Below are 71,569 nucleotides of genomic sequence, written 5' to 3'. Positions count from 1 at the left end.
AGTGCTGTCTGCAGTGCCTGAGGGTCCCTACCTGGAGTTCATCTGCTACTTCAGAAGAGCATAGATGTCCCTAAGGTCCAATCTCATATTTCTATCCTGATATACCTATATAGCGAGTTCTCAGGTGCCACAAATAGTGGTATGTTTGTATGATCAAATACATGGAGCCATTAGCATGTCAATTTTGAATAATATAAATAAATGAATATCAAAAAACTAATATTACAAAGAAGCTTAAAAATGCTGATCTACTTGTCCATCACTGCAATAAATTTATTTGCATTGTAAAAGATCTATTTGTAGTTAGACTGTACAAATACAAGTCATATATTTTGCAAAACTGGAACTTGTGCTTCTGAAGCAAGATGCTATTTTTAAGCTGTCTTCAATATTCCTAATATGCTGAATAAACTATTTGTTAGGCCAGTTGATGGGTGACATAGATCGTTGGATATAGTCTCCAATATGATCTATGCTTGAAATAACAAAGAATATCAAGGATTATGGCTTCTTCTATTTTGTCTTTGCAATATGAGGTGTGACTACAGGTCCACTGAAGTAATTGGAAAGCCATCTTTTTATGTAAGAGGTTTCTGGATCAGCTTGCTTCTCCTAAACCCATGCAAAGAACCCTCTTTCACTCACCTGCTTGTTCCAGCTACTGTTCAGCTTTGGGGACATACTTCAGCTCACTCTTTATGTTCTGAATCTCTGACAAGTTGACAGCAGGACCTGGAAGTTTCCTAGCTCCTGGGAGATGTTTCTTGTCTTTCTCCTCCTCTGTCGAAGCAGGAACACTCTGCACAAAAGGATACCAGTGACTTCACTGCTGCAATAGCAATCTCTCGAGCATGAGCATAGATCAGTTATTTGAGAAACCAGGAAAGGATATTTTTATACTAAAGGTAATCCCAGTGAAAACTGGGGGGGAGAAAGGAGGGGGAATGGGGAGGAAGAGATAGGTTATTTAGTTGGTTGTTGTCTAAAATCATTCTAAAAAGAATAGAAGGTGCTCAGTGTAGAGGAACACGGATCTTTTGCTAGACAGGTAAGAATTTATAGTGTCAGACTATTAGCAGAAAATAACTGAGTGGAGCATTAAAGGCAATTCCAAGTCCTTCACATTTTGGGGGGGGGGGGGGGAAGCAGAAGAAACATTTTTATAATCTAATTTCTTTGGGACTTTCATAGTGGCCAGATGGAAAACCATCATGCACTTCTGCAGCTCTGGAAAAGAGCTAAGATAATAGGTTATGGACATCAAAAGCTCCATGTAAGCTCAGCATGAGTTGAAGTTTAATTTTTCTTAACCTCAGCTGTAAGACCAGGAGGGTTTTTGTTATTTTATGTTTGAATTATGTTTGAATAGCCTCATGACTATTTTGCTGATACTGTAAAAATAAAGGTTAAATAACAGCACTTTCAAAATAGTGAGCAACTCAGCTAATTTCCTGATGAAACACAGTATTTTAGCCCTCGGTACTTCCTTGGCTGTACTTTTGCTTCTAGATGAGTAAAGCGTGTATTTTAGACAATTTCTATTCTAGATGGAAAAATGAAGTAGTAGTTTTCCAGTAGGGAGTTAAGGTTGTTGCAGCCTGTTGCATATTTTGTAAAGCTGGCATATGGGGAGAATCATGTAGACTTAGAAATTAATTTATATTTTACTGCAAATAATTTTATGATGAAATTCTTTTTTCTTTTTTGATTACTCTATGAAAGTCCTACTGGGATTGGCCTTTTCAAGTTAAATCACTATTTAGATTTATTAGCTACTCTTTTTGAAAATGTGTATTGACTGTGAGCAGTCAATTCTTAATATTTAATTTAAATTTAAAATTCCAAAGTTATTTGTCAAATATTATTGGCCTCTTTTTTTCTGTTGACTAATAGACTACAGGCTAATTAGGAAGAAGACTTTTAGCAATATCAAATAGCAAATAAACAAGGTATTCCAGAAAACTGACATTTTCTTCCTATCTGATCTTCAAGAACTTTCTTAACATGACTATAAGAAAACTGAAGCAACAATTATATTGCTTGGCTTGCTAAACTTGTATTATCTTTTCTCACATTTTAGCCAATACACTATTAGCTAATACAAGATAATACTAACTAATAACATTATACTTGTTTCTTCTTGTTCATTTCAAAACCCAGCCAGTAATGCAGACCCAGCTAGGACACGTACTCTCTGACATCTAGCTTAATGGTCTAACATCCTGAAAGAATAGCAAAGCACAGCAGGAGAATAAGTAAATTGATACAGAAGCTGTTTGGAAGGATGCACAAAATTGTATCAGTAGTCAAAGTTACCAAGAGCTTGTATTGTTTCCTTTCACAGTTTTCTTGCACAACTAGCTAATCTGAATAATCAGGGGAAACTACCATTCCCTCAACCCCTTAGTTCTTATTATAAATAGCAGATACTATGTTAAAAATACCATTTCTAGTCACATTCAATTTCCTTCCACCTGTGGAACAAATGGCACAAGCTTTGACCATGTTTTGGAGACTTTGCACTCCATAAGTTGCTGTCAGCTTTCTCCTCTAACCTCAGGTGTGTGCTACCTATGACTGCACCCCTCCCTGTATCACCCACTCCATGTGCAATGCATAACTGAGATTAGACTTTGGCCTCCAGTTTTTTGGAAGGAATTCTAAAGAGTGACTCAGATACACAAGAGTTAACGAATACAAGCATGGAAATGCTCTGACTGAAGAAGTTATTTTTTAAAATTCTCACCCTCCATTTCTTTCCATGTTAAACATGCCTGCTCCATTGACCTTCAAAAGTACATGTTCACATCTGACTCCACTGTCCCTTTGAGTAAGACCCATATTCCCCTCATCTCCTTTGCCAAGCCTTTAAAAAATAGTGAAAAATACTATGCACTGTTAGCAAAAGACATATTTGTCCAAAACTGCTTTGAAAAATCATGAGCTGTATTGTAAAACTTAACAAGATGAGAAAACTGAAAAGACAAGTCCACTAGTAGCATTTTTATTCTATTCCCATTAAAAGATCTGTTTCTGTAATCTTTACTACCATTGATTTGGTTGAATATTGCCTATAAAACCTGTGCCAAGAACTTTCATTCTGTAATGTCTGTCTCATATATAGTATTCATGTACCTGAGAAGCAAAGTAATATTCAATTACCCAACCAAATCTAATTATCAGTACCAGTCATTTATTTTATTTCCCAAACACTACCAGAATTCATACATGCTATATTAGTTTCTGCTTGATAACATGCACTCCTTCATCAGCTTAATTGTTTCAAAGAGAATATGCTTTCCTTTCTTTCAAGTGGAGAAAGCCATAATACATGTACAAGGTAATTTTGTATGTTTGTTTCTTCTAAATCTTCTTAAGAGCTAAGTCAGCTTGGGTTTGATTACTTCAGGAAAGTTCTCTGTAAACAGAGTACTATTTATATAAAAATATGGTGAAATTCAGAAAAAAACCCTTATCTGTCTGTTTGGGACAGAAAAGGAAGAATTTGCTCTTACACAACTAAACCTGACCATATGAAGTGCCTGCTCCAAGTCAGAAGGGGCCGATGATTGGTTCAAAACTAATCTGGCTGCTTCTTGGCACGCCGCAGCATGTCTGGGGAGCAGTGGCTTTCCCCTCCCTCCTGACCATCCCAGCTCTGCTCTGCATGAGGGCAGGACTCCCTCCTGCCACAACAGCTTTGCTTTCCCTGCACGGCAGCAAGTCCACCCCCACCAAGTCCTGCCAGAAACAGCCTGGATATATGGAGTTGATCGGAGCCTTTCCTGCCCTTGCCTCTGAGGAGCATCAGCAGCTCTGGCCTAGCAGAACCAGTTCTCAGATGAGGGGTACAAATCCAAACTAAGCCAACCGTCCAGGAAGGCAGAAGTACCCACATTTAATTGATTTTTTTCCTTGTTTGGAGTATCTACCATTACCTTTTTTTCCTCTATTGGTTTTAGTTTGCATTTATAAAAAAAGTTAATGGTAAATAAGATGCTTTAATAGCATCCAAAATTATGATATCTGTGTTTAATCCTAACCAATGCTAGTTAATGTATAAATTGGATTTTATATTCAAAACTCAGTGTTAAATACTCCCTGTAAAATATAAGCATGAAAACACAGAATTCAACCTAAAATGGAGTATTTTCACCACTATGCAGATAAATGGGTTCTCAATTTCTGTTTTAACTTGCAAGTGTCTTCACGTTCAATTTTTCCTTGTTGATAAACATTTCAAAAAGCATCATGTTTGAAAACCTGTTCCGTTATTGCTAAGTTGTAACAATCAATCACACTATGGGGCAGCAGGTAGTAGAATATCCTTCCAAAGCCTTGCTATAACTTTTCCTGCTGTATCCCATCAAATCTCATCTAGACAAATACCTCTGGTGAAATCCTGGCTCTCTTTCCTGAGAACAGATGTCATCCTGCTGTTGAAGCACAGCTACACACCTTTGAAACAGTTTAAATTCCTATAGGTGCCTTGGTACCAAAAGCAGAACTATTATATATGAAATGTTTGGCAAGTGGCCATTTATTTCCATGAATGATCAGTCCATGTTCAGCTGTGGCACCTAAGATTGGTATGCAGAGGTATAAGATTGATTAAAAGGCCTTCTTTTATTTTATGGCAGGGATTCTCCTGGGGGAAAAAAGTCAAAACCAAAAAACCAAGTCAAAAAACCTTTCGTACTTACTTCATCCACTTCTTCAGGTGTAAGTTCTTTTCTTTTATGAGGGTGGCCTGCACCAGGTCGAAATGCACCCATTGGGATGTTAATATTAGCCTGTGAGAAGGAAATTGAGATGCATATAATGCTGACTGATAAAAAAATATACAGCTGGTAAATGGCAAAACTCAAAAGGATTGGGACAAGTGTATAGACATTTTTGTGGTTTCTGAGCACTTATGTCTTCAATGCATGCATCATCACACCACTCCTGTGGGAAAGAGAAGTGCTTTCATCTCCATTTTAAAGGCAGAAAATCAAAAAACAAAGCTACCTAGAAAGCTTTTGAAATTCTGCATTTTAGACTAACGCTTCCTGATTTTATTGGACTTTAAATGAATACTAGACACCAAAGTGTCTTTAGGCACCTGGGTCTGCTTCTATTTGGTCAAGGTCAAACAGAAAGCGAGTGCCAAAAGCAACATTTAAGTGCAAATCACCCAAATCCTACAACACCACCCAAATCACTGGACCATTCTCCCTTCCCCAGTGACACTAGTTTACACCACAATTGATCACAGGTAGTTTGGAAGTAAAGCCTGCCCTGAGTCAGCTTAAGTTGTGAGCGTTTAAAATGTGATTTTACCAACAAAATTTACCGAGGGTGCTACGAACTGCAAATGGTTGAACCAGCTCCAACACTGGGCAGACCACTAGTCCCTGGCTTTAGCAAACTCCCTCCAGAATGATGTTCACACAACTGCATCAGTCTGATTTTTTATCTGGAGCAGAAAGCCAGTAGCTATAACATAATTGGTGCTGATAAATAGATACCTTAAAAATAAAGATTTTTGAGAAAAGAATGGCACGAAACACTGCTTAGGAAAGAGCAGCTGAAACGTATCCATTTCTCGGTGTGACCCAGCCCAGATTATTTTAAAAGTCAAATGGCATGATCAACTAAATGCACAGTCTATACCTAGTCTTATCTCGTGATCTCAGAAGAGAAGCTGCTCCTAGGAAATGTCATCAAAATATCATTACTCCCACTGGTAAAACCAGGGGGTGAATCAGTAATGTTACAGAGCTGAAATGGAAAACCTTCTAACAGTGAGCTGTGTTCTTGTAGTTCACCATTTGACTGATTTGTACTAAATGAAGATAAATAATCCCATCCTTCTGCGCAAAACATGGTCTTGCAGATCATGCCCCAGTTGGTCAACCACAGGAAAGCAGCCCACTGTTTCCAGTAACAACAACTGTTCTGACAGCTGTAATCAAATACCAAGCAAATTAAGAATCCACTTGCCAAGAAATAAGCACCTTTCCCTGTATTCTACTTACCTGTTTCCCATTATCATATTTAGGCAAGGTGATGCTGTCATTGCAGTGGGGCTGCCAACTCTGCAGGGTCATGTAGTTTAGAGACAACTGGGTATTTATTTCATAAAGCTTTCTCACTGAGCATTACTTTAGATATTGCGAAACCTTTCACCTGCACTTTGTAACTTCCCAGGAGACAGAGCATTTTCAGCCTCACAGTTCTCAACCTATTATTTCATTTACAGGTGGAAAAAACCAGCTTTGCTATTTTTAATTTCAAGCATCTCCTCCACCAAGCTCTGGTACCTCCAGGCAGCTTCTTTTTTTGGAATGTGAAACTCCTCTGCACTTTACAGCTTGCATGGTCATACAAGTTTGCAGAGCTGAAACTTTAAGAGCTAAGTCTCCTTTTGGAGCTCATCCTCAGCTTGGACATTCCCTCCCCTTGGAGTCAATCAAAGCAGAAGCCAGACTCCCCCGGCACACCACAGCCCTTGCATTTCCTACTGTGACTGACAGACCAACTCTGACTAAAAATGGTTCAGGAAACAAGAATGAACCACTAAGTCTCAGGTTGCTAATTAGATTAAATAAACCACTCTTTGGTCTGCTTCAGCACTTTCACAGTAATCTGTGTCACACAAAAGCAGTTTGTACTATTTTATCTGCAATAAGAACACTCAAATAGGAGTTCGGGCAAGATGTACGCAGTTATGACGCATTAACTTGGAAAAATGAGCATCCTTTAAGACATAATTAAACACTGTCTGGGTCTGATAACACATACTATAAATTAAAATATTTCCAGTATAAAACGAAAGTGTGACTTATTTCCAAGCCCTTCCTGACCAGAGGTACCAAGGTCCTAAACTGTAAATTTCCCTGTTAATCCAATGCCAGTCCTGTCCCACAGTGGTGTAATGGGTGGGTCAAATTCAGTACACCAGTGTAGCTCTGCAAGGACTGTGTTGTGCTGCAATCAGCACAAGTTTGCAGTTTTGTTTTCAAAATACATTTCAAGGCTTTTGTCACCTGTCATCTGGGGTGGAGGTATGAACTACGAACCCGAGGAATCTCTTCTTTCCCTGCTTCTCATCCAGTAAAATGCTAAACAGGAAATTTTCTGTTCCAAACTCCTGAAATCCTGAATTATAATTGCTTTAGATAGACTTTCTAGGTGTGATTCTTATTTTTAACCATACTAATTAGGAAAACTATTGGGTTTGCCTCTTCCTTTGTTTTTGGAAAATGCCTACCATATTCTAGATGTCATTGCAGTTTTTGTAATGAGTAGGTATGTGTACTTATGTCCTCTACTGAGGTCTTTCTGAACAGACCAAAGGAAAAATATCTGCAAGCATGAAATACAACATATATTGATGCTTTGAATCAATTGAACTGATATTTAGCGATTTTTTTTTTTTTTCTTCTTTCTGTTTAAGAGAGACAGGGTGTTCAGATTAGGATACAACTCATGCAGCCACACATGAGTTGAGGATTGTAATGGATAAGTTCTTCACAGCATCACAGCCATTCCTAGTTTCCAGATGGATGATTAAATAAGCTGGAAAGACACTTCAGTATAAATACTTTTAATTAAAAAAATAAGAAAGAAGGAGAGGAACTGCAGATAAAATTTAATGGAATTCAAGAAAAAAACCCAAAACCACCAGAAAAACCAGGAACCCCCCCAGCCTTACTTCTGGGGAAAACAAAGAGTGGTATTCGAAGATAGAATAATTTTCAGCCAGAGCTGTACACAGCCTTTTACACACTGAGAGGGGGAGAGCAGCAATTAATGTTACCGGGAATTAATAGTACTTTGGTCCATTATTGCCCCAAACTTGGGAACCAGTTGCTGCCTTTAACTCTCACACGTCTATTTAGTGGCTTCTGGCAAGTGACAATTTTTGTGTAAATCTTGTACAGCCAGACAGAAGCCAGAGTACCATGAAATACTTCAGTTAGTAAGGTGCCATTATGTTTCCATCACCAAAGCATGATTTATATTCTCCAGAGCATGTCATTCCTATTATAATAGCACACAATAACAAAGGATCATAATATATGAATCACAATGTATAAAAGTAATGTGACATTTTGAGTCATGGTTCTTAGAGTGCTCAAAATGTAATAGGCATCCATTCAAGTGCAAGTGTCTCTACTGGAGCCACCTTTGACACAATGTTTAATAGATATATTTTAAAGTTTGTGCTGTAGTTTTCCTCATGATTTAAATTACCTTGGCCAAAATTAAAGTTTCTTAAAACATTTAGTATTTAAACTTAATGCAATTTTTAAATTAACAACTTAGAAGCATTGTTTACAAGTCATCATAAAAATAAAAAGCAATCTATCACTACTTCTTTAAGAAAAAAGTAAACCAAATTCATTCCTTAAAAATGTTTGTATGTACCTATGGAGTTTAAACATAAAATGTAAATACTTTTGAGCTATAAAATATCTGTATTTTTTTCATTAATCATACAAACATTTCTATAGTCAGGGTAAAAGAGGGATGAAAATTTGAACTGAGTGAAATCAAAATTCTGACAAAATGGCAAAATTCTGCTAACTTCAACTGAATTAGAGTACAGTAATTTGCATGCCTGTTTCAGTACAGTTGATGATGATAAAGTGAATCTGCATTTTTACAGTAACTTGCAACTTCAGCATGCAGTTTAGCCACTGGATAATTCATCTTGATACTCCAATCCATTGAATTAATATTATCTCAAGGAAATAGAGGACATATCAGTCCTTAGAAATTCCATTTTGTGCTTCTTATGTAAGGGAACCTGAACTTGTAAAATTTCATTTGAAATGCATTTTACAAAATACATGAAAATTCCGTAATATTCTTCAGTTCAGGAAATATTTTGGCCTTTTGACAAGAATCACTGACAGCTTGAGCTAAATACATTTTTCATGATGCTACTTTGTGATGATGGGATAATTCTCCAGCTGTTTCTTTTACAAGTATGGAACAACCAACTCCATCCTTATAAGCATATACCATTTGAAGAGGCATGTGGTAGACAAGAACCTTTTAATTAAAAGATAAACTTCTCTCTCATTTTACTCTAGTTTTTAAATAAAATGCTTCTTAAACAAATATTGGAAGTTGTGGGGGTTTTTTCCTAAAGGAATGCAGACATGAAAAACTGTACAGTACCTATGCCATCTTTTTAGCCTATAATTCTTCCAGCATTGTATTAACTTTGTGGAAAATCTAATAGCTGCAAGAATTATTTTTACTTATAATGCTGATCAATTACACACATGTATCACTGTGTTTTGCTCAGCTGATCCCCCAACAGGCATAACCTAACATTGGAAAGACTGTGCACATAAGTGATCAATGAACTTACCTGATCCAGATTTTATGAACTCAGATCAAAAGATTCTCTTCAGGTCACACTTTTCCACTGTTTTCATATCTACTAAGCTTTTTACTTTAATAGAATAATCCCCAGTTAGCACACCTATGGTGTTTTGTCTGAGTAAAAATGCAGTTTGCAAAGCAATGGAGGTTAAGTTATTATTTTATTATATTAGAAACATAAATACTGTCTCTTACCTGAATGGCTTTGACATGTGATGCTGGCTGTTTTGACATTTTTAAGACAGAGGCTTATCCCTGCAAGCAAAATGGGAAAGTGTTACAGGCTCTGACATTCTGATAGCTAAGGGAGATAAGCTAGAACTTAACCCATGCTGCCTCTTGACAGGCATCCATTTCATCTGCCCATCTCCTGTTTCCATCTCACTTTCCAAGTTGCTTAGTTATTCCTTCTGAATATCAGAAGGAGACAGAACACCCGAGCTTCTCCAATTAATCTTTCATAGCCACAAATGAAGGTGTCTCTTTCACATTAAAAACAATAATGAGTAGAGATAAGGAATCTCTCAAACCTTAACAGCGTTGTAAAATGAGTAAGAACTACAGGAAGCATTTGAGGATAAACAATGTATGATCATCTCTGTCACAGTATGTATGTGGGAATTGCTAAAACTTTCAGTTTAAGCCTTCTTTCAAATAAAGCATAATTTGTTAGAAAATATTTACAAATGCAGACATAACCATTTTCTGACTCTCAAATCCTTTAATGGCTGTAGACTGAAAATTATCAAGATGGTCAAACTGAAAAGTTTTCTTTGACAATTGCTAGTGTACAAAGTAGCCTCTTTTCAAAGTTTTGGATCCTACAGATTCACAAATTTTCTTTAGCAATAAGATAAGAAATAACAGGTTTTTCCATACACTTTTATGCAGGTGGAGAAATACGGACTGTTACACTATTACTATAAAATAACAAAAGGAGACACACTGAAGTAAAGAGCAATAACTTTTATTAGCAGAATATTTGAAACATCATCTCAGCCTTTTATTCTTCCACCGAGAACTAAGATTTTAACTGGACTAGACCTTCATCAAAGTCTGGTTATTTAAGCATTACAATACAAAGTAAGATTGTAATACTAAAAGCTGAGAAATGATTTCATCAGAAAACTCATTGATCGCAACCAAATTACATCATATTTTTCATACTATATTTAACCTGAGACAGGAAGGGAAGTAATGAGAATAGTGATAAATGACATAGGAGAGATAGTAGAAACATACTGAGAAATTAAAAGTGTCAAAGACTTGGCTACTCCAAAGAGTATAAATGTCATGTGAGGCAGTACCAAAAAAAAATTATAGATAGGTTGGTTTCAACTTGGAATCTCAGCCTTAAATTGTATCACTGGGGCAGCATGGAAGATCTGCTCTTGCATATTCTCACATCAGCTTTAAATCTGTGCATGATTCCAAGCAGAATTAAATGCAAAAATGACGTGCCATTAGAGGTCTCCCTTTGGTCACACTCTCAGATGCAAAGAGCGCCGTCCAAGCCAATACAGTGTTCAGTTAGAGGGTGTCATCTTCATAAATGGCTTTGGGTTGAAATTGCTTCCACTGAAGTAATAAATCAGAAAAAATTCCATTGTGCAAAATAAAAACAGTACTGTTTTTATTTTAGTTACTCTTCCAGTGAGTTTTAGATTGTGGTTTTATGCACACAATCTTAAAAATCAGAGGTAGTTTTTAAAACTTCAGAATTCCCTTTATGCATCCAATCTTGGCCACTAAAGTTCATGACAAAATTCGAGCAGACTTCAAAAACACAGAAGAATTTACTACACTCTCTCTCCTTCCTTTTTAAAAATCTTTACTATGCATAGAAATAACTGCTCTGTTAACCAGTGACTGTATTCCAAAAGAAACACTGAGCAATCCCCCAATTTATTGGGAAGATAGGACTCGTAATACAGAAAGCTTAATTAATTTTTCTTATCATCCTCTCTTTCTAATCAAAATGGCAAATGGAAACAAAAGCACAGAAAAATTACATAAAACATTTTAAACTAAAGTGGATCTAATTTCCAACCACTGTCACAAAGGAATTCAAGCTAAGATATATTTCTTCATCTTGAATGCCTGTGCTTTGCAAAAAACATTGATACACAGCTCTTGGGCCACCTAGAGATCAACTGGAAGGATTTACACTGAATCTCAGCTTTAAAACAAGCACCGTGTCAGTGCTCCTCAGCGAGGTGCTCTGGGTTCACAAGCAGTCAGTGTTCAAAATTACTGCAATCAGACACCGGTTCCTAAAGAGGGATGCATGATACAATTGTGTAGGACTGCTTTTGGAGGAGGTGATTTTCCTACCAGATCCTGCTGTCCTCATTACCACCAGAGAAATCAGGACAACAGCAAACTACTGAGTAAAAATAGATCAACTTCTCTGGCACTTTCCCCTTCTCTACCTTCCCTGAGTTTCCTTACAGAGTGATACTGACCATCAGTCACAGGAAAATAAACCTTATGTTTTTTAACAGCAGCCCTTACAGAAATGATTATTTAATTTTTATAAATTCCTTTGTTCTTTTGCCACGTGTCTCAGAGAGAGAGTCAAGAGTGCTGCACTGATTGTATTAAGTTATTCCTGGCATTCTGATCAGCTCTGCAAACTTGAAACAAAAATCCCACTTCACCCTCATTTCCACGGCCAGATTTCACATGTAAAGCAGGCAGGGAAATGCAGACACATGGAGACTGTATTCCCCGGTGTCTTTTTGGCCTCCCCACACCTTACCTTTTACCTTTTATGGGCTGCATGCTGAGCCAAACTTAGAAAGCAATGGCAGTGTTGGTTCAGTCTGGAGCTGGGTAATGCTAGGCTTCCCTTGCAAATTCCCTTGCTTCACAGTGAAAGTACTTGAGCAGAACTACTTGTGAAATACAGGACTATTACAGTGAAATAAATCAGTGTTTTGAAGCGAGACTTTGTAAAACAAAGGACCTATCTTCTGTCTCTCTGCTAAAAATAATTTCTGACAGGGCTGCAGCAAGATAATAAGCTGACTTGTTCAATTTGCTTTAAATACGATGAGATATCATAATGCCATCTTTTGTAATCCACACAAGAGATGTACAGTAGCACACAGACAACAGAAAGAGCCCTCCCCTGCCCCAGCTGGAAGCTGTCCTCTCCCCCCATCGCACGCACGGCATCAAGCACTACGGGTATTTTGGACACAGAACTGCAGTGTATTATCTTATTAAAAGGCTTTGACAGGAACTACACTACTGTGAGACCCAGCAAGTACAATGAAAGAAGAGAAACCCCCACTTCACAGCTTTCAGCCTGTTACACAAAAACTTACTACATGCTCTAGGCAGATGTGGTTACATTTTCTGTAATACATACATAATAATCTCTGCTATAGTTACCTGTTAAGCTTACAGTGAAAGAAACTACTCTTACCATCCAAACCCCCATGTAATATTTCACTAACAAACACAGAGAAAACAATAACCAACTACCTATGTAATACAGTGTTCAATCTAATACACAGTTACACTTCTTGTGAGTCACTAGGTATTTAAGTGACTTTCTATTTTAAATCTTTAAAGATCCCCACAGACTAAGAAGCAATAGCAATCTGCTCTGAATATGCTGATACGCTGCACAAGACATTAAAATAAGCAGAAACATACAACTATTGTAGTCAACTCACAGCAGTTACAAAAGAGTTTTCATAAGGGTCTTCCAAGTTTTTAATTGACCCCTTCAATATTAGCTTACTTATTTACTTTAATAAGAAAAGTTCCAAACCGTCAAGTGAGTATGCACACCTCCTTTTGATGCTGAAAGAGGTACCTTCTTCCACCAGCTGAGGTATTGACTGTGACCCTTTTAATGTGTCTGAAATAGCTCTGATGCTTTCAGCCTGGACGGCACTCAGAGCTGCTCCAGGCTGGATTGGGACTCAGCAGAGAAGCAAAGTGTAAAAGGGAATTCCTGTCATAGCTTCCAGTTGTTCTTCCTAAATATAGAGTTTGATTCACTCTGTAACTTGGTCCCCTGTGACACTTGACCATGGTAAAACCAGGGCTCAACTGTCAAGCAGGAGGTGTTGAAGGAGCACACCTTTGGGTCCTTTTCCTGCCCTCCCTCATTCTGGGCTTTTCCCAAGTGTCAGGCATATAGTGGCAGTAGGTAACACATAACTCCTCCCAGGGCATTTGGGGCAGCATGTGCCTCCCTGCTGCCACACCGGGGAAGGAAATAATTATGGAGACGTAATTATGAAGAACTCAACTCAGAGGAACTGTCTAGGGGAGGTGAATGACACACCAACGTGACTGTATTGCTGCCGCCTTGGGAGCAAACTCACACAGCAGCTGCCCTGGGGTCTCAGCACAGCCTTCCTCTGCACAGGACAGCCATGGGGGGGGAGAAAGGCTTCTGAGTGTACGAGGCCATAGTGGCCAGCTGCTGAGCTTTTGGGTATGGGGATGAAGAAAAGGTAAAGGAAGAGTGTGTATGTGTGTGAGTGAGTTGCTACAGCTCATGAGGGAACTGAAACGTTATTACAGTCATGCTCATGTGGCTGGAGGGCTGTCTTCAGTGAAGGCTACTGATGGAGATCTGTCACAGCAAGTTGTGCGTGGGGCATATCCTCATGTTTCCAATTGCAGAAGTGCAGACTCCTGTTCATTGTATCTTCACAGGAGTGAACTTCCCTCTCCATCACTCCTCTGACATACCTGTTTTCCACTGGACCCACAACACTAATGGTGACAGGAACAGTGTCATTATGGGCAACACTGTACTGGCCACTTGCTGCTACTCTTTGCCACTTTTAGGAGAAGATCAAAAACTTTCAAAATTAGTGCCAAAGACATTTATCATAGAATCACAGAATCATAGAATGGTTTGTGTTGGAAGGGACCAACTCCCTGGCCATGGACAGGGAACCTTCCACTATACCAGATTACTCAGAGTCCCATCCAGCCTGGTATTGAACACCTCTACGGATAGGGAGTCCACAAACTCTCTGGGCAACCTGTTCCAGTGCTTCATCACCCTCACAGCAAAGAATTTCTGCATAATATCTAATCTAAACCTATCACCCTTCAGTTTAAAGCCAGTCCTTGCTGTCCCATCACTATATGCCCTTGCGAAAAGTCACTCTCCAGCTTTCTTGTAGCCCCCTTTAGGTACTGGAAGGTGCTATAAGGTCTCTCTGGAGCCTTTTCTTCTCCAGGCTGAGCAACCCCAACTCTCGCAATGTCTTCATAGAAGATGTGATCCAGCCCTCTGATCAACTTAGTGGCTCTCCTCTAGACTTGTTCCAACAGGTCCACATCTGTCTTGTGCTGGGGACCTCAGAGTTAAACACAGTTCTCCAGGTGGGGTCTCACAAGAGTGGAGTAAAGGGGGAGAATCACCCCCCTCGATCTGCTGGTCACACCTCTTTGTATACAGCTCATGACTCAGTTTCCTTCTGGGCTGCAAGTGCACATTGCCACATCGTTTTGAGCATTTTGTTCACAAACACACCCAAGTCCTTCTCCTCTGGGCTGCTCTCAATCCATTCTCTACCCAGCCTGTACTTGTGCTTGGGGTTGCCCTGAACCAGGGTCAGGACTTTGCACGTGTCCTTGTTGAACTTCAGTAGGTTCTCACAGGCTCATCTTTCAGGCCTGTCAAGGTCCCTCAGGATGGCAACTACTCATAAAAACTAGTGGTTGGGATAGTGATTTCAGAGAGGATCTCCCTTGACTTTAACTTATTTGACCAAAGAGTCTTTTCATTTCAAGTATCTCAAAGACGAATATGACCAATCTGAGTGCTTCATTAAGCCTGTGACTCACTCTCTGCTGCCTTCTTTTCCAAAAATATTGTCATCTGGAAGCCAATAAAGCTGATGATTTGTTACGTGGTCTTGTACACGAACTTATTTCAATTTATATTACAACAATTATATTACAAACTAGCTCTGGAATACACAATTCTTCTTCCACATGTCATTTATTTAGCAAAGGTAGGCCATTGTTTAGATTGGAAAATAATTTTGCAAATATGCCTAAGAAATACCAGTTCAACTCTATTTCCCTCAATAAATTTTCATAGCAGTGACAAGTAATTTAATAGACAGTCTTAGTGATGTGTACACAGGAAGAGAATCTACCTCTGTCACATATCTAACACCCATAAACTATCACACCTGAACTGTATTAAACTGTGGGGATAAAAGGAGAAAACTCAAATTTTATCAATAATATTAGAAAATATAGATCTGAGTAGATTTTGAAGGGAAAAAAAGCCACCCAGTATTATTTTGCAGCATACCATTACCTTTGAATAACTTCTGGGATGCACAGCCCCATGACTTGCAGATTCATCTGTTAATACATGCAGCAGATGATTTAGTAAGTAAATAATGAGGCATATGTGCATTTCAGAGGATGGATTCATCTGGCAAGTTAAGGCCATGTATATTGTCACATGTAGCATAGAATTATTATGTCTTTTGTACAGAAATCCAGTATATTTATTTGAAGTATGATATCCCAATATAGTTAAAAACAGACTTTTGTTTCATTCCTAGAAGCCTGTCTAATTAACAGACTTCCTGGAACAGCTTATTAGTTTTGAAAGTGAAGTTGATGGTTAACAGAAATGTGTATGTATCTTACTTCTCGACTGAGATATTTCACTGCATAATGTCAGAATTGTTTTTCTAAAGCTGTCACTACTTAATATGCTTATTAAATGTTTTGCTTTTGGAGAAGCCTCATTAGTGCAGATAAAACTTCCCTAAGTATCCCAAAAGAAAAATATTTTTTATATTATAGTAAAAATTTTTTTTGTTTAATGCTAACAATTGAAAATGCAAGTTAACACAGGAACAGTCACAACCTCAGCTCACTTGAAATAAGATTTTTTTGAAGTAAAAAGTTAAAAAATACATTTCTGGAGTTTGCTTTAAATTATCAAGTATGATATGATAGATCTTTAGCAACACAAAATTTAGCTGTCTTAATTTTATCTCTGTAAATTACAGTTAAGAATAATGGGTCCACAAAATTAAGTATTTTATTAATTTCTTCCTATCTCTATCTTCATTTGTATTTTTAATGAAGAATATGAAAACTTAATTTGCAGGGCAACTAGTGTAACTATTCTCTTCATTCAACAGACCTACATTATTGACTAAGATTTAAAAACAAGAAACCTGCTATCAGACAGATATATCAGAGGACTAACACAGAGAATCCTGAAAAAAACCAAACAAACCCACCATCCATTTTCTCACTCACTCAGGTTTTATTTGTACTTTTGGCTGTTTTCCCTTAGTAAGAATGTATCTACTCCATGTAACAGTTACTTGGTACATAGGCTTGATGAAAGGCAGACTTTTAGCAATGGTTCCCAGTCACATGAGGTTAGACAGAACTACAGAAATTTAAAATACAGTGCAGCTACCAATTTTACCAGTCATCATAGTCCAGTCTTATTCTTGCTTTAAACTGAAAATAATTTTGAATCATGGATTGCAGAAACAATATCAAACCTCAGCAATTTTGTTAAAGGAAAATTGTTTGAGGAAGTATTATTTAGTGTTCAATTGTTTCTCCACATTTTGCCCAATCTTTATTTCTTAATATCAAGAAAAAAAACAAGGACTTTCTCTTGAGTTTCTATTTGTACAGTTATGCCAACAACAGTGACATCAAGCTATTTAAATAATGAATGACATAAAATAGCATGCAAAAATGTTTGCTGTTATCTAGTGGACAGGAAATAAACAAACATATCTGAATCAGCTGATTTTGTTTCTGTGACATTTCTGGGCTGCTAAATATTAATTCAACTCCTGCATGCTCCCTTTCCTTCCCATGGAAAAGCATCATGATTATTATCACAGACTGTTCCATGGAGAAATAATTAGCCTTGTATTAAGGAGATGGTCTCATTAGAGGGTGCCAGTGACCTTGTTCTAAATTTCAGAGCTACAGCAACATTAATAGTGTTGTTAGCATCATCTAAGATTTTGTATTAAGTTCTGAAACCTGCATTATGAATGTAATCCATATAAATGCTAGAACATCATAGCTTTGACCACTATTACCCAAAAGGTATATTCTCTGTTGCTTTCTATTGTGTAAAATTCTTAGTTACCAAAATGTTCTGGGTAACTGAAATGTGATGATATTGTACAAGCAACAAATTTGTTTCCTTTTTCCTGGTAAATTTTGACCAGTATACCTGGCAGAGGTGACACTATAAGAAAGAGCAAGGGTAGCAGCAGATTTATAAGAGAATGTGAAATTTAAATGACATGCTGAATTCTGTAAACATCCTATCTGCTATAATGATTCAGCATTGTTTTGAAAAGATACAAAAAACATGACACTGTACCATCTGATATTGTTCTTGGCAAACAAGTTCAACAAAATAGGAACTGACTAAATCATTGGTGAAATTTTGAGCAGAAAGGCTATTCATTGTTTTCACAAGTCAGGATAGTTCAAATAAGCATCTACTGTCTTCTTCAATCCCACCACACTCTTATTTTGATGATGGCCATCCCTATCAATTGATCACATCAGCTGCACACTATTAGCTCTTGACTTCAGATTAAGACCTTACCTGATATGCAGTGAGGAATTTTGCTGTTGTATCAATCTGACTCAAAGATGCACAAGAACTAGGTACAGACATACCAGAGAACTTGGGGACTCAGCACCACAGAAAGTAATTTATTTCTCTCTTGTAATAAAGCTTGAAACAAAACTGCAGTTGTGCAGGTAATCAGCTCACGCGCAGCTATGGTCCTGCTGTGAGCACAATCATCTGATCTGTAACTAAGAGAACAATGACTAAATTCAGCTGATTCCTCACCTAAATGGCATATTAACAGGAAAGAAAGACATGGCTGAGACATGAAGCATCTGTGGTAGAAAGCTGCATCCAGAACAAGGGAGATGAGGCAATGGAGGAAGCAGAATTTCAAGGACTTTATAAAGAAATTAATGCCTTAAGAGAAAAAATGACCAAACTCAAGGACAGCTGCACCAATCTGCTGAATCATGTGAGATTGATCAGTTGCTATCTTTGGTTTGTATCTGCTGTACAGAAAATAAAAGATGAAGATTGTTAAACCATTGGTGCGAAATTTGAATCAATATCAGGACACATATCTTAGTACTCATGAGTCATAAGGAAAAAATATTTATCTTCTCATACCTCCAATGTTGTGAAAAATAAGGCAATTAAGAATGAATGCTTTCCATGGTGAAGATATGAATAAATCTACTAGTCATATTTATCTATCCAGTAGTCAAACATGATCCATATCAAACCTTATTTTTATTGAATCATATCTGCTACAGGAACATTTTTCAATCATCTGTGGTCTCCTGCCATACAAATATTGTAGATGTTCAGAGAGAAATTGCCAAAAGAATTCAGTGTTGGTGCAGAAAGAGCAGTAAAATCCTCCAGTTGTTCCATCGGGAAATGATGTTTTCTGATACAGTATCAAACCTGAAGGATCAAAAAGTATATAAACAGTTTATCTTCAGAAATTATACAAAGTAGTTTTAAAAATCTTCACAGCTTACTTTACACCCATATGAATCAGAGTTGTGAACAGGCAATATCGTCTATACAGGAATAATAACAAGTCTGGAAAAAGAAACTATATTAAGCTGTTTCACTCTGTCTCCTCTGGTTGTGCAACACAGTCCCTTTGAAGCGCAGTTCAGTTCTTGAGATCTGGAGCTAAAAGTGGTGCTTGGAAATCATCTGTCTTGGAAATGACTTTTGAGAACTGCAGGCTGTGCTGTGTTTCCTGTGCCCACCATCAGTGAGGTACTGGCCATTATCTTCATACTCTGACAAGATAAACTGATTATTTATTTTTATTAGAAAGAAAGGAAATGTTCTTAGCTCAGGCTCCTAACATAAAGTGATCTATGTAAGGCAGAACTGATGTTTTGTCTTGGATAGTTCACAGGTGTACTGGCTGACAAGGGGCAGAGGAGATTTGTAGTACTGGGACACCAGTTAAAATTAGTTTATCCACTGCATGGAGAGGCTATGCAATCATGAAGCTTCTCTCCCTTGTCCTTGAGGCAGAATAAAATCAGTGCTGGCTTAACTGACTGCTGTGCTGCATGATGAAGCAATTCAGGAGCAATTCAAGAGCTGCTTCAGCCATCTGTACAGTCCAGGCAGACAGTTACAGTGATATCCTCAATAGTTCATCCTGTGCAAGACATTCCAATTGCTCAGAACAGCCAAATACCAAATATGCATAGGCAATCCAGGTTAGAAGGGGCCCTGAGCATCCTGGTCTAGTGAAAGGTGTCCCTGCCCAGGGGGGCAGGAACTACATGATCTTTAATGTCCCTTCCAACCCAACCCATTCTATGATTCTGTGAATGGAAATGCTTTGGGCTTTAACAGCCATTAAATAATGAGTACAGACTACTTTGTCTCAACCAAACTGTTACCTCACTTTGACTTACTCAGGTTGATTGTACTTCTTTCCCTAGTGTTCAAGGCTGCCTTACAAGTTTTGGGGTTTAAACTTGACAGGTCTAGTGCTATCATGTGCATTTACTTCAGGTTACAGTAAGCATAAAACAATACCTGTTAGACTTAAACTATTCTATATTTTTGCATTCTGCTGTAAAATAAGATATCATATACAAAGGGACTTAACAGGTAATTTAAATTAAAAAAAAACCCAAACACAACAAACCAGCAAAATTGTGCGGCATTAGCTTTCCTTGTGTGCTCTTCTCCTTTACAGATTGATCCCTTTTTTAACTGGAGTTTAGGTTAACTCTTTTTCATGGACAGACTTTTAAAGTTACAAAGTGATCCCAACATAGGAAATAATGCTGAATAGCTGTTTGGGAGTAGATATTCCATGTTTTCCCTCAAGCCCAACAGATAAGCAAGTAAGACTATCATCTAAAATGGGTGAAACCTGAAACTAATATTCTTATGGAACTGTATTCTAGAATTAGTATTCAAGACACATCTCTCAAGTTTCTCCATTTTCTTTGCTTTTCTTTAAAGTTTGACACTCAATTCTCCTTGGAGTGCAACAGCTTCGGAGGCCATTCTTTTAGGTGTAATTCCAATCGTGATGGGCCTCCCAGAATTATGACTGATGGGTAAATGCTGCAAATTGGTAGCAATTAAGAAAAACATGAAATTTGTTTTGCAATAGGTCAACACTGTGAAACAATTGGTGAAAAAGCACATACAACTACTATTTGTTGCAGAACAATGTAGTAAAGGCATGTTTCTATGAACACGTGCTTTTTCTTTACGTTTTCAATGAACAGTGACTTAAGAACAAATTTAATTTGTTTTAAGAATCAAAATCCCATCTTTCCAGCAAGTATTTTTGGTAACCAGGTTAAATACTGCAAACAAACTGAACCTTCACAGAATATTTTGACCTCATTTCTGTTTAAATAAAGCAAGAGTCTTTTATACTGTAATTGGAACATAAAAAACCCAAAAACAATAAAATTGTGTAACATTCTGCTCTTTTCTTTTTTAGACACAGCAAGGATGAAATGTGGTTTTTTTAAATTTTCTTGTTTGGGTCCATTTTAAATGATACACATATGTCTCCATAATTCCCATTATCCAAATTGGTCCCCTGTGCTGGGATTTTTTTATATAATATTAGTAAGGTAATGAAAACGTATTCATCCTTCAGACCTTTACAACCAGTGCTATATACACCTCTGTAGTATGCCAGTCTCTGTATGTCTCCTCCTGTTTCTCGATTTCTTCTTTACTCTGATCTTTTTATTCCCTCCAGAAGCAATCTCCTAACCTGAAGAAGTGCTTAATGGACCATCTATTTCATCTTTACTCATCAGTTTCTTCTTTCATGCATCCTACTTAAATTCTCAGCTAGGCTTGAGGGCTCATTCTATAAATATTCACATATTCCATTAGAGCACCCCTTCGTTTTAAGTTACACTGGCACATAAACATTTGCAGAATCACATTTTATTCCATCCCTCCTTTCCTCTGCTTAGCTTATCTCTGTGCACAACAATCTAGTGATGAAGACTACTCAGAACATATCTGAAAAGCCATTTGGTTTCCCCAAGGCTTAAACACTTATTCAATCAAGTCATGTTCTGATTGTAGTGTCTTTGAACTGGCAAAATTTACAACCTTTCCTCAACAAAATCAACATCTTATCTGATTTTAGGTCTGAGATTGTGATAGACTGCAATTCTGTACAATTTCCCTGAAGCCCTGCAAAGCCCTCTAACATCAGAGGTTTTGAAAATGTTGTTAAGACTAGTTTTACTTTTATTTTGCAATGTGTATGCTATGGTAATGTCTGAATACTCACATATCTATTTTAATAATAGATCAAAGTTGAAGAGATTAAATATTAGACACATTGATAATTAATCTTAAGATAAACATATTTGTCTAAAAAAAGACACCTATGATATTAAATCTCTAACTGAATTAATAACTTAATGTATTAACAGATTCTGTTTGGTATTCAGTTGGTAAATTATATTTATTCAGTAGTATTATGTTTATGAGAGCATTTTTTTTCTGTCTAAACTTTTTGCATGGACTTATATACTCTTGCATGATGATTGATGTTTATCATTTTCTAACATTCTTTGATACTTTTGAGGTCCACTCATGTCCTCCCCTGAACACACACCCCAAGTGTGACTCCTAAAACTCTGATAATTACACTGCTCTGTAACAGTGTGTGGATACTGGGCACTAACTGGATTACTGCATGGCATTTTGCTTTGGCCACTACCTTAGCTTAATATCTGATGGTAAGTAAAACCAAGATGTGGTAAAACGTTTATCAGTACCTGTACTACCTCCTGAACGATTTTGAAGTGGAGATCTTTAATTCTGAATAATGTAACTTTCAAAATGCGATCACTCCCTGTAACACTTCACAGTCCACAACAGTTTAATTCCATGGGAACAAGGATAAACTTCGCCTTTCTGCCAGGGGCAAAACACCTGCTCAAGTTACACAAGTCAGAGCAGTGGGGCTGGCAGTTCACTCAGAATATCTATCTTCTGCATTCTAGAAACCTTTTATTTTTGTTCTTGTTTTCTTGTGATAAACTTTCGAACAATAAAGTACAGACTATATTTTCACTTTCATTTTCATTCCTTTTTAGTTGCACTTCCAATTTCTATGACAACTTAATAAAATTCAAGCCTGTATTTTTATGGTATACTAAGTGAATATATAAGTAAAAATACAATAACATTACAAAACCTGTTTATCAACTTGTTCATTTAAACATACCCATTTTAGTTTGCTTTATTTCACCATTAGTAAAAGTATTCATGTTCTCAACTGTTTGAATACAATTCGCCTCCATTCCTTCCAAAGACGACCAGTTTAAATTCTGTATATTTATATTAAATGCATTTTGGTCAATGGAACAACTTCAGTTTTCAACTAATAAGGTGTAGAATAAGCCATATTTGCATAATTTTTCGATGATTTGTAATTGAACTTCCTAGATTGGGAACCACTGTAGAAATATCGTTATCAGATCTGATTATTCTGGGACTCTGTTTATGATTCCTTTTAAATGCTGGGGACATCTCAAAGTTGTATATGTCAGTGGACAAACTCAAATTTGGTTGCATGCAGGGTTGGATACACTTCCTGTAATTCTCCAGTTTTATGTCAGAAAGATATTCTTTCCAAAGTTCTCCAAAGGCATCAATCAACACGAACAGCTCCCATCAAAGGGAAGGGATGTAAGGATGATGGAAAATCTAAAGGGGGGGAGGGGGGAAGACATTCCTGAATTGATAAGAAAGACAAAGGAATTAAGCAAACAGAGAACAAGTGAAAGCCAGCCCAGCCTGCATTACCAGTTCACTTCCCACTCTATGTCCACAAGTGCCAGTGATGGGAGATTGGCCACCCCTATCTCCCCTCACTTGCTGATCTAACCCGGGCTACAGATCCTTGTACCCCTCAGCAATGCCATGTGGTCAGTGAAAAGAGAGGTAGCTGAAAGGACCCAAGGTGTTCAAAGCTGAGAAGTTCTTCCTGCTGGTAGCATAAGGTAAAACTCACAGCACCCATTCTGGGAAGAACAGGATGAAGCAGCATAAACGGAACAAAGAGCAAGCTGACAAATCTGTAAAGGTGGCTGAAAAACAGCATTAAAAACACTTAAATTCTAGGAAACGGAAGTATTGATGCAGTTTTTTATTCAAGGGACAGGAGCGTGTACATCTCCTTTAAAAACACAAACACAACTTCTACAAAGCTTTCTGTGCAAAAAAGAAGGGCTGTGGTTGGTTTTATGAACCCTTCTCCTATTGACAGTCCCACGTTTTCACAGAATGGTCCATGAACCCACAGACTGATCAGAGATAAAGGATGGACGGAATAAACCTCTTCAGGAGACAGATGACCTTCTGAGTCATTTCTCACAAGCCAATGAAAGAAAAAAGTTTATCTGAAGCATGTAGGAAAAGGTGGACTGGAAGCCATAAACTGCAGGAGAGCTCTCCCCCTGCTCTCTTGATTCAAACTGTAGAGAGGTCTCCCACTGCTGCTGTCCCGATTGCTAAATAATCTTACGAGAAAACCGAGGACAACATAGCGCATTTTTTTCACAGGGAGAAGAGAAGGGGACGGGAGGCGGAAGGGGCAGTTCAATTTGCATAGTTTGCGTAGGCAAATAAATACTTTCCTTTAACCTTTGCCAAACCTTGTAATTGCTTGCTTGTAGTGTTCAAGCTGTAAGTGGAAGTTTTTAAACTAAGATAAACCCTGAGAAATCAACTCTTAACCTCACTGACGTCACAACACATCCCAGTTCTGGGAACAACAAAACACGCCCAGGAGGAGGGGCCGGACCGACCGAGGTACAGCCGGAGAACGGATACTGGCAACGGGTTGGTAAGGACACACAGTGGCCAGAGTGCCTGAAAGTCAGTCTTACAGCGAGCCTCATGGAACCATCTTCCCGTGCCATGACGTCAGTGTTAAATTTCTGGAAGAACGTCAGCGCTTAAAGGGAATCCTATTGCTCCCTCGTCACTGAAGCGCTTACACAACTCGCTTTAATCTCGCCACCGCAAATCACTTTTAGTCTCCTGCACGACACCGCTTTCAGGAGTAGACAGATGACACAATTACCGCAAACGGCGGTGGAAGCGCTCCACCCTCAGCCCGCCCTCAGCCCCTGCCCCACCCCTCAGCCCGCCAAGCCCCGCCCATGTCCCGCCCCACCCCTCACTGCGCACGCGCCCCGCCCTGACGACCCCCAGCGCTCCCCTGGGCCGTGACGTCACTCCGCCACCTGCCCTCGGCTGGACGCGCCACCCGGAAACGTCCGCCCGGGCACCGCAGCTGGCTGGAGAAAAGTTCCGGGCGGTTTTGGTTCCGGGGGCCGCCCGCATGAAGCGCGGCCGCGGCGATGATCCCGATCTCGGTGGTCGTGTGCGTGCTGGGCGGCTGGTGCGCCGTGTACCTGGCGGACACGCTGCTCAAGGTGAGGGTTGAGGGCGCAGGGCCGAGAGGACGTAGCGGCAGGACCGTGCCCCGGCCCGCCTTCCCCCTCTTCCGACAGCCCCGGGCGGCCCGCGGGCCTCGCTCCCCTTAGCGGAGGACCCGCCGCCCCGCCCGAGCTTGCCGCGCTTTCCCGGGCTGCTGAGGGCTTCCTTCCCCCCAGAGGAGCCTCCTCGCCCCAAAGCCGGGCCCAGGGAGGCCGGGCTTTGCTTCCGCCCATCGCTCGGTTGAAAACGCCTCCACGGCGGCTACGGAGGCTTCGGTCCGCGTTAAAGGACCCAGCTTTTAATCTACTGCTTAAACAGCTCTGTGACCGTTTCAATGTGCTCTCTGGAGTTTAATGTATTAGTAAAAATGCGACCTTAATTTAGAAATTTGCTTTGCAGAGTACGTATTTTATATGTGTAGAGGATGTGTTTTATAATGATGATTTTTCTAAAAAATGTAAAAATTAATGCATCTTTTTTTTAATGTCCCTAGTTTTATTGAAAAAAATAAGTTGAGACAGAGCTCGATACAAATAACTTTAAAATAAATAAACTTTAATCTTCAGAGAGTATTACAAGACTTGTCCTTTTCCTCCTGAGGGAGGAGGGAAAGGCTTGAAGGGAAAATACACGGACAAGACAGTATTCATTTTATCTAGGATGTGTTTGTGCATTGCACAAGTTTCATAAAGTGTTGTGGGGTGTTTTTTTAAAACTCCAGAGGTATGATTTCTGAGAGATGATTAAAATTGCAAAGTAGGCTGTATGCTGGTTAAATATGAGGGAAAATGAAAAGAAAGGTTTGATCTGTAATTCTCATTCTGAATGTTAGGGTCCAGGAGCTGCATCTGTTTCTGCCAAGGCAGAAAGAACCTAGTGATGTCAAAGTACAAAATATTCGTGTTGTCACTCCTGTAAAATATAGGAAGAAGAAATTTTAGGTGCAGAGAAAACTTTGAAAAGTACGTGGCTCCCCCTGCAGCAAATTGGAAAGCAGGTGTAGCTCAGTAAATAATGAGAGCTGTTAATTGCAAAATACCAGTCTGTACAATAACAAATACAGTCATCTACCTGAAGATTTTTCAAATTTTATTACAGAAATTCTATATTAGGTATTTGAAAAAAAAAGTGGCATTGGCCAGGTGCCGGAAGAACATGCTTTGAGACACAGCAGGAAGGTCAGCCTGGAGGCTGCTTTTGTTTTGGCAGCAACTTTGTGTTTGGTGAAGAATTTAGGGTATAAAGCAGGAACTGTGCTCAGGTAGGACTTGTTGTGCTGAGATGCTGAGACCATTTGCATCTCAGAGTTCTGAAAATTTCTTTCTGCATTAGACCATAAAATGGTCTAATGTAATGAAGGAGTGACACTGTTTTTCTTGTTACAGCCTCTGGTAGAGGGAGGGAAAAAAAAACCACTTGGGGCCAGCTTAGCACCTGATTTATATTGCAAAAAGAAGGGGGAATGCCTGGAATTCTATAGTCAGCATGAAAGTCCAGGGGGTAAATTTTAACTTTGATCTTTTAACTAAAAGTTGACAAAGGTTATTTAAAGTCAGGAAGTGTGTGGAAGGTGTTGGGTTTTAGTGAACTTGCTGGCAGATCACATGTGTAGGCATCTCAGTGATAACCTTAACTGTGAGCACCATAATCAAAATAGAATTTGGGTTAAATAACCAGATTTATATAATTAGGAAGCTCAGAGTTGCTTGTTTTACTGCTGGTCCTGTAAATCTGCCGCATTCACAACCTCACAAGGCTGATAGCAACTGTAGCAAAGGTGCTTAAACCTCAAATCACTTACAATTTAATTACAACGAAAGGACGTACAGAGCATGAGTGAAAAGGAGCACTTTACCTTGCATGATCCTGTTGATAATTTTATTCTGTGAACTTGTTCCATGTGCAATGCCTTTTCCTCAGTTTCTTCCCTTACTGGTTTTGTTCAGATTTCAGTCATTTTATTGGGCAGTCTGCCTTTTAGAAAGACTACAGTATAGGAAGTATAAATGTATTTTTGCACAAATAATTTCACATTATCATATTGCTAAAGTTACATTATGAGATACATTTGTGTTAGAAAACTAAAGCTATGCTAAATCAAGCTGAATTTTGGAGTGTTAAGTCCCTCTTGTTGCTCCTTATTGGAGCACTGTCATCAAAGTTTTCACTGAAGCTTGGATCCTACAAAAGGGAATTAGACAGATCCCTAATTTCTTCTCCCCAGCATCCTAAATTATCATCTTTCATTCTGCCTGAAGGATCAGGAATGAGCGAAGGGTAAAAGGTTGTCCCTCCTTCTGCTACGAGAAATAAAGGATGCATTAGACACATTGAGCCAAGGTTAGCTCTCAGCTTTTAAGGTCAGGAAGCTGAAATGATTCAAAGCTCTTGAACAGATTTTGTCAGCAAAGAAGAATGTTAAGGATCCTGCTTGCTGGCAGATATTTATGGAGCTCCTGGAGTATTTAGCAGACATTCATTATTTTGAAGGCTTGCATAAATAAAAAAGGTATTGCTTTTATAGTAAAATTAGTATAACAAAGAACACTTAGATCTCGACTTGGAGAAGCAGAGGGAGTTTGAAATGAAACACCAGGGCACGAGGCTGCGTGTGGAATGTGGGGGTCCTACTGTGATCAGCACAGAGGGAGCAAAAGTTTGCATAGAGCTTTTTAATATATTTTGTAAGGGGATGCAGTCTTTTAGTGATCATAAATACTGTTTACACAACTTGTGAGGAAAATGTGAAACAAAAATTTTTGGCACCTTTTTTTTTTCCCATTTGGCAGATGCATGGTCAGTGACTCCATATTTCTCATGGACAACTTCATACTTATTTATGTCTTGTTACTACAGTGAGCAAGTGATGTTGTTGGAATGAATCAAAGGGAAGGATTTGTGGCATTTCTAGGGAAAAAAGTGGGTTTTGCATGTGATAAAAGGAAAATGTTTTCAAGTTCCAAATTAATGTATCTGACTGCCTCTATTATAATAATGTTTTACATTGTTTGGGGGGTTTTTTGGACTCTGTGAGAATGAATAGGATGTGTTTTCTTAATTCCCAAAAGACAGTTTCTCATATCAGAGGTACTTAATGACATATGTATTTCTGTTTTAATTATCTGGTAGATTATGCGAGGAGGTCTTTTTCTTGGTTTCCTTGGCTTCTGTAGTACAAGTGTAATCATTTTTGTGATCTCTTCCATTAAAGTTTAAAAAGCTGGGTTAGCAAATGCTGATCTGATTGTGGACACTAAACGTAATGGTGTCATAGAGAGTGAGCAGTGTTGATTAGGGGAAGCATTGCAATGAAAATTTCTGTTGGTGCCTTCAGTTGGCTGAACAAAAATGTGGCTGAAATCAATAGGATGAAGAAGAAGGAAATGACACAGGAATATATAGGCAGAAAGGATAAATGGTGTAGTAGGTGATACATGAACAGTGACCCCGGTAAAGGAATCTCACGTCCTAGGAAATTTGTTGCTTGAAATAAACTTTTAGTGTTCAAGTTTTAATTAATTTGACAAAATGAGAAAAGCTGTTAACACAGTTCTGCAAAATGAGATCCTGACCCCCCACCACCACTGTGGCAGGGCAGGAGGAAAGCAAGGAACCTGGCAAATTCTAAATTAGTTTAAAGAACCACAACAGCCAGAAACTTGTGAAGTTCCTCCTGGGGGAGGAGAAGGAAGCCTGTTGTGAACTACACATTCCAGATATCTTCAGTAGGTGCTGCTGCTTGTGGGGAACCCTGGGAACAATGTTCCAGTTCAGACAGCTCCAAGGATTTGTCTGGATTATGTCAGACACACTTCTGCCTTGGGAACTGCCCAAAGTCAGGAGGCTCAAGCCTGTTGTGTGCTTTTCCTGAGCTATGAGTTCCTCTTTCACCTCTGAGTAAAGCATTCCTTCTGCTGGATTTCTGATAGTAGCTTCCGTGAAGCAGGTGTCTAAAGTCTGTTGAGAATGCAAGTGTCATATAGTATGAAGTAGCAATTGAAAACAACATGTCTGTTGGTCTATTGCTCTTATTAGAGCAGCTAATACTGCAGGTAAGTATTAATCGTATAGTTTAGAGGTCACATTTCTCATCAAGAGACATCTTTGGAACTATTGGAAGTGTATGGAAATGGTGAGAAGTTACCATAGCGAATCACCATTGCAATACCAGTTGATAATTCCTTGTAGGGTTTTTTTAGCATGATCAAATATTTCAGAGTCTCTGTGTTTGAAAAGTAGACCTCAGTTTTACCCTTACTAATGGGTATCTGCAATACTGAGCCATATCTCATGAGTATTAGAAGCAGTTTTTTCAGCTGAAGACAAAATAAGTGTTTTCCATTATTGTAGTCTTTAAAATGTTGATTGGAATATAATTACTCATTCAAAGAATACCATCAACAGTCTTTAGCCTTCTACCTGGACAGTAGAACTAGAAGTGATTTAACACTAGGAAAGATGACATAAGATCTTGTTTGTCAAATAACACTGGATCACTCTCACAAACCTAGAACTGTTACAAATGACATCAAAACAGTGGCATAACTTTTTCTTATTGTGTGTCATACCTACCTATAGGTCAAAATATAAAGAATGTGTACGACATTTACCTGAAGGGATGCATCTGGTTTTTTATTAACAGATCACATTTACTGCTTGGTCACGTTACAGAATCTTCCTGGAATTTTTGGTCCAACTGATTTTCCATTGTTTTGCAGTCATCCAGCTCTCTGAAGGCGTCATATGAAGACTGGCTGCTGACATATGGCCTGAGCATCTCTCCCTTTCACATGCGATGGCAAACAGCTCTGTTCAACCGCCAGTTCTACAGCTGGGGGAGATGGAAACCCAAATTTCTGTATTTATGGTATAAATTCCGGATTTTTTTTTCTTCTGTCGAATACAGAGTCAACAGTCGAACCATATCTGTGCCTTTCAGCCTTAAAAATGCAATGGGTAGACATGGTTATTTCAGTAGGCTAATGATAAAACCAGATTAGAGTGGCTGCTATAATTGTACTGTGCCAGTATAAGTCTTTCTCCTCTACTAGAACAATACATAATTGTAATACAGGTTGCATATTGAGATGCTGTAGAACTAGAAATCTCTAAACCTGTGGTTTGAAGTTCTTAAGAATACAACTATTGCATGCACTACTGCATACAGAAATAGGTCTGAAAGCAGCTTCTCATATTCTTGATCTGTCCATCACTTCCATCACCGGACCCTGAGCTCTCCCCAGTCTCCAAGTTTACCAAGTACTCAGTTGTGTCCCTGTAGTCAATCATTGGGCAGAAATTCAGCAGTGATACCTGCTCAGAAGCACATTGCTCACCTTCTGTCTTTTATCTACCTTCACCTTTCCCTGCTGAGGTTGCGCAGTGCTGGGAATGGGTCAGTAAGTAGGGTGGTTTAGTGTGGGTGCTCCTGAACTGGTTTAGGAAACTATTGCTTGGTTGCCTTCCTAGCATTACTTTGTATCTGCTCTGAAAATATAAAATGAGTAAGGTTTGAATTTCTTTTCATTTCCCTTATTGCTACCCTCAGTGAGATAGTAATAAAAGAGAGCTCTGCTTCATACTGGTTTCTCTGGTATGTAATGATTTTGTAATAATCAGTCTGAAATAGTTCTATATCAATTACAATTTGTAATGCATATGACTTATTACAGTATAGTGTTTTCCCTGGTCTCTTTAATTAACATTACAAGTACATGTTGCTTAAAATAAATCTACTAATTCCCAGTGAGCTTCATTAAGGATGGTAAGAGAACAGCTATGCTATTGTGAGAAGAAGGAGGACTGCTGGAGAAGTGTTTTAGTTAGAAAATAAATGTTTTCACATCCTTACAGTGTGAAATAATAATGCTGAATAAAAATTTGCCACTAGATGGAGTGACATGAATTGAAATTATTTTCAACACTGATTTTAATGAAAACTAAATTGATGAGAAAAACAATGTTGTTTAAATAATTGATGTTAATCTGATCTTGCAGTTGTACCTTTTAATTGTTCTTTAAAAAAGATTTGAGTCCCATTTATTGTTCTTTGCACTTCTTATTGTTTATAAGAAAGATGCAAAATGTATTGAAAAAGCTTATAATTTTGTAAGCTACCCCATCATTTGGTCCAGGTCTCTAGATGTGTGATGGTGTGGTGCAGCTTGGTCAATTATACATTGTTAGTTATGTTTATATATTATAGCTAAAGGCAGGTTACACGTATTGGGTAACAGAATAAAATTTAGAATGTGTAAGAAGAGAATAAAAATATTCGAAAATTTATCAAGATATGGTTTGATGTAAAACATTTATTAACCATGGAAAATATTTTATGTTATTAATGTTTTATATATATATCTATATACTGTATATTAGTATATAATTATTGCTATTTGTTTCCTTTAGGTAATATTTTTGTACTGGATTGCTGATACATGAATAGTAGTAGCATCAGATAAGTGTTGCCCTGTGTTTTGTGTGCTAAGTTGTGCTATAAAGCAGCTATATACACCCCATCTTCTTGTGGCTGTGGATTGCTAAACTATTTGCTTCTCTTTGTAGGTTCAGCGTAGGAATGGTGTTTGGAATAGTTGCCATGTTTGGCTCTGTTATTCTCCTCGGGAAGACGCTGATGCAAACACTGACTCAGATGCTCACGGAGGCACCGAGAGCCCAGAACGATCGTATGCTGCAGGTCGTGGTAAGTGTGCTCTCCTCAGGTCTTTATGTAGGAGCTGGGATATAAAGCAGCTTCTTAATGGGGTATGTGGTGCTTAAATATTCCCATGCAAGAATAACCAAACTCCTGATGTTCATCTACATGAAAATGTCCTGGTTTGTTATCGGCCTTGAAAATGGGGAGTGGGTATAGTAACAGAGGGCAAATGAAGGCAAACACGGAAGAGTTTATATTAAAAATTCTCAAGAGTGGGAATTGGCTAGTCATTTTGAAAAACCCTAAATTATAGTACTAAGAATATAAAACAGAGCTAAGAATTTGCCTCCTGTGAGCTATGCAGTGTAGAGTTCACAAGAACAGACAAGTCTATTTCATCTACTACAATACAAAACATCAGTGGAGAAGGAAAGAAGTGCAAAGAGCCTTGTGTGATAGTAGAAGCAAAGATTTATTAGTGAGGAGGTGGCTTTTTTTTTGATTGTTCAATGGCTTATGACCTAATTTACAATCTGAAATTTAAAGTGCTGTTTCTAGCAGTATCTAGTTAAAGGCCTAATAACAATATATTTAATTCTTTTAAGGATTCTGATGCTGGACAATATATATTATATGGTTTTAGAACAGAATGTATTTCACAGAACGGGAGAGATTGCAAATCCTGTCTTTCTTATCTCTACGCAAGGCAGTAATGGAAGAACTGGCATTGCCTTACAACAGTTTTAATCTGGAAGGCTTCCTGCCCACCTTTTGTACCCCAGCAGTGCTATCTGGCCAAAATGTGTGGTCATTTTCCAGAACTGCGGAAGGTCCTATGAGATTTCTCTGCCTTCTGCTACATGGCTTAGAGCAGGGGTGCCCAGGCATTTTACTCTAAGTACTCAGCTTTTCTAGTGAACAGAAGTTGAGATTTTTCTGTTGCCATAATAGACCATTCTGTAAATGTTAAACTAACTGCATGGAGCTAGGCTTAAAAAATTACATGAGTGCAGGAAGCCTGATTATTATTAGCATGTGCCATAAACCTGGTGCCTTTGGATGGCTGGGTCTGTTTCACACATGCAGGTGAATATAGTGAATGCAGAATGTGTTGGCAAAAACAGGCAGTGAGATCTGAGAGACAACTGCTGGCACTGCCACTGCCATCACCCACTCCACAGCCTGCTCCTGAATTATTTCCAGAAACAGACAGGAATGGGCAGTATGTGCATCCCATAGAGCACAAGTAGAACTTGAGACAGAAAATTTTTAATTTACGTGCCAACGGGGTCTCTCCTAACCATGTGTGTCTATTACATTCTGGAGTAAGAAAAGCCTCCCTTACATCTTCATTTCCTGAAATCATTATATGAATCTATCCACTTCTGTGACACCAGAGTAAAGTGGTCTTTGTCAATATATTGCTCTTTGGAGAAAATAACGTAGAGACAGCCAAAGTAAAGATGAGCCTTTGGAATTAATCTGGTGTGAATTGAAACAAAGAAAGAAGAAAAGTAGGACAATGTTTGCAATTCAATGTGGAATTGATTCCTCAGTGACTGCCTGGGGCAATATGACTGTATTCAAACTGAGCATTGACTGGCACTGAGAACAATTTACTATATAGGGATAATGTAATGTCATGTATGGGGATATGGTTACTTCTCCTAACTTAACTCTTCCTTTCCTACCTCATTCTTTTGTTCCTGAGTGGTCATAGTTGTATAATTCTGCTTTTAATGAATTTCGGTATTCTTTTTAAGGGGAATGAGATAGCATAAGTTGACACAAAACAGTGACCCATTTATGGTTGTTAAGAGGTGAAGAACAACTGAGGATGACCTTCTCATTTAAATTATTTACTTGTATTTGACTGCCTGGAGGAGAATGAGTTAGTTAAAAAAAAAAAAAAAAAGAACAAAACACACTACTTTTTCTTTTTTAACTAAACTTTAGCCTGTGGCATAAATCTGTTTAACCTTTTAGCCTTTGGCTATGAAGAGAGGGAGGAACAATTCTGCTAATGTTTTACTAAGATTTTTGTACCCTTCCTCTTTTGGTCAGTCATGTACTTTGTTTAACATACTTAACTGTAGGTAACTGGGCTGTTTTTCTTCAGCTTCCCTCTGTGTTGGTTGCCTATTGACAAAAATAGGAAGGAGGCAGATCAGTTACTAGCAAAGGATCTTTTATTAAAGGCATTTCCAGAAGACCATAAAATATAAGATGACATGCTTTTTTACAAAATACTGCTATTGGTTTCAGAACCCTTCATGAGAGGCAGCTTCTGTTTTAGGTGAATCTGAAAATAGCTTCTTTGATGTGAAGTGTGAAAGCAGGGTGCTGTGTTCTAGCAGGCCATAATCCTGGTGTTATTGAGATGGCAACTCTTGCTATGGCTATCTGTCCTCCCATTGCAGAGGGCCACTGGCAACAGCACTTGGAAATGCTTTAGTGCCAGCAGCTGATGCTGCAATACAACCAAGGGATGCTCAAAGAATGGAGAGCAGGTGTCTTCATCCAGTGAGGTACCACAGTTGTACCAGTTAAGATAAATATCTTAGTCATGATCACACTCTGGACAGAATTTGTGGAATTATTAACATGAATGAAAACAGTCTTTTGAAGGATTTATTTTAGCTCTTTCAGCCTATTGTGGAGTTCTGCTGCATGGGTAGGTGAATGCATGTAAGTGTGGAATGTGCAGAACTGAATGGAGGTAGAATCAAACCTGCTCTGGATCTGCAGTTGGATTTGCACCCTTTGGGTTTCCACAGGGCTGGTTTTTATAGAGTCCTATAAACAGCCCAGAAATTTTTGACTATAGCATCTCTTTTGTGACACTGGGTTGCAATTCAAGTTGTGTTCAGATCAGCTGTTAGTGACTGCAGTGGACTGCACCCTGCCTTCAGTGGAAAAAGCTGTGGAGCAGACAAGAGAACTGCCCCAGAGAAGCAGCAGAAGTGGCCTTATTATCCCACTGCAGCATGGCCCTGAGGGGAGGTGGAACTGGGCAGGACAGAGGTCCATCAGGAGGAAAGAGGGGTTGGTTCCTAATTCTTAGAGAAGTGACTGCACTGAAGCCTGTCTGGAAGCAGCTGGTGTCTCGTAACTAGTGCAATGAGGGACCTGGTGAGTGGTGGGAATCCACCAACAGGAAGAATACAAGGGGCCTGCATATTATGTCTTATGTAAATTAAAATACTATGCTTGTTTCAAGTGGTTTTTTTAAGGTTAAATTGCCATATGTAGACAACCAAAACTACATAGATGAAAACAATAGGTGAAAATTACCTTTATTTTGACCCTGTAAACTTGGGATAATCTTATAATTTGTATAGGGAGAGAGAAGGGAGACTGTTCAGTCACTTTTTACAGCTCATAGTGTTTTAAGTGCCATACAGTTTTTATTGTTTTCTTTGGGGGGGTGGATCTTCTCTACATGATGGGCTGCAGGAAATTGTGAACTAAGAATTTTAGTAAGCTCAGAATTGCCAAGCCTGTTTCATTTGAGTGGAATTCTGCGTACGTTTTTATGAACTTCTCAAGCTTAATATAGTGTAGGACACATTTGGTCAGGGCTGTGGAGAATAAATAGGGCAGGGAGAAGGCTTTTGTACCTGGAGAGCTATTTAACATTCAACAAAAGGATATATATTTAATATATGTTACAATACATTGAGTACGTTGGGAAAAGAGGTACAAAGTGATATTGTTGCATGAGAACAGTCCCTGTGCTGTTGTGGATCTGAGGAAGCTGAGAGCAGAAATTTTAGGGGTAAAAGGATTCGTCTTTGTACCTCTTGGTTTCCTCCTGTGTTTTGTTTTGTTGTCATGCCCACATCAACAGGTGCCTGGTGTCAATTTGCCTGTCAGCCAGCTGACCTATTTCTTCTCTGCAATCCTCATCAGCGGTGTGATACATGAAGTCGGCCATGGGGTGGCAGCTATTCGGTAAACACAAATTGCTTTTCTCCTACTCTCTGCCAACAAAACCTAATATTCCAGAGCAGTTACCCAAGAATGTTGTTAGCACTGTTTTGGTTTATCTGGAGAGACTGTTCAGTCTGTATTTCATAGCTTCCTTACATTTTAAGTTTGGAAGGATGTACAATTAAGGATAGAGTTTTAATGCAATGTCTACTCTACAGACAATGAGAAAGGACTTCTGCTTTGCAAATATACAGTGCAAATATACACTTCTTTTAAGTGGTCCTGTTTTTCACAGAGCAATTTCATTTCTGCACCTGTGGCAGTTGAAGAGGACCCATGTGCTGTTGCACAATGATACTTTAAAATGGATCTTAAATTGTTTGTTTAAACATGGCTTGTGAAGTAGCATATGAATGAAACAATAACTCAGTCAAATGTGATTTGCCTGTTAATGTCAGGGATTTATTAATTTTGATCAAATTGTATTTTTAATGTCCTATGATGATTACTTCACAAAACTTATTTGACAAGTTTAGTCATTACTGTTAAATGCCACTCCAGCATAAGAAGGTTGAGTGGTGATTACTGGGACTGATATTCAGCTGTCTTCCTTGTTTCTCCTGGACAGCATCATTATCTGTCCTATGAGCGTGAAGCCCTAAGTTGTTTCTCTGATGTTCTTGAGCAAACAACTTCATTTTCCCCCATTACTACCTTTTTTTATAACCCCAAAAGTTCTCAATTAAAGGGGTGGCTTGGGACTCTGTGTTTCGTATGCTCTGTTTGTCTTTCAGCTTTTTTCCCCCAAATAGTCACAGGGATTTTTCCACAGAAGATGAAGCTCTTGCTCTTGCTCATCCCACCACAGGAAGAAACAACAAAATTTTCTTACATTTTGCTGACTGACTGCAGAGAAACTAGGAGTAATTACAGAGCTCTTTTCAAGTAGAAAGAACAATGCTTATGTCTGATATCTTTATTCAAGATCTAGAGCAAACATTCTGAATATTCAATTTCGGGTTATGTTTTTGTCAAAAAATTGTTTCCCAGCTGTTTCCAGGAGAGAAATTAGTTTGTCCAATGTATGCCTTGGCAGCCAATGTTGCTACTGCTGTTTTCTGCTTGACTTTATTTTCTTCCTAGACCAGTTGGGTCTATAGTGCTGTTACTGTAAATCCTCAGGGTCTAGGCTTTACTAAATAGCTGTGGGCAAATTTCATTATTCTGGCAAGTCACTTAGCCTTCCTGAAATCTAATAAACTTTTGGCAACTTCAGTGCAAGGTAATGTTAGCACTGAACTACAAGAGCTTGAAATATTTGATCCTTAGCTTAGTCAAGGCTTTTACCAAAAAAATTGTCGACTTCTTCACTCTGTGCCTTCTACCCAAGTCATGAAATCATGTATAGGTGTTAGAGAGGCTGTTACTAATTGGTAGCATGGGTGAGTCTGGTGAGTTAGCTCCACAGAATTAGTGTATGATTTCATTCTGAAAAATTTTTTGTATTTCTGTTCTTTATATATACACAGTAAACAAATAAATGTGAATACATAAAATGTTATATCCAGTATACTGTCTCAGTGTGCCTGGTTTGTCTTGTTACATGATTGTCTCATGCCTAACAAAATTTCTAGCTTCAGAAAAACTTAATGTATTTGTTCCAAAACATTCCACTTAAAAGCAATTGTAAAACCTCTGAAAAAAAATATTATCTGCATGATAGTGTCAGCTACTAATATATTTAAATAGAATCATAGAATTGTAGAATATTAAGCGTTGGAAGGGCATTAGCATTTGTCCTTTTAACCTCTTGAGTTGTTTTCATTTTTTCAGATTACATTTCCCTCATTTTTGTTAGTTGACAATTTACTCTAAATTTCATTTAGGAGAAACAAAGAAATTGTAAAGTCCAAAAACCTATAAATGTTTCTTTAAAAAGGAAACAATTACTTCTTGCAGATAATTTTTCATAGATGACTTTGAAACTGCTTCCTACAGGCTGCCTTTTTTTTTTACTTAAAAGAAAAAAATACTCCAAATGTTAAAATATATTTTAACTTGAAAGTGGGTGCTTTTTAAAAAAAGTATTTTATGTATTACCGGGGGAAAGGAAGCTGACCTTTATTTTTTACCAGACTCACAGATGAGTGCTGCTTCAACATGGCAACTACTGCAGAAAACATTCTGTAGTTTAATTATCTTTCACTTATTGGTATTATGAAAAATAATTTCATTTATAATTGTAATTTTAATTATTTTTGTTGTCAAAAATACATGTGCTATGTAGAATCTCTCAGTTTTTCTTTTGTTTATTTACAGTAACACCACTACGTTTTTCTTTTCTTCTTTTTAAGAGAACAAGTACGATTTAATGGATTTGGGATTTTTATCTTCATTGTCTATCCTGGAGCATTTGTTGACCTTTTCACAACTCACTTGCAACTGATATCTCCTGTCCAACAGTTAAGGATATTTTGTGCAGGTAATAGTTTGTGCTTTTTAATTAAATCTTTGCTTAGCACTGTTACTTATTCTACAGGCATCATTTGTGAATCTTTGATAGAGCATTTAAGGTTTAGAATTAAGAAGTACCCAAGCTTCTCTTTACCTAAAGATGATCCTCCTGTTCTGAACCTACATTGTCATTTCAGAAAATCATTTGATCACTGTCCATATTGTGCTGCTTTCTGGGCTAGAGATGTCTGTTTCTAGTGTCCTAAATGAGTACCAATTTCCTGTCATGAAAAACATTATATTCTAGATCTGATTCAGAATACTTGTGCATAAGAAATTCCAGTTGTATGGTTGGGGAAAAAAATGTAGCTTCTGACCTTCCTCTCATTAGAAAAAGCTCTTACACCAGCTCAGGTGCAGAAGCACGTTTTTGTCTTTTTTGTTTGTTTGTTGTGTGGGGTTTTTTTGCATGTCATGTGGCCTAAGTAACAAAACCTTGGAGCACATGAACTGGAAAATACTCAGTCAGAAGATTTGGTATAAGAACACAACTTGCTGTCACAGGTGAACATCCTTGAGCCATTCAGTACCATTTTTGCAATAGGAGCAATCTATTTTTCAGTAGTATTGTAAGTGATTTTCATTGACCTGTGAGTTGTGTTATTATACAGGTCACTGTGTTTTGATATTGCCGTCAGGAAGAAATAAAGGTTAAAACACCAATGTCCAAAGAGAATCATAGGTTATGGCTCCAAATAACCTCCAGATAGTTTTGACTTGATGTTTTTTGAAGTCTCTGGCTGCTGGGAAGTAGAGCCCTGTTGCTCTGGAAAGTCAAACTGAGACTGCGTTATTCTGCCTGAACCACTTGTATGATTATTTCTATAGACAAAAGTGGTTCCCAAACAACTGAAACGGAGATAGAGAAGTTATTATCTTGGTTTAGTTCTTGATACTGATGATTTTCTATTGCAGGGGACAGTAGGCTAGCAGCCAGCTTGTTCTAATGTTTAGTTTCTAACATTGTTTCTTGAATATTGTATCTAAAACATCATATAGTGTGTAGACATACAGAAGCCTTTAGCAAACTTGTTTTCAAGCTTTTGTAAATCAAGTAAATAATTACAAATGTTAGCTAAGTTAATATATCTATATTCCAAATATTCTAATCAACAAAAATAAATCACTGCAATAAGCTAATTTTTATGAAACCTGATTTCTCAAATTAATCAATTTCCATTTTCAGCTTCACTGAATAGAACTGAAAGAAAAGACATTGATTTTCAAAATGGTTGCTTACACAGATTCCTGAGAAATTATCTAGAAAAATTAGATTCTAAGCTGTAATAGAAAATAATTGTTTGCATGTTTTGATGGCAAGCAAACACATAATAATTTGTCATGTTTCTTGGGAAACCTGAACTAGGGTAATACAAGGTAAGGAGCAAGCACACTGCAAGACTGGCTAGCATGAGCAGCTTGTTTTCAGTTTAGTTATAAGTAATACATGCCTTTTTTTACAGTTAATGATTGATATGTTTCAGAAGTAGGGTATTTGATAATGATAAAATGTGTTACTCAGTAAACGACTAATTTGTTTTAATTGTCAGAACAGTCGAGTGAGCCTGTTCTCAGTGTTCAGAAGATTTGAATTTACAGAGACATGCTTTCAGATTTTTGTATGGCAGCCAAGTAACAGAGCTAGAGTAGAGGACAACACTAAATACTCCACCTATACTTTGGAGATTAAGCAGTATATTTGTTGTACAGCAGATGGCATCATGAGTTCAAGCAAATGAGTGTTCCTGCAAGACTTCTAGTATTTAGAACATAATTTCATGCCTGCTAGAGGAAAAGTGCTTCTGTGCAGAACTTTCTTGTAATTAGTTAAAGTATTTATATTACTTTTTAAGATAATTTTAATACATTTTGTCTCATCTTTAACAGGAGTTAAATATTTTTTTAAATTAATTGTCTTTTAAAAATTTAATAATTCATAAATAATTTTAAGGTGGTTTAAGAGTTGTGTAAAGTGTCCCTTTTTAAATATAAGGAATTAAGTATCTGAGGATGAGGCTGTTTTAGCAAGATGAAGTTGAAGGTATACTGAGCAGTGTGCCTCTACAGGTATTCTCATTTTGAGCATGTTTATTTTTCTGTGGATCACCTGGGATGAGTTTGAAACCTTTCTATTTTAGACTTTTCTGCTGTATTCCACACAGCTAACTGTCAATTATGGCAGTAAAGCTCATGTTTTCCAGCTGTTTGAAAGTATTCCTTGTCACACTCTAGCAATTCCATCACCTCTTTCTGAGGTTTTATGAGGTTGAGTTTTTTTCAGTTTTCTCTCTGTAGCAACCACTCTCTTGCAAAGGAATTTTGTTTATCTTTTGTTAAGCTGTTAAACTGAAAAAATACTTTTAAGATAAAAAGGTTAAAACAATAAAATTAAAATATTTACTTACTGCTTTTGGGTTTGTTGCATTTGTGTGTCTGTTCGCGCATATGTGTGTGTATGTGAGATAAGGAGTACTGATTGCAGAAACATTTCCTCTATCTGATTGCCTTTCAGTGAGATGCAATTAAAAACTATAGAAAGAGAAATTACTTTGAGAAGTGTCTGCTAGTGGAAATGGCAACAAACCCTTACTTCAAGTACTTCAAAAATGTCTCTCATTTCTGCAGAATTAGAAGTGTAAAAGAAGACCAGGTGAGATGTAGAGATAGAGAGGGGAGATAAGAGTCTGCCATATGTTCTCATTCTTGTGTTATATACACTTCAAGAAAGATAGGTTTAATATGTTTTTAGATATATTTACTTCAATTCCTGTCCTGTAACTGCACTGTAAATACAGAATTGAATCAAACTCCTCGTAATAAGACGAAGCACTGTAAGAAGGAAATAAGAAGTCTTTAACATAGCAGTGTTCCTGCATTGTTCATACAAAATGTTTGTGCAAGAACACAAACTCAGTGAGAAAATTGGAACAGTACTGAATGTGGAAAGCCATAAAGCTTTGATAATGAAAACCAACTGTGTCTTATGATAGTCGTTCATTTCCTCCTGTGGAGAACAACATACTATAAAGATCACAATTGCAAATATGTTCCCCAGAATAATGTGTCAGGAAATGCTGATTGCACAACTTAATTTCTTGATGTTGTTTTAGGTCCAGATTTTCTTGTCAGAGAAGCCTTTTTTTCAAATAATTTTCTAAACTCCTTTAGCACATATACATGTAATAATTTCAACTGAAATAATGGAGATAACCATGACAAATCCTGAATTGCCGCTAAATTTCAGACATCTTACTGACTAGGGCAAACAGCATTTATTAAAAAAATAAGCCCATTATTCATAAATTCAGCAGTTTATTGTGATAGAAAGTGACAAGTACTACATTTCATTCCTTTTTTTTTTTTTAATATTTATGATTGAAGACAACTCTATAGATAGAAACTGTATTTTAATAATTGATTCAGAAGCCCAGTTTTTCTTCTGGGTGCTCTGCTCACTGCATACTTAGAAAAGTAGTGCTACATGATGAAATCTCCATGTGGTAGAATGACACCTTAGAAGTGGACTTACTGCTTGCCTGTCTTTTCTGATAGTATAATTCTCAGGTGCTCAGAGATTTGTCTAAAACTTCTTTACAAAGTGGCATCATAGAAACGAAAGTTTGTAAAGTAATGTATGTATTCTTCTTTTATGCCTATATTCAACACTAATTAACTTTTTATCCATTCTTACAGTAACAGTTTCAGGAAAGTTAATAAGAAGGTAGCTGTAGAAAAATTTCAAAGCCAGCTTTGTTATTAGTTTTTATTTAGAATCTTTTTTTTACTTCTTTTTAGGGGTGTGGCATAATTTTGTTCTTGGTGTTGCCAGTTTCATGGTTTTGTTTCTGCTACCAGCCATTCTCTTCCCTTTCTATTACACGGGTGTCGGGGCACTTGTCACTGAGGTTGCAGAGGTAAGAAAAGATCTTTGCTGTTTTCATATTATATGCTTTGTGACCTGAAATGTATCTCTATCTCTTATTAGCACAATCAGATTTAGTCAGTGCAGCACTCTGCAGAATCAAATATGTTGAACTTTTTGCTTAAAGTTTTCTTCTTAGTCTCATGTGTTTTAATATTAGTAAATAAAAGAACATAGTGTGAATAATTATTCAGCATACTATAAAACTGTGTAGGCGTTTGAAATGAGTTTGCAGCTTATTTCTGGGGGAGGTTAACTTATTTTCAGTATTGGCACAAAGCAAATCTACTGGAAACTGCATTATCACTAGTTACTGTTATCTGGTTTTAATGTTGAAGATTATTTTGGGCAGAGTTCCTTGTTTAGTCAGCTGGAAGCAAAGTAGAGATAGACTTCTTAGATTCTGGAAGGCCTGATTTTTTTTCTGACTTAATCAAATACAGCATAGTTGGACAGCACAGCTGAAAGGATTCAGCCTTTCTTCGATCTGAAAGTCAACTGATATAACTGAGGGAGAGAGTGACATTTATTATGCTTTATTACCTTTTAAAGTATAGGTACACACCACTTTCTTGAAAGTTTCAGGGTATTCATTTAAGTTGCTTGAACTTAATATGTTGTGGGGCTTCTTACCGTTTTAACTTGTATGAAAACAATTACTCAAATTTGAAGAGGTCCTAGGGACACTTGGAGGTCCTCTTTTCTTCCCTTTCTTCCTTTTCCTTCTTTGCACTAAATAGTCATTATTTGTAAAGGATGATATTTTTTTGTAATGCTTTTATCATAAATTGAAATAATCAGTTCTAGTGGAGTCTGAAATTTTGTTTCTAAGGAAATAGTATCTTAACCAAAAGATTTCGTAGTTATTCAGTAGAACTGTAAACTAATCTGTATAGTTTTAACTACAATAAGATGGCTGACTTCACTGTTTTTTTAGGATTCTCCTGCCAATGGACCAAGAGGTCTTTTTGTGGGAGACCTTGTCACTAACCTACAAGACTGCCCAGTTTATAATGTGGAAGACTGGAATTCCTGTCTGGGAGACATTTCAGAGAAGTCACAGGTCGGCTACTGTGTAAGTGCAGCCACCCTACAGCAATTAAGCTTTCCAACTAGAGGTATGACTTTAGGTGCTCTCCTCATTATTTTATGTATTAATTAATTTATATTTTAATTTTATCATGTTTGAAAGACTGTTTTGGATTTAGGATTTGTTGTTGGGGTCAGATTTCTCATGAGTCAAGTCTGCTATCCCATCTTAAGCAGTTACCAGTGCTGTTTTGTGAAATCTGGAAGTTGAGGTCAAGGTAGACAGAAGAATTTCTCTTGTTTTTCAGTCATCCTGTACAAATACCCTGTATGATCAGAATAATAAAATTTGCTTCTTCAGGATATTGCAAAACTTGGTTATTATCAGTAATGCAATTATCTCCTCTATTTTAATTTCTGTTAACTCAAAATCACTCAGTGATCTTTTGCAGATGTAAACTCCACACATTACCTTAGAGCTTTGATCAGCGTGACATTGCAAATTGTATGGCTTAACCCAATGATGTGCTTTATTATGGTCACTTCTTCTGATGTGTCTCACTATACTGGTTTTATGTCATTGCCCATAAACTCAGTTTTGTCTGGATTGCACATATTGCTTCTGGAAGTCAGTCTGTTTCCATTTATACATTTGAGTGCTTGTTGCTATAAGGGCTTAGCCCTGAGAAACAAAAAAAAAAAATGTGAACTGAACTAAACCAGAACAATAAACAAAAGTTAAGTAGAACAAAAAAGAACAGTCAAGTTAAATTGGCTGAATGTCTCATGACATGCCCTAAAGCTCTCTAGACTTTCTTACATGCAAGGATCCATGGAAACTGAATTCCAAAGATAAGGGGCTGCTGCTGAGCAAAACCTTTATGATACTATTCAGAGCTTTAAAATTTTCACTGCATTTTTCCATCATACTGGAAATAAACAGGAGGTCAGGCAACTTGACTACCCTTGTTTGATGCATTGTAGTACTTTTGTGAGACTGAAAAGGTAATTTTTTTTTTTTAGTATGTAAGGAAAATAATCTTACAGCTGGAACTAAGATAAATATTTAAACTGGAAACTAGTGGAGTATGGGTAAGAACCTGCTTTTAGAAACCTGACAGTTTGGATTATGCCTCTGAAGAGGAGGGCAACTTTGGCACATGCTTTCAGCTAGACAGGACTAGTAAGAACCAATTCTCAGGCACTGTAGGTATATGTATGCTGAGGTTCTGCTGTTCTCTGAAATGCAATTTCAGAGTAATGGGTAATAAAACTGCATATTCTGCAGTTGAACCAGTCCTATTTAGATTGAAATACTAGAGGCTTAATACTGGAGGCTTGGTATTGCTTCCAAGCTTGGTTGCTTTATTGTGTTAGCAGCCCTTTGTCCCCACTGCTGCCTTCTAATCAGACTAGTCTGTCTGCATTTTCGGAGTCATAAGCCTCCAGCAGTGAGAAATATTCCTCTGAAATTAAATGAACTCTGTTTGGTCTCTAGCAGCTGTCATTTATCAAAACCTTGACAGTTCACAACTTGACATAAATACAGAGTATCAATAAAAATGTATATAGCAAATGGACCCCATCTACTTGATCATAAAACAAATGGAGAGTAAACTATTTGAGTATGAAGCTAGACAGAAAACAATGCTCCAAGGACCTTCCTGAAATTAAAGTGTTTTCAATGTAGTTTATAAGGAAACTAATTTCGTGGTCATTCACTGTTCAAAAATCTATGTGGTTTCTTAGCCTCAGGGTATTTGAAGAAAGGTTTGTATGGTACAGTGCTTGCACCTGTAAGCCCCAGGCATAAAGCTCCATGTTACTGCTCTCCTGAAGAAGGTACTGCAGTTGCTATTATACAGATTCTTATAGTGACCATTGTTTAGTGTGTGTTTTTTAAGCAGTTGTTGCACAGTTAGTTAGGCTGTTTTTATTTAAAGAGCATCTGTGCAAAGATTCCAAACTAGTTAAATCGTGGTTTAAAACATCATTTATTCACTGCTGCAACCCTCAAGGTTTGAAAAACCTTCAGAATTTGAATCTTGTAAAGGCTTTCACATTTTACAGAGTATGTTTTGGGCCTTGTTGTTTCCATAGCCAGCCAGTGACATCAGTACAGTAGTGGCTAAATAACTTCTATGCCAAACCTTGATGCAAGTTGGGGGCAATGAATAAAATGGTTTTTGTAACTCACAGTGCTCAAAACCCTGCAGTGGTAGATGCCTAGCATCTCCAGGAGATTTATTAAGATGAAAAAATCAGTATGTGACATTCACACACATTGGTGGTGAAACTTATTTTTGTTTGTGACTGAATGTCAGCTATGCTGTGTGAATTACTATAATTCTCAAAGGCTGCAGGATGGTTGTTTTGCTTTATTCAGAGACTAATTTTTTTTTTCAGGAAGTTACTATAATATCAACTATTTGCTCTATCCCTATGTTCTTTAGTCTACAGAAGACTTGATGGCACAGTTGAATGTTGTAATAACAGCAGCCTCACAGACATTTGCTTTTCATATAACAATAAGTTGGACAGCCATCTGGTAAGTTGCTTCAACTGCTAATTCTCTTTGATAAATCTAAAATTATTTAAATTATTAGTAATATTTACCAACATTTATTCAGCATGCTCATGTGTTTAAAAATATCTACAGTTTGTAATAAAGGTATATATGTATATTATTCTCCCCATTTACAGCTTAAAACCCCACAAAATATTAATTATGATTTTTCCCGTGATCAATGAGAGAGTCTTTGGAAGAATCATAAAAAATCTTAAGAGCCCTCATTCCTTCAGGCAGAAAGACACCTCACTGACTTTCAGTATCCTGGATGCAGAACTGGTGAGAAAAAAGCAACTTTTGAGAAGAAGGTGAAATTGGCTTATTTTGGTGCTTCAGTCTTTAAAGGTGTTGAGCACTATAGGCAAAGCAAAGCACTGGACTACCTGTTCAGTTACTTTGTTTGAAGTCAAGCAGTGCTGCTCCCGAAGTTAAACAAAAAACGTGCAGGAGAAAGTCCTAGAAGTTGCCCAGTTTCTCAAAATGAGGGCCACTATTTGATTCCTTTTTCACCATGTTCATTTTCTTGTCACGTGAAAACATAAAGTTTCTCAGTAGGATTTTGACTTACTTCCTTCAAAAGAGAATACAGCAGCCTTCCAGTGTCTAAAGGGGCTACAAGAGAGCTGGGGAGGGACTTTTTACAAGGTCATGTAGTGATAGGACAAGGGGGAATGGCTTTAAACTGAAAGAGGGCAGGTTTAGGTTAGATATGAGGAATAAATTGATGCCCCATCCCTGGAGGTGTTCAAGGCCAGATTGGGTGGAGCTCTGAGCAACCTGGTCTAATGGAAAGTATCCCTGCCCATGGCAGTGGGATTGGAACGAGATGACCTTTATGGTCCATTCCAACCCAAAGCATTCTATGACTATGAAAATACAGAGATGTTTGTTAAAATATGTGTTTCATATTGACAGTGATGGAATATTTCTATTGGTTCTCTTTACAAGAAAAAGAGCACAAGTATCAACTGTGTAAACTTTTTTACACATACCAGTTTGTTATTTTTCTGATCTCTAGTGATAAATGCTCAAAGAAATTCAAGTAAGTCTGTTCCAAATCTGCTATGTTTACAGTTTCTGTGATGGTAAGCTTCCCACTCCAGGGTGTTTCTGTGGTATTTAACCACTAAGAATTGAGCACATTCCAGCGGTTCATTTGAAATATGGCAGTAACTGGTAACATCCTGGAGTTCAGCAAGATTTGATAAATCACTATCCCACTGAGCCTTGGCATTCTTAAGCTCATAGCTGCTACTTATGAACAGAGAAGAAATAAAAGCATCCAGAAGCCTGTGACCTTGTGACTTTCAAGTGTCCTTAGACTGGCTGTGAGTTTTTTAACAATTATTTTACATAGTCTTTGCAGTGCTATGCAGACTATTTGAAAGTTTGTCCTCTCCCTCTCTTTGGAATAGGAAGGGCTTGTATCAAGCTTAATGGCGAGTGTCTGATGCTTGGGCATTTCTGGGGAGTGTAATGATCAAGTTAAAAAGTCAGAAATCACTTTTTTTTTTTTGTCCTAAGGAAAACAGCAGATTAAGAACTTTCCTTGCTTGTGTTTTAAGAACAAAAGGAAAACTGTGACTGAGCTTTTACGAGAGACATGAGGGGGGAAACCAATTTCCTGTTCCTTTCTGCTGTACTGTCTTTGGCCTGTTGGGAGTAAGAAAGATGTGATCTTTCAGACTGTAGAGTGGTAGAGTTATAGGTAGGAGTTATAAGGACACAGCACTGCATTAAGTCCTGTGTTCATCTTAGTTGAGAATAGTTTCTTAGCTATCACACACCTGGTAGGTTTGTTGTTTTATTTACAGAACATAAGCTTTTGTTCGGCCAAACGAGGTTTTAGATCAATGAGGACTACAACTTCTAATACAGGTAAGTCACAAGTATGTTGATGCAGGCTTTGTCCATTAGAAATCACTGACTTATGTTTAGATGCCTTCATTTTTTTGTTATGCAGGTATGTACCTTTCTAAAAATACTTTGCTTTGATTTTCGTGTATGTGCACACCCTTTCTTCCTCATTCCACTAAATATGGAGTGAAAGGTTGAATATGTATCAGGTAGAGGTTCTTCAGGATTTGACAAAAAAAAAACTAAGAAAAAAATCAGTTTTCAGCTCTTCATGGGCTGATATCAGTGAGGCATTTCTTTTCTCTAAAAAGGAATATTTAGTTCTTTTATTCTGATCCCTTGGTAAATTCCTTTAACTTTCATAATCATTTCAAATGCCCTTTGCAGTATGCCTGTCTGCCAGCACGAAAAGTTATTGAAGCCAGCAAAGTTTGTCGAACCAACATGGACTGCCAGAAGGACTTTGTTCCAGGCTTTTGTGTGACTCCTTCTTTGGAGAACCAAACAAGGCTAATCAGGGTAAAGCATCCACCCCATATTGACATGCTGTATGTAGGACACCCCATGCATCTTCAGTACACAGGTTGGTATTATTTATTGAAGCAGTTTAGCAAAAACAAATCTCCAATATGGTTTCCTTTGCCTGGCTGCTTGAACAAGGTCTTGGAATGCTTGTTAGTTAAATTGTTTAATGCAGAATCCATTTCTTGTTACAGCCAGTGGAGAGACATGGACTACTCAGGCCTAAAATGAAATGTGCACAGTGCAATGAGTTATGAAGGTAATAGAAACCATATGTGATATGAGATGGTTGTTTTTTTAAAAAAGTGTGAAAGGGCTATTTCTAGGACAGATCTTACTCAGGTTAGTCATAGGAATCAGATACCTGCATTTTCCTAGCACACAAACCTCTCAAGATGCTATTGTAAAATCTGTAGGCATCTTGCTCTAGCACCTTGCCTGAAATATTAGCATGGCTGCTTGAATCACACCTAATACGCAAGTATCAGTGGCAGATTCCCATGACTACAGAGCCACAAGTATTATCACAACATAGTCTTTTCCTGATTTATTCTTTTTTCATTTGATTGCCCTAAATTAAATAACATATAACAGTTTAGTTCCTTACTTTGAAATTCACTGTGGCTCTTTGGGCAAGCTTATATACTTGAGCCAGATATATAAGTAAACAGTAATTCTGCTGCTGGAGAGAGTATGGAAAGAATGAACAAACTTATGAACATCCTACTTAGTAGCCTGAGTGACATGGTGAAATTTAGCTTCAGATGAGTTTTAAAAGGTTTTAAGTGTTAAACTACTATCCCTTCCCATGAGGAACCTACCTGTTCCTCATAGTCAGCTGTACCTCTCAGGGTGATTTTACTTCAGACATTTAGAAGTATCTCTTTAACAAGGCATTGTACTTTTCTGAATAAACACTGGAATTAGGTACAAAAGAGCTTTATAAACAGTGATGAAATCTGGTAGTGTAAAGCCATTAACATTCTTTCATAACATATTTTTAATTAATCTGTCAGTCTTTATCTTTGTGTGTTGGTAATGTGATACTCTGTGAGGAGGTATTTATTTCAACTTTTTTTACAATATACCATCATTTAAGCCCCAAAGATGGTCTTTTTGTTTATTTCTGGCCTCTTGCCATTTAAGAGGAAAACATTGTTCACATGTGTGATATCAGCACACAGTTCTATATTTGTTGGCATCTATTCCAAGTGGAGCAACATATTTTAAGAAGAGAGTTTTATAACTATATAGAATTCATTTTCTTGCTCTCTAACAATACAAATTATCAGTATTGTAGAACAATTGATGTTATTCTCTTTTCCAATATGTTGGAGCAATGGAGTTTTGGTCAGTGTTTCCTACTGAATAGCAATTCTGCAAAATAATTGAACCTGCCAGTCGGCCAGAAGTCAGAAAAGAATGCTATTGCATCTGAAGAGGTAGTTCTACTTTAAGAAGTTACTGTGTGAAAATACCGTTTGCATACACATGTAGGAATATAATTCTAAAGTGATTTATTGTCCCTGGGAATTGTGCATTGAATGTATTAATTTGAAAGCTAAAAGCTTGACTTTATTACAAACTTTGCTGAAAATGCAACCTATGCTTTGTGTTCCCCTTGGAAAAACATCTGAGCTAAAATTCTAAAATCCCGGCTTGGGCAGCAGATAATCTACTGTACCATCATAGAGTTTCATGCATTCCAGTGAAACAGCTTCTAAATATTTCAGACTTAGTTTTGCACTGTACAATACTAGCTGGGGCCAACAGGTCTGGTACAGGTTTGTGTTCTTTTTATCAAATGTGACTAACCATTGGTATGGTTAGCGGTAACCATTTCTTTGTGGTTAAGAAAAGAAAATAACTTCCTCCTCTACTGTGTGAGTTTTGAAATTAGAATGTGTTTTAGAGAAATGCCTTATTCTTTAGTGTGATCTTTCTGCCTGCAGGAAACATTACTTTTTAGAGTGGTGCTAAATTTTACATGCAACATGATACGAGAGTTGCACTAGGGTGTGTTATGTCTTTACTTTCTCTAGAAATGCCAGTAATGTTTGAATAACCTTCTAAGATTATGCATTTGTTATTTTTTACTTAGGCTTGTAATGTTGTCATGATAGTCCTGATTTATGGTGAAGCAGTAGTTATTTCATATTTCCATTTGAAGATAACTTCCAGATAATGTACATTTAAAAATGTATATCCATAATAGCTACTTAGAAGAAATAAACTCTACAGCTTATTTCTATTAAATGTTTGTTTCCTCAAATTAAAATATCCTAGCAAAAATATTTTTTGTTGGTATGGGTGCTATATATAGCACTTATTTCCAGTATTTAAAAAAAAAGCCCTGGAAGGAATCATAATCCTAAATGAACCTGAAGCGCTGGAGATTTGACCAAAACTAAAACAGAAGGAATGATTAGGAATGCATGTTGTTTGGGACAGACACATTGATTAATCCTTTTAATTAGCATTCCTTCTGTAAAAAGTATCGAATGTAGTCCAATATAATTCATACTGTCAGTTTAATACACGTGGTATTACTCAAGACTTTTAAACTTTTCTTACTGCAGGCAGTTATGCTCTAGAGGCTCTCCCTGTGTTGGACAGATGATATGTAAGACTGAAATGGAGGGCCCTGTCAGTACTGCCATGTAACTTTGCACTGTTTATTCTTTATTATGTGTGAAGGTTTTTATTCCCTCATGTGATTTCTGATACTGCAGAATTTTTGCGTCTTTCTCTGGCTCTTGTTGGTTGGAAAGAATCTGGTGACTAAGGTTCATATTTGGAGTTCACACTACTTGAGGAAACATCATGTCCCTGAATGTTACTGTTGCCCATCAGGGATCAAAAACTGTGAGATTTCCTTCAAGAAAAGAAGATGGAACTTACCTAGGAGATAACTTCCTAGGAGATAATTTCCCTGAACTGGACTCCTACTTCTGTTGTGTTTGAGTCTTCTTAAAAAAAAAGAAAAAAAAAAGCCACTTCCTGGCTTTGGGCATGTTTATGAGCAACAACAGCCGTAATCCATGATGAAGGTCTTTGTGGTCCAGCCTGTTTTCTCAGTATTTCCATGCTTGTTCACCCTTATCACTGAGGATGGTCCTTCTTTGCTTTTAACCCATACTTAAAGAATTACATGTATCTTTCTTCTGGAGACCACACAGAAATATCTCATGCCATGCTGTCCGACTCCTCTATAGCATACATGCCCTTTCCCCCATGAAGAAGTTTTGAAAAGCTCTTTGGTCAACCTAGTCTCCCAGTCACTTCTAATTAAAATTGTGTCTGTTGTGCATTCTTCTTGATATTTGCCAACACCATCTAGCATTAGCCAACAAAAGAAATGTTATTTCCAGGTCAAAGAATTGTTTAATTAGAGTGGGAAAACAATGAGTGTTTTCTCTCTCACCCAGGATCATTGCTGTTCACCTCTTCCCAGCAGTGTCTTTTTGAAGACAAGCCTTTTTTTATTCCTAGGAGGACAAATTTGCCTACTGCCATTAGGTTTAATCCATTACAACCACTAAATTCATTGCCTCATATTACAGTGACTAGAGCTCAGTCCACCAACTTCCTGAAGAGTTTCTTTGTGTTTGGAGTTTAGATCCATATCTAGTGGCTGTTGATGGCAACAATTTGTTGTAACAACAAGGGAAGAAGATTAGTGATCCATTCTCAGTGTAGGCACAGCTTCAGATTCAGGGTGGTGACTTAGTTGCCATTAGTCAAGCAGCAGTTAGGTTTTTGAAATTACAGTATATTGGAGTGTGTGTCTTTTGAAGCCTTTGAATACACTGGATGCCTCAGCCATTTTGCTATTTTGGCTCATGAACAAGAGGTCAGATCCGATGTTCTGATACCAGCCTTCAGCATGACAAGTTTGGATATCACTTGACCTGGATGTACATACAGACTGGGTAATGAGAGGCTGGAAAGCAGCCCCACAGAAAGAGATCTGAGTGTCTTGGCCGACGGCAAGTTGAATATGAGTTAGCAGTGCCCTGGCAGCCAGGAAGGCCAACCGTGTCCTGGGGGACATCAGGCAAAGCATCACCAGCTGGTCAAGGGAGAGGATTGTCCCGCTCTGCTCTGCACTGGGGCGGCCTCACCTTGAACATTGTGTGCAGGTTTGGGAACCACAATATAGAAAAGCTATGAAGCTATTAGAGGGTGTCCAAAGGAGGGCAACAAAGATGGTGAAGGGCCCGGAGGGGAAACCATTTGAGGAGTGGCTGAGGTCACTTTTCTTGTTCAGCCTGGAGGAGACCTCATCATGATCTACAACTTCCTCATGAGCGGAAGAGGAGGACCAGGCACTGATCTATTCTCTGTGGTGACCAGTGACAGAACTTGAGGGAATGGACTGAAGGGGAGGTTTAGGTTGGATATCAGGTAAAGGTTCTTTGCCCAGGAGGTGGTTGGGCACTGGAACAGGCTCCTCAGGGCACATTACCAAGTCTGACAGAGTTCAAGAAGCATTTGGATGATACTCTCAGGCACATGGTGTGATTCTTGGGTGGTCCTTTGCAGGGCCAGGAGTTGGACTTGGTGCTCCTTGTGAGTCCCTTCCAACTCTGGATATTCTGATACTACTGAGACACTTGTGTGATGATTCTGTTCCTTTTATTCAGACAAAAAGAGCTGATCCCTGAAGCTGTCGGTCATGTTTCTGTCAGCCCAACCCCTTCCCTGATGAGCCCACCCTCAGCTCTGTCCGGAGGGCTGGGCCAGCAGGCGTGGGGGTGGACGAGGCTGTTCCTGTTGTGGCTGGGACTGGGCAGTTTCTGCTGCTGCTGCAGTGCAGCTGAGGAAGGGCTGGGGAACAAGGACAGCTCAGGGATCAGATGTGCCAGTTTCTTAGGGCTGCTACAGTGGTGGGTCAGGTTCAGATAAACTGTTCAGGCTTTCTGGGCGGGAGATCAGACCAACACGTTCCTGCCGGTCTCCAGAGAGACGCCTGTGGAGAGAGGAGGTGGCTAAGTTGCAGGTGGGACACAGAGACTCTCCTCCACAGCAGGGCCCAGAGCTGACAAGGCTCACCACCGTGGGTGAAGCTGTCAAAGTGAATACCTGCACCTCAAGGCACCTCTAAGTAGGGGGATTCCTCCAGACAGGTTCACTGGTCAGCAGCAAGTGCCAGTGCATGTCTTGCTTTTTAGGGCAGTATTATCTCTCACTCTTTCTCATCCTGACCTTGCTTTGCCTCTGCCTGTTGGTCATGGAGGCTACTCTTGTCCAGGCAGGCTCAGTTTGAACAAACACTGGCTCCAGTGCAAGCAGGCTCCCCAGGAGAAGACCCAGGAATTAAAAGGCAAGTTAAAGCCTCTGACAACAGCAGAAAACTCAGCAGAGTTTTATGGCTAGCCACTAACTCACTGCTGCACAGCAGCCTGACTAAAAATGCTTCGTGGCTGTGAGCAGCCTTTGAAGGAGGCAGCGGATGTGGGGGGATCGATGACTCACCGTTTTCTATCACACCACCAGCAGATTGCAGCAGTACACAACAGTATCCCAACTGGCACAGCAACCAGGACTATCACTATGCCTATCATACAGCCTGCTCCACGACAGAAAATACTTTCAATGTGCTGCTCGGGTTTGGGAGCATGTGTGGTCGTTGCTACAGTCACTTCTGCAGGAGAAATTCAAATGTTAGCACATCCCCTGCACCACTTGTAAGCTTGCAGCATGTTTGATACCACCAGGACATTCTCTGTTTCCCCCCACTGCTGGTGCCTGGAGGCACACTCCCATCCTTTGGGACAGGTTGTCCCTCCGAATAAAACTCAGATGGTCAGGAGGAGAGCACAGGGGGGAGCATCACTGCTTGACCAGTCACTCTTTCGAGGGACATGGACGAAAGCCATCCCTGCAGCAGGCAGTGCCACCCGCAACTCTCCCTCCCTGACCTGACTCCCACACCATAAGGGGATGGAGTCAGGCCCTCTCAGGAGGCACTTGAGCCATGCTCCCCCCCATCTGCCTTTTCTCCAGCTTGGGCACCCGTTGCAGCTGATCCCAGGTTTCAGGCTGTGCCTCTCACTTAGGGACCCCAGCAGGACTGCTCAGTACCTGAGTGCTCTGAGCCTATTTTAGGAGATTTTTTGGCATTTCCATTGTGTTCTCCAGACTTCGACAGCACTGCCAAAAAGCAGAGACAGTTAAAGCCTCAGCATGGCTCAGGATGCAGGAGGATGGGAAGGTTCCCTCTAGGTTCCCTGCCCAGTGTAGGAGCCAGAATATTGCTCTGGACCTCAGCTCATGAGAGGGATCCTTCTCTGGGCCGCTGTTGTGCCTTGGGCCTCTAGTTACTCAGAGAAAGCTCTGGGATGAAGCTACAGCGGGAGCCACATTTGTGCAAGAGTCCCGTTTTTCATAATTTGTGGAATGTGATCCAGATGTCTTGAAACCAACACACTTTTTAGCTTGGCTGCTGATGTGATGTGCAAGAGCAGGCACTGGGGGAAGAGCCTGCTGCACAGCCATCCTGATGGCTGACACCAGCTGACTACAGGACAGCAAGTACCTGGCCATGACAGTGGCTGGTGATGGCCATGGAAGGAGCAACTTGCATTTCACATGGAAGGAAGATTAAAAGGTAAATGCTACTTCCTCCAACTAACTTACCTGTGGGCTCACGCTTTTGCTTGAGGACTCGAACTGGCAAAGATTTCAGCAAGCCACCAACCTCGACATCTTAAGGAAAATTTCTCATTAATAAACTCTTGACACATTGTTGATCATTATTCTTTCAAAGAAAGGGATATTGAGAATCTACCTGCAGGCTCTAAGGGCTCCAAACCATCTTTCTGCCAAGCTTCCAGAGACTCTTTTAGAGAATCAGCTAGAAGCAAGCACAAAGAAATGTTTCCATTGCATATTAGGGTCTTCTGCCTTTGTGAACAGAAGCACTGGAAAGGGGTCAGGTAATAACGTGAGAGCCAGATGTCAATGGATTGCCAAAGCTGCAGAGGAGGACCTGGGGACCTCTGAGCTGGCAGTGCAATACTCCTTAAGGCGATGTGCAACACCCTGGAGGAGCAGATGGACCCTTGAGACTCTCTTACCAGGAGAGCGCTCACACAGAAAAAAACCCTCAGTAAAGCACTGGAGGAAAAACCCAACATCCATGTTCCTCGGTAAGAAGACCTCACTGGCCCATGGAAGGCTGCACTGGTGCTGCCAGCTGACCTGCTTCCTGCAGTTGCCCTGTAGCAGCCTGGGCAGCCCTGGCATGCAGAGCAGTCAGGAGGATGAGGAGGAGGAGGTGGTGGACAAGGACCATGGTCCCCCTCACACCCGCTGCTACTGCTGTTGCTGTTGCTGCTGCTGCCGTTAGGGAAGGGGCTGAGCAGTCGGTTCTTTGGCCCAGTGCAGCACCATGAGGCTCTGTGACCTCATGGCCCTAGAATGACCGCAGAGCTGGGGCAAGGCTGTGTGGGGAGCTCCCCTCCCGGGTAGGGGAACACGTCCCATAGGGCAGTTCTGTCCAAGGGCTGGGATGCAGCCCCCCACAGCAGGATTAATTACACCTTCAACAGGTTTGCAGACAATGTCAAGCTGAGTGGTGCAGTTGACACACCTAAAGGACGGGAAGCCATCCAGAGGGACTGGGAGAAGTTCAAGAAGAAGAACCCATGGGAACCTCATGAGGTTCAATAGGACCCAGTACAAGGTCCTGCACCTGCTTCAGGGCAACCTCCAGTATCAAGCTGCAGAAGGTTATAGTGTATTCCTGGTTAACGAGTGTAACTTTTAAAATAAGGCTAAATAGTATTTTAATAAAATCTTGCATTTAGTTGAGTTAATTTGCGTGTAGAATAGATGTCAAGGAAAAATATTTTTTTCTTTTTTTTTTTTTGTGGTTCAGCTGTTTTTTTTACTGTAGTGGCTGATACAAAATACTGCCAGACAAACACACAGAATGTTTCAAAGAACTTCTTAACGGTATCTCTGATAATCAGTGCCTTGTCATACAGGTTTTCTTCTAGAAATAGATTAGATACAAGGAAGAAATTCTTCACTAAGCATGGTGAGGCACTGGAACATAGGTTGCCCATTGAAGTGGTGGATGCCCTATCCTTGGTAATATTCAAGGCCAGGTTGGATGGGGCTTTCAGCAGCCTGGTCTAGTGAAGGTGTTTCTACCTATGCCGGGGAGGTTGGAACTAGGTGATCTTTTAAGCTCCCTTCCAACCCAAACCATTCTATGATACTGTGATTGACTTGGATGCCTCTGACTTTCTGAGCTGGGTGGTGTCTTGGATTTCTGTCTGTTTTGTTCTTTCCTCAGTAGTCCAACAGATTTATTTTCTCTAAATCAAAGATTGGTCTTAAGCTGGAAGAGGCAACATGACTTTCAAGCACAGCGCCAGTTTTGGTAATGGAAAGTTCTCTGCTTGTTGCCACACCAAACCATTCTTTCTTGGGACTCCTTGTTATATATATCTCTCCATCCCCACAGTATGCTTGCTGGCTGGACTTACAAGGGCATCTGTTAAAAGAAGAAAATGTCTTTATGTGACTGAATGGACCAGTTCTCTGCCTTATGTGCCTTTGGAACTACTTTCCCTCACCTTTGTTTCTGTGTCCTTGAATTCTTTATTGAACCTGAAGAAATCTGATCTACTCTTAACTAAGATATACTTAGCAGCATTTCTGAATTTGAATAACATTTTTGGTATGTTGTGTTCCCAGTTTTCTCTTAGCCTATGCTTTTAAAATTTCTGTAAGGGGGGGTTAAATTGTTTCTTTCCCAAGGGCTGTTTGTATTGTGTGGGATTTGAACTCTTGCTTTCGGATATCTCTGTGCAGGTGGTATTTCTTATGGCTATAACTTTTTCCCAAGTAGGTAGGGAAAATTCACATCCAAAGTTGTTCCTTAGGGACAGAAGGACTATTGTTGGTACTGTTCAAGTTTATTCTCAAGGTGATTTTCTATCTCTGCCTTAATTTACCTTAAACCCTTCCTTCTGTGGATAAGACTCCGTTCTACTTTCCTTGTATAGGAAAGGTGTCTTACTTCCAGCTATCATAGAACTAAGGTTTCCAAATGGTCTCTGATGCTGACAGTCTCAGATTGCTGTTTACTTTGAAAGACTGTAACAAGACTTTTTATGAGAGAACCTGAATGGAGCATCCCTGTACTAACAAGGTGTACTCTGGCAGGTCTCAAGTTACCTCACTTTTCTTTGAAGAACCTCTCAAGAAATATTTGACATGCAGTAAACTGAAGGTTCATGTACACCTTCAAAGAACAGTGTGTACAATAACAAAGTATTTCAAGATCATGTTGTGCTTGACATCGCAATTTTCCTGTCACTGTTTATAGGAAGGATGCCGAGTTTCATGTCTCGGGTTTTTAAGTTGCATCAGGTTATATCTTGGAGTCACTTATCATCTGAGCACAAAAGATAAGCTACTTATGTACTGGCTAACTAGTGTTGTGCAATACAGCTGTGCTTCACCTCGTAGCCTTGGCCTTCTCAGAGGGATTCCAGAATTCTGCTCCCCATCTGCCCCGCTCCTGTATACCATGAGCTCAGCCTCAGGTCAGGGGGAGCTTCTGCAGGTACTGCAAGAGAGTTTTCTGGCCTTCAGAGAAAATACACATGTGCACCTGCAGTATACACGTGTACTGCATATGTTGAAAAAGTCTGGTAGCTATAATATCTTTCTTTGAAAAGAACTGAAATTACACAAAGGGGTCTTTATGACTATAGATGTACAGTTGCCTCTGAATATGTATTTTACATCTAGTTTTACTGAAATGCTAATTGTATTTTGTGGAGTGACTTTACTATGATAGTGACTTTACTATGACAGTGACTTTACTATGACTTTACTATGATATGTTTAAGAAAGATTTAATGGCTGCGCTCTTGTGAAAACAAAAAAAAACAACCAAACCCATATTTAGACTGGTTATTCCTCTTTGAAGAAGGTCATTTCACATCTGATGTGTCTGCAAAATTATAAGCTAAAATTTGTAATGTTATAACCCTGGAATTACTTTTCATACTTTTCATGCTTTGTGTGTCTTTATATTTTCATTTCAGTAAGTCTCAGCAGTTTTGTACCACGACAAAACTTTCTAAGCATCGATCTGCCTGTGGTGATAGAGACGTTTTGCAAGTATCCTTTAAAGTATGTTTGTTCTTTTAAGGCAAGAAGGGAATTGTTCAGAATTTAGTGACCTAGCAAAATTTCAGTTGGATATCGTTTTAGACAGGATGCTCTGAAATATTTCTGTAGAGTTTTGACATCTTTATCCCATCTCTCCATTGATTATTGTCCATGTGCCAAGCTCAAAATGAAATCTCTCACTTTGCTGTGCTTAACAATATATTTCTCATCAGCTTTTTTTAACTCTTGAGGGTGAACCTTAACAAATGTGACCAGAAGGTGAAAGTAAGTCTGAATTTATGGAGGACAAATAAGATGTTCTTGCTAGCTTTGGTATGTCAGAGTTTTACTATTTTTGTGTCATTTGACTGAACTAAATAACAGGGTATGGTTGTTCTTTTTAATTTTTTCTTCAACAGAAAAGCAAAGCATATTCAAAAAGCAGGATAGTTCAGTTCATACATTCTTGTTAATGAACGAGAGGATACATATACACATGTACAAAGCTTGGTAGGTTTGAATATAGCTAATCTAAGAACCCTTACCTTAGAAACTGAAATGTTTATACATGACTATAGACTAATTAAACTGTATAGTTCAGTGTAGTCCATAGAACTAGAGTAAAGATAAACATAATCTCCCCTTTTCTGGGAACATACAAGGTTCACACTGCCCCAGATGCTTTCTGAATCATATGTCTTCTTGCCTGGCCATTTAAGATGGAGGTAGGTATTGCAGTTAGGAAGCCTTTACCAACAGTAAAAATTGTCTACCCATGTCTCATTCTCACGTGCACACACACGTACAGAAATCCACTCAGCTTTTCTGGCTAACAGGTAAGTAGGAGAGATAGGCCAGATTTCCAGTTATATTCTAGGCATTTACTAGGGAGTGTTTTGGAAAATATTCCTAATCATGATTTCACACTTGGGTCATAAGTCTAGAATACCTTCTTGCTTCAGGCATGGTGTCAGAGCTGTAAAATTCCTCCAAAACCACATAAAGCAAGGGAGGAAGCTGGGCAGCATCAAGTGTGGTTTCACTGTCTCCTGCTTTTATTCAAGTTGTGAAGGGTGCAGGTTGTCTAAATATACCAACCTAGCGCTTAAAAAAAAATAAAGATCTACAAAGGCAATTCTCTGAGCAGGTATGTTATGGTGTAAAGCTCATATTTTACTCATATAATTTCTGTGAAACAGAATGGCAGCTAAAAAAAAATAACCCTCATATGTTTCTCTCTGCATACTAGAAATATATATACGCTTTATGTATATATATATTTATATTTTTTTTACATTTGCTTGTATATTATTCATGAACCTTAACTAAAGTCAACCAGATATCTAATTTCATTATCAGGAGCACTGGCAGTTATCAATGCTGTACCCTGCTTCGCTTTGGATGGTCAGTGGATATTAAATTCATTCTTGGAAGCCACACTGAGTTCCCTCATTGTAGAAAAACAAAACAGGGAACTTTTTGGCTTTTTAATTTTGCTTGCTGGTAGTGCACTTTTGGCTGCCAATGTTGCACTGGGACTTTGGATGGTGACAGCACGATAGAACATTGGATACACTTCCATCAGTTCTCAAAGTACACAGAAATAATGAATCTATTGCCTTTTAAAACTTGTCCTGTGCTGAGACTGAAATAATTCCCTTAAAACGATACTGAAAGAACAATCACTGGTGGTTGCTGTTTTAATTTAAAACTGTACAACATCATGCCTGTGGTCATGAGAAATCTAATAGAACTAAGAACTTTTTATTTACTCTTTAAACACTGTAATAATTTTGGAGAAATTGTAAAGTTTCACAGGAAAAATTAGACTTCATTAATTTAGGTCTCAAAATAAGGGAATTATTTGGCCTCGAACATAGGTAAAGTGGGAGAAAAAAAAAACATTCCAGCTTTATAATTTGGATAATTGAAAATCTGTGTGGGCTCTGATCATTTGTCAGTCAATGTAGTCTTGAGTGTCTTGTTTTGGTTTTTTTAAATCTGATATTCTACCAGACTGGATTCTAAGAAGCCCTTAAGTCTGATCTCAAAATGGTGAAAAGCTAAGCAAATGCTTACCATGTGTTAATAGAGAGACAGTGGCAATATGGGTTAGTGGCTTTCCTTTTCAGCTGGCCAAAATGACTGGAGGAATGTTGTCCTCAGGATGTAGATGAGAAGTTCCAGTGTCTGCTAAAAATGAAGCATGTGGGAAGATAACAAAGCCCACACATCTGTTTCTTAACACATTCAGTTGTATATTATCATACACAGCTGAAGTTTTTTTAAAGGCAATATTTGTCAGCAATAGCTACAAGATAACAGAAATTTAGTTTCTGAGTGCTGAAGTGTACTGTGCACAATTTTTCCTAAGTGATATGTAATGTTTGTGTTGTTTTACTCAGAAAAGAATCCTGTATTCTACCTGTTTACAGTTAAAAGTGAAACCTGTTGTTTTTATGATGTCTGTCTTCTGATGCTATGCATGTAATATGTACAGTAACTCACTGATGGCTTTCTCTATTTCACAGGGTTGTTTTCCTTTGGTAGGATTCATTTTGTTCAAAAATAGTTAACAAAGATATTTAGTTGAAGCTGGTCTTGGATCAGAATTATTTAGAGGAAGAATATGATTGTGAATTGAACAATTTAAACATTTTGCTTTGCTTTCTGAAATGAATACATGAAATATCCTTGTTCTTAAATGAACAGTGGAAGGTCAGTGTTTTGCTGATTGAAGTATGTCTGACATACTTTGAAGCTCTTTAAGTCTGTAATATTTCGTACCCAGTAGGATTATATATTGACTGTTACGTCCTCTTATGATATATTGCCTAGTCTATAAATCAGTTTCAGTCAGAGGCTTGTCTCAATATAGGCTGATATTTAAACAAAAATGCTCCAGTTTGGGAGCCTAAATATTTGAAATATGAAGTTTTTGAAAAATATGCTGCAACTTCTGCCTCGGACAGTGCTCCCCATAGGAGCTGCTGCAGCCCAGATTTCCTTTACAGAAATGGCCCTTCCATCACGAACTGAAGTGGAACATAAGCTCATGGATACTGGCCTGCAGGGAATACTGAAACGTTCATGACCAGGTCAAATACATTCTTTTGGCACTAGAGGTAAAAGCCTGGGTAATTTTACGAGTGGGGCTGAGCCCAGTTCCAGGTACTACTGCTTGGATTCATCACTGATGTTTGCATTTGCCCGCCGATGTGTATTTTTGCACAGTTCCTTTCACACTTAATTAAGATGTACTCCTTTCTTAAGATGATAGAAGCAGTAGTGAGACCCTATGCGTTTATTTGTTGCTGGCTAGTTTACTCACCTCTCCAGTGCTGTCACAGGCTGCGTGGACCTCTTGAAGTTCACCTCTGTGGGGTGGCAGGCCTGTGCCGCCCATTTTCAATCATTTCAGCCCAGGCATATAGGCACAGATCCTGGTAAGAGTAAATCCTCCAGTCAATCCAGTGTGAATTGGTCCCTTTGGGGGAACTATTAAAAGTTACACAAAGTGCAAGAAAGGGTAAAACAAAGTATACCCTGAAAGTCTAACTTGTAATCACTCCTGGAAACATACAGAGGTTTCAGGGGAGCAGTTCTGATGGGCCATTCTGCCATCTCTCTCCATGAACAGGAGGATAGAAGCAGCCTGGTCTTTGCACAAAGCCTGGCTCTGAGGTTCTGTTCTAGAGGCCTGCTCTCTCACCTAAGTGACTGCTTACTGATCTGAGCTCTTCCTTTCAGTGGCTCTGTGTCTTGTCCAAGCTACAGTGCAAAAAATTAATTTGCACTTAGGAGTTTTAGTGGAATTTAGTAAGACAGGATATTTACTTTCAAAACATGTGAAGTTTGATACTTTATATGTATGACTACAATGGCTTGTGACAATCTTTTAGCGTAGTGCTTCTCGTGGAGATGTAGGCAACAGATTTTAAAAAAAGTTTCTGAATTAACATACACAAATTACATCTGCTATAATGAGGCCAGCAGGTTGTTCCTGGTTATTTAGTGTGCCACCAAAACCATGAAGTCTTATCAAAGGAAGTTAAATCCAGTTTACTTAGTATAACTGTGACTTTCAGTGATTATGTAAAGCAGAACTTCAGTCTGTGTCTGCCCTCAAGATCAAGAAGAGGGTGGAGAAGACATTGGTCGTGGTTTTAGCAAAACAGACACACTGGTGTGCTGTAAAGGCCCTAGATATCTTATATGGAAGAGAGAATACTGGAAGTGTTTAAAAATAATTCATGAGTCCATTTCTCCACATACTGGAACTCTACTGAATAAGGGTCGATTTAGGTGCTTTGAATCAAAACTTCAAGCAAACTGGGCATGAATGGTGACCCAGCACATCTTAAATTACCTGTGGACAAAGGTAGTACTTAAGTTGGACCTCTGTCTGGAGAAAAAGTTGTTCAGTGGACCCATTTCATTCTCCTGTAATCCCAACATAGGGATTACATTCTGATAAGCATGTGCCATGCATACAGTTATTGGGAGGATTTTTCCTGGTGTTTTGGTTGTTTATTTAGCACAAAAGGACACAGTGATTTCTCTGTGTTGGATTTTTACTCTGGAGTATTTGTGATGTTTCTTCTGTGTTTGTAAAAATAGAAAGGAAGCCTTTCCTTAAAATGAAATCTTTCCACTTCTTATTCTAATTAGCCCCTCAGAATCTTCAGTACAAAATCCATCAATGTAATTGTATGGCATATTGACTGGACTATAGAACAGAGCACTCCTAAAGATTGGATGGCTGCTACTATTTATGTATATACTATGCATTTTAAATCTGTATCAGATGGAAAAAGTAATGTCTAATATTCAGAAATGTTATATGTAGCTTTTACATGAAAATTGCCAGAAAAATTCCATAATTATTATCACTGTTCTGCTTTGTTTTTTATGAGATTTTTTTTTTATATCAGCAAAGATTTACATAGCACGTTCTGATAATGCAAAATACAACATGAAAATGGCAAACTTCTTAGCATGGGGGATGTTAAGTGCTCTTTGCTAATTAGGAAATTTGAACCAGCTTGCTTCTGTACAAGTTAAATGAAAGAGGATTCACTGGAAAAAGTATAGACAAACTTGCAGATTAGTTAGCCCAAATTATGAGCCACAGTGGAAAATTTGTTAACTCATCCTTTTTATTTAGAATGAAACAACCAACTGTATTGACAGTTACTTTTTCCAGTGATGGTTCTGCATTTGTGGATATATATGTGTATATATACATACATTTCTATAACAGATACATATACAGCTGCAGGATGTATTAGTACTTTTTTAGCGGTAACTTACAGCAGTCCTCCATATTCTGCAATGTAGGCCTTTGTTTTTCTTTTTCCTTCTCTGTATTAATTCTCTCTGTGGCTTTATCTGGATTTTAAAATAGAAACTATGTTGTTCTCCCATAACTGATCTTAACTTTGTTAACAGATGATAAGTGATGGGGATGTAACAGCTGCATGAGTTTTGTTCAGTTGATGTTTATGTTTCTTAGTTTCTGTGAAGCCTCAGCTATAAGCATGGTAAACACAGATTTTTCAGGGCAACTAAAAGAGGTCAACCTTGGAATCCATCACTCTCTTAATGCTGCTGTTTGTGCTGTTCTGAATGATAACTGGGATAAGCAAGACTGTGTAGAGTATACTGAAGAAATAAAGTTTTCAAGACAGACCTCCCCATAGCAGTCAGGGTGTTTCAGCTTTCTTTGAGTAAGGATAAATTTTTGTTCAGTTTAGCACATCAACAATCCCAGTTTTCCCAATAGTTTCATGTACATTTTACATGACAGCAAAGACTGACCTGGAGGAAATATTTTTAAAATAAATTAGTATATCGTCTTCTATATGAAAGATCTGAATTTGTATCTGGATGGCATTTATGACAGATGAAGCAGGGTTATAAAGGTTTATGTAGCCTAGTCTGTATTTAACTGTTTTAAAAAGATGTGAGTTAAACTCCAGATATAGTTATTTGTAAAATATGCATTCTGTACATCTGCACTCAGACCAATTTCCACAACTGTTCTTGCCTCAGCTTTGTTCTTGTACTCTTGTGAGTAAGGAATCTGAATTTTAACACAGGTAAGATCCAATATTAGTAAGTATTTTATACCCTCTTCATCCTGAATTTCATGTAATGCTTTATATAGATAAGTTATTTAATATGACGGAGTTACCTGGGGTATATTCCCTGTATTAACGCAGCATTTGGGAAGCATTGTACAAGGGACTGCCAGGAAAGGGCAGCTCTGTGACTCCTGTTCCTTGGACTCCACCACCACCATCATGTGAAGAGCAGATGGCAGTGATTAAGGGCAGTGAAGAACTTCAGTTTATGGCAGCTTTATGAAACCTTCCCACTGCTGACCCAGTGTGAAAGGACGGGAACAAAGAGCAGGATATGACACTGCAATTTCATTCATTCCATTTACATTGTCATGAAACCTGAAAAGAACTTGTAATTAACATTTCAGAGCACAAAGGTACATTTTCCAGCCCTTCACTGCATCATTCAGTGACTGATGATGAAACTTTCTAACACTTTGTCTTTCCATTGATAAATATGTGCTGAATAAGTAGTATGAGTAGTTGCAGATCATTTTGTAAAACTGACTTGGATCTTTCTCACCTCTAGATGTTCATCTTGGGATGGTTTCTGCAGCATCATAGCGTAATTGACCTTTGTTGATATTAGTTTGAAAGGTTGGAGGTTATTTCCAAGCCATCACTAGAAAAATCTATTTCCTTCCTTCCCAAGTAATTTGTTAATATTTTAAATTCCTCTTTCCTTACATAACTTTGCTTTTAGATTTCATACACTCAGATGATCTTATCTGAAGCCTGTCAGTGGAATATGTATTGTTTTGAAATTCACTGTGGAGTTTTTTTCCTCTACATAGCCTTATTTTTCACACTGACTCACAGCTGTGGAATGTTAGATTTCTAGACCCTTTGTTTCCACTATTCATTGTTCATGATCATGTTTTTTTTTTAAAAAAAGGAAAAAAAAAAAGAAAGCTTCATTTTTAAAATGTCAGCTAACAAATATATGGAACACTGACTAATGTATTGTGGTTTTGTTTTGCTTTTTTTCTCTATTTAATCAACCAAACAATAAGTATTGTTTTCTATGTATGATAAATGTATCCTGCAAATAAATTCATTGTTTGATTATTAGTGTGCTTAAATCTGTTTTTAAAAATAAGGTAGAGTGACATAATCCCTTTTTTTTGGCAATTGCCATATTCTCTCATATATTCTCGTTCTCTTCATTTGTGATTCATATTCTCTCTCTGGGTACTGACAAGGCACCCCAAGGTACACTATCCTTTTCAGTATCTGACCACCTCCTAAAATAAATAATAACTATCACTTTACTTCCCCTTATTTACCAGCTTATCACAGTAAGAGTTGCAATATTTGACACAGGATGCCATAGTGAAGGTAAGTGAAACCACTCCTCTGGCCAGTCCTATGTGAAAGACTTAAAATGTCAGATATTCAAATGACATGAAGGTGATGTTATGTATCACAACCTTTGATTTATATATACAGGCCAGAGCTGGGCACATATCCTGGCTAGTTCTGAACAAGTTCCTTTTGGTATCCAGGTGCATCTGGGACTGGGTTAGCACAGTGTAACTGGGTAGTTCAGCTTTATTTGAGAATGGAGCGTTACTGATCTGTTTCTTCAGGAAGCTCATCTACAGTCAGTCAGGTTATTTGTACTGAGAACAAAATTGTCCTTTGTTGCTTACTGGACAAGCTGTTACTTTATACAAGCAGAACTGTTTCAGCAATCGTGGCTTTGTTCCCAGATAAAAGATTACCATGAGGAACAGGCACAAAGCACAGATTGGACATACTGGTAGGATTTCCCAGATAGGTTGCTGTGCAGTTTTAGCATTTTTCTGAATACTTGCGTGAAGTGCTTTTTTTTGCAGAGTTTTTATTTTTCCTCTTACCTATGTTAAAGGTAGAGACAATAGCATAATTTTTTGCTGAAGCATCTAAGCTTCTAAGAGAGTTCTGAGATTTTTCAGTTGATTTTGAAAATATTATCCCTTATTCTGATTATGTATGTTCTGTAGATATCATGAAAAAAAAAATCCATGATATCCTAATGTCATCTTGAGGAATGTTGCCTTAATCACTAATACAGATTGAGAATAAGATTTAAAAAGAAATACTGTATATATGAGTCTTATTGCTGTTAACTTTTTATGAGCTTAATATAATTCTTCCTCTGATCATACCAGTTTGGACCACCAAGCAGAAGCATTCCTAAACATCTTCAGTAGATCTGTATGCATTGAACTCACTTAAACATTTTTTTTAAGAATTTCTATGACCTTTTGATGTGAACTACCCAATGAAATACAATTTAAGGTTTGATTCTAATGTTGTGGTAGTAAGCTGGGAGAATGCACAGCATCTATAAGCACCAGTCACAGAGACTTCTGCTATAATTTTCTGTTTTTTTACCTCAGAGAGATGTGGGTCTAGGGTTTACTTTCATACTTTTAAGGCTCTGGTGTTGTTGAAATAGAATTGGATGTTCTTACCAATTATGTGTCATATTCTATACATTTATGATTAATTCTACCTCTTTTTAGTTCTTTGCAAATATATTAGTGGCTGAATACTATCTAACCACCACTTCTGAAAGTCTTGAAAACACATGGTTGTACATCCTTTTTCATTTCCCCTCAAAAGAATCTTTCAAACCGAAAAGAATAATTTTTTTCTCTCCTTTTTTTTTTGTTATTAAATGTCATCTTTTTTACTTGCTTTGCCTTGCAAAAGTTCCTATCTTTTCCCCTCTTCATAGCTCTGTGAGGATCTCTATTAAAATATTACCAGATAATTTTTTATAGTGTGAATTTCTCCAAGCCAGCTGAATTTGATTCAGTTACCCGCACAGGCTTCTGGTGTGGTCTGAGATATCCTAAGGTGTTCTTGTGTTAATAACCTGACTTGAAAAAACATTTTGAAACTCATCCCCCACTCGTCTCTCTTTGTCTCCTGGTAGATAAGTCTTAGGGTTCTAAGACCTACACATGGGGCTGGCAGATGTGGGTGAGGCCCAACTGGAGATCAAAGACATTCTGGACCAGCAGCTGGATACTTGGAAGGACACCTGAGGGCATTTTGTATCATACCAGATGCTTATATGTGGGCAACAAATCAAGCCACACTGACTCCTTTTCTTTCCTTGCTTTTTTTTTCTGTTTGACTTGTGAATTACAGTAGAATATGAGGCTTTTTGAGTGAATTTGACATAAAAATACATCTAATATTTTCTTCTTATGCATAATAGCATGATAGAGGCTGTTCTATAAAAGTCAGGCTAGGAGACTACATGCATTCTCCTCCTGCTCTGGACCTTTGGCCTGGAAGCAGCAGAAATGAGTATTGCTGCCTTTCCTACAGAAAGAAAAAGGAAGGCTTATAGGGAAAATTCCATCTGTCTCTAGCTATGAAGGCACCAGGTGGAGACAAGGCTTTGTGAGGGGACTGTGATCATCTTGGCCAACTGCCACGATTGTGTATTTGACTTTTTTTTAGCTTGCAGGTGTCAGAGACTGAAATGGTTAATGATTTATGCATTCTAGGAGACTTTTGCAGGCTTTTGACTTGCATGATACCTCTGATGAGCAGTCGGGCCCCTCCCTCCCTCCAGTGCTGAAGGTGTGAAGCCCTGGAAAGGCAAGAAGCCGAGCTCGCAGGCTTTTGACTGTTGATACATCTGATGAGCAATCAGGCCCCTCCCTCCCTAAAGGCGGGAACCGGGCGAGACACAAAAAAAAAACTCAGCACAGACCCAGGAGTTGTTGGAGGCTCGAGGCATGGCCCGTGATATAATAACTCATAACTTCTTAGAGTATGGGGGCTTCCCCCCTTCACCCCCAGCAGATCAAGGCCACCACTTCAACTGACAGACATGGAAGCATCGCTGGACCCCGTGGGCGGTGACTATATACATCTGTCCACTCTCAGCTTTTCTTTCCCTTACTCTCCCTTGCTCTTATCCTGCCTTTCTCTCCCCTATGCATTTTCTTTCCCTCCCCAAAGGTTATCTCTGTGTCACATTGTTGTATGACAGCACCCAAACTGCTAGCATGCCTGTTAATACAGAATTGTTAAAATAAATCTCGTCAATATATGTTTTCAAACACCGATTATTTAGTGTCGTTTCGCTTTAATCCACCCCAAAGGAATTATTGATAAAACCTGGGTTACCCCCTCTGCCCCCTTTTTCCTGGGGCGGGACGTAACAGCAGGTGAAAAGAAATGGTGAGACTTACAGTTAGGAATGGGATAAAATCGGGGAAGGGGTGTGATAGGGAGAGGTGGTTTGTTCATTTATAGAATCATTAATAACTCCACAGTAAGCATTTTTACTACCTTTTTTTTTTCCCCCTGAAGCATTTAAAGCATTTATAGAGCTGACCTGCAACCAGAACTAACAAACTTCCTTCACTAGTAAAAACACTCCATTTAGTAAGATCAGAAAGGCATTAAAAAGCCTGTCCTAGAAAGCAGTTCAGGGTGGTTAGAACCCAGAGTTGTATCCCTCTCCCTGTTTGAAGACCAGGACCAACCTGACTTTCAGTTAGTCTGATGTGGGCAGAACTTTTCTCCTCCTGCTTCCACATTCCCCCTTCAGCATGAGTTCACCTTACAGATTCAATTATTAAGAAAAGTTAATCAATGCATTTTTATAATGTTTTGCCCCTTGGCTTTGTTTTCATTCCTGCAGCAATTTGAATAACTAGCAGAAACTTGGCCAAACCACCTCTATCTCTATCATTGCTGCAAAATCAACAAAGACAGATTAAGAACATGCATTATAAACCACAAATTCCTGGGTACTTACCACTGGTTATACCAAGAAACGTGGGGTTTTTTTTCCTTCACTGCCACTGTTTACTGCTCTTTATTAAATGATTGAATTTATTTCCTGGAAATGTTCTTTGAGGCACTTTGAATGCTCAATGTGTTGCAGTGCTGAAGGAAAAAAAATAGGCAAACTAAAACTTGTATAGTATGCTTTTTACAACCAAAATTCACTGTTTCATTTACGGAACCAGTGCAGATAAGATTATTTTGTCATATATGAAGGCTCTGGTTATTTTCCCAGCATTCGTATTCAAAGTTACTCATAAGGAGAGCACTTTGGTAATTAACCTAACTGACCTCTGCAATTAAATGTAGCTGAACGAGAAGTTAAAACAGAGGTTAAAATATTGCTGTCACAGTTGTGAAAACTTCAGCGTATTATCGAATGATAGTTTTTCATAAACATGCAGAAACCTATTGTTCACTCGAGACTTTACCTAACCAGGAACAGCACGGTTTTTTTAACCTTTTTTTTGTTTTGACATGAAAATACCAAAAGCAATTCTGAAGAGAACATCTCAGCTTTCATGTACAGGGTTACTTAGAGGGGTTCACTTTCAGCGTGTGCAAATGATGGAGTAAAAATTAAACTGTATCATTTAACAAAGTGATTCTAAATGTGATACTAAACTTCATGAATCACTCTGTTCTCATATATGTGATTCTCCAGTTTGTTTCTTGTGCTCTATTCTAAGTCAAATGCAAGTGCAATGCAGTTATTTGCATGAATTTTTATAGCTGTACAATGTACCTGAAGACATTAAGGTTGCAGCAAACCAAAGAGTACAGGTTTGGTGAACTTGTTCATCATAATAACATAGGGAAAAAATCTAGATAGCAAATGTAGCTGATTAAGGAGTCATGAAACCAAACCTGTCATAGTCTAATGAAAAATAGCAAAAATAATCCAGAAAATCCAGGTTTAAAAAATAAAAATTTTTCTCATTAATTAAAACTGAGTAAATAAATTGTGGGGGAAAAAAAGTGCCCCTTAAATGAAGACACTCTTCTAGATCAAAAAGGTGATTTGAAAGGCAAAATAAACCTCTTTTCTTCTGCCATGGGTTTGTGTATACACACAGATGTTAATTTGGTAAGCATTTGGTTAACTTCCTCTGGCCTGCATTAGCATCAGCTTAGATAAAAATAATAACTGTTGGTGGCCTTAGAAAGCTGTGAAACATACAGTCCATAGCTGCACTGAAGGAAAGTGCAGTGGCACTGTCAGAGCCATAAATCAGAACTTACAGTGAAGAAAAATGGTTCAGCAGCTCTGTATGGGCTTGGGATGTGAGACCACCCAGTGGGACAGATCCATCCTGCTGTGCTGCACCTTCCCCCTGTGACCTGCAGCAGCCTGGGCCAGACTCAGAAAGGGACCTGCAGTCCTAAGGAGGGACTTAGACCAGTGCACCTGACTAAGCTCCACTATTAGGACCTTGCTTAGCCTGATATCAACAGGCCTCCAAAACTAGCTCAGACTTTTACTCAAAATAGCCCTGAAGTCTTCTGCACATGCCCAGCCCTGCTGCAGCAGAGGAGCTCATGCACAGCATCCAGCCTGGGGTCTGGCAATGACGCGTGTGCTTCCTCCTGCCCGAGAGGCTTAGTTAAGCACCTGGTCTCAATGTGGAACTTTTAAATCCAGCATCCCACAGAATGCAGCAGGGGTTAGTTTTGTCTTTGAAAATGCTGTGTGCAGGGGTGGGAGCAGGATACAGCAGATGGGAAACAGCCTGGATGTAATCCAGTGTCTGTGTAGTGAAGCACTAAACAGAGTTCATGTAAACTGTAGGTGAGTTTGAGGTCTTGACCAGGACCTACTTAAAATCTCCAGGACAGAGCCACAAAGTTTCCAAGATTGTGCCTTGGTTGTTGGGCCTTTTTAGTCCATTAATAGCATGCAGCAGCCTGTGTGGGGATGTGTCCTCTGCAGATGTGCACCAACCATGTAAGAATGAGGGGGTTTCCTGCTGGAGGGGTCATTAAAGAGATGCTGTCAATTTTAAGCTTTTGGGGAAAAAACTACAATTATTTTAAAGAATGAAAGTGCTTTAATATTTGAATAGCTATTCTGCTTTTTGCTGAAAAACCTTTTCAATGTTTAAAAAAACTTTAACTTTCTTCAAAGTCTAGGAAGTGTGCAGCTTTCGCAGTGGAAGCTGATGAAAAAGGAGCTTTGAAATGGGCTGTCTCCTCTTCAACTGCTCCAAATGTTTGACCTTGCTGTATCAGTTTGATGCTGATAAAAGCTTGCTTTTTGCTGTTGTCTAGCCATAAAGAAAGTCATCTGTCTTAAAAACAGCTTAAGTTATTAGTCAGTTGGGCATCTGAAATCAGAAATTTCTGCTGGTGCATCCCAGGCTTTGGAATGCTGTCCTATGAAATCTAACACTGCAGCCAGACATTAGATCTGATACCGGGAAATTGCAGATCCAAATTAAATGGAGTCCATGAAGTAAACCCTGAATACGATATGCACATGAAAACAGACCCAAATGCTCACGAATAATAAGGCTGTTACCAATATGAAAATATAAAGGACTCCTTTCTTCCGTCCTCATTCACCACAAACATGATCTGGCTACAC

The 71,569-nt window shown here is 38.5% G+C and overlaps 2 protein-coding genes across 6 annotated transcripts in view; one reads left to right on the top strand and one right to left on the bottom strand.

Annotated features, from left to right (window-relative positions):
* The window catches only part of SMPX (small muscle protein X-linked), a 41,161-nt gene extending 27,853 nt beyond the window's left edge, over positions 1-13,308 (bottom strand). Inside the window, exons 1-4 of one of the 2 annotated variants that reach the window (XM_027637499.1) lie at positions 13,189-13,308; positions 9,580-9,639; positions 4,704-4,793; positions 646-799 (exon numbers count right to left, since the gene is read on the bottom strand). In XM_027637499.1, coding sequence (XP_027493300.1) covers positions 659-799; positions 4,704-4,793; positions 9,580-9,618 — 270 coding nt within the window. In that variant the 5' untranslated portion in view covers positions 9,619-9,639; positions 13,189-13,308 and the 3' untranslated portion in view covers positions 646-658. Of the gene's footprint in view, positions 1-645; positions 800-4,703; positions 4,794-9,579; positions 9,640-10,841; positions 10,942-13,188 lie in introns of those variants that run through there. The other variant, XM_027637505.1, reaches the window with a different exon arrangement.
* Positions 13,309-24,741: 11,433 nt separating this feature from the next.
* On the top strand, positions 24,742-65,253 carry MBTPS2 (membrane bound transcription factor peptidase, site 2). Of its 4 annotated transcripts, none has more exons than XR_003526654.1 (12): positions 24,742-24,909; positions 29,632-29,780; positions 31,478-31,616; positions 35,422-35,525; positions 37,859-37,986; positions 41,814-41,932; positions 42,878-43,058; positions 45,423-45,517; positions 47,783-47,978; positions 48,112-48,176; positions 57,991-58,066; positions 59,397-59,415. XR_003526654.1 is itself a non-coding variant. In XM_027637390.1 (12 exons), exons 1-12 carry the CDS (start codon positions 24,835-24,837, stop codon positions 61,149-61,151), a joined length of 1,407 nt encoding a protein of 468 aa, XP_027493191.1. In that variant the 5' UTR covers positions 24,742-24,834; the 3' UTR covers positions 61,152-65,253. The 4 variants fall into 4 exon arrangements, 3 of the variants coding, with proteins under 3 accessions (XP_027493191.1, XP_027493183.1, XP_027493174.1); XM_027637390.1 differs by lacking the exon at positions 48,112-48,176 and adding an exon at positions 61,072-65,253 and having other exon boundaries at positions 59,397-59,461; XM_027637382.1 differs by lacking the exon at positions 48,112-48,176 and adding an exon at positions 61,030-65,253 and having other exon boundaries at positions 59,397-59,461.
* The last annotated feature ends 6,316 nt before the right edge of the window (positions 65,254-71,569 follow it).

The sequence above is a fragment of the Corapipo altera genome, unplaced genomic scaffold, assembly GCF_003945725.1.
Source record: "Corapipo altera isolate COAL_440 unplaced genomic scaffold, ASM394572v1 0, whole genome shotgun sequence".
Taxonomy (NCBI): Eukaryota; Metazoa; Chordata; class Aves; order Passeriformes; family Pipridae; genus Corapipo; species Corapipo altera.
The sequence above is the reverse complement of the archived record's forward strand: the minus strand, read 5'-3'. Positions and strand labels throughout refer to the sequence as shown.

Excerpts from the sequence above, each read along its gene's own strand:
- MBTPS2 (XM_027637373.1), top strand. The coding sequence starts at position 24,835 with ATGATCCCGATCTCGGTGGTCGTGTGCGTGCTGGGCGGCTGGTGCGCC. Across the intron at positions 37,987-41,813 it reads GTTAAGGATATTTTGTGCAG|GGGTGTGGCATAATTTTGTT; the intron begins GTAATAGTTTGT and ends ACTTCTTTTTAG. Across the intron at positions 45,518-47,782 it reads ATAAGTTGGACAGCCATCTG|TATGCCTGTCTGCCAGCACG; the intron begins GTAAGTTGCTTC and ends TGCCCTTTGCAG.